This window comes from Salvelinus namaycush, chromosome 28 (genome assembly GCF_016432855.1).
Source record: "Salvelinus namaycush isolate Seneca chromosome 28, SaNama_1.0, whole genome shotgun sequence".
In the NCBI taxonomy this organism is placed as follows: domain Eukaryota; kingdom Metazoa; phylum Chordata; class Actinopteri; order Salmoniformes; family Salmonidae; genus Salvelinus; species Salvelinus namaycush.
In genome coordinates this window covers 11,577,336-11,649,424 of record NC_052334.1, presented here as the reverse complement: position 1 = coordinate 11,649,424, position 72,089 = coordinate 11,577,336, and the positions used below count along the sequence as shown (strand labels likewise).

Below are 72,089 nucleotides of genomic sequence, written 5' to 3'. Positions count from 1 at the left end.
CTAAACCCCCACGCTCCACCTGATGTTTTAACAAAGGCCTCCGTCTCCAACTCCACTACCAGCAGCACCTCCACATCCCTGGCCATGGCTGCCTTCCAACCCCCCCAACCCCAGCCAGACCCTACCCGAGCCAGGTCAACTGTAGCCAGGTCCAGCCCCCAGCCCCAACACAGGCCCCATCCATCCTGCCGCTGCCTTCACAATCCTGGAGCCAACCGTATGAAACCTGATGGTAGGGAGATGAGGAGAGACAGGGAGCAGATGCACTGACAGTGGGAGAGGAGCAGGGCTGTGCTGGCCCCTCTACGGCTACACACTTTATCACATGTGGGAAAAGCAGTGAGGCACAGCGCAAGAAGGTCAGCACCATTAGTACTTTATTCATTCAATCTATTTTGTTGTTGATTCAGACAAATAAAACCGGAACAACAGAATAATAAACTACTTGTGTAGGTGAGCAAAAAGGTCAGAAAACATGTTTTACTAAAGCAACTTTAAGTATGTGATTAAACATTGTTAGCATAACAGATGCTGAACACATTTTGACTCATCAAAGTAGTAAAGTTGCAGCGCAGGGGAATCTTCTGTTCTGACGTGGAGAAGAGGTCAGAGAGAGTTTAATCATAGATCCTACACTGACATTATGGGTAAGCAATTATACAGAACAGTAGCATACATTACCATTGAACAATGCTCTAACAAAGACACCCTCCACTGCCTTCCATCACAGAGAAAACCCCCTGACTTTCCAATAGGGAAGGGAGAGCCGCACACACTCACGCACACAGTTCGACAGAGCCTGCTGTTGCAGCGTGGCTCTTAGAGGCTCCTGTTCCCAGCTTCCCTGCTGTAAGTATGGCTGCCTCTCCTTTTCTTCTCCTCTCCTCCTTCCCCCTGTCAACACAATCCCTCCGTCGATCCGTCGTGAGGCTAGGGCGCGGTGGGGGCCGTTCCGCCTCTCGCTGCGTCCTCTGGGCGCTCTCTGGGCCCCATCCCTTCCCGCCCTGCCTGTCTGCACCCCCTCCTTCCCTCAGCGCCTGTCATCTGCTTCCGAAAGCTGGCATGGCCCAGCCGGGAGAGAGAGCGATAGAATGATTGTCTTGTCGCACCACCACCTTCCCTCTCTTTCTCCTCCTCTTCCTCCAAATATTTTCCTTGGTACTTATCTGTGGCATATTAATGAATCTGCCCTGCCATTCCGAAGCAAAAACTAACTTCAGAGGGAGAAGTAAGGAGGAATCTCTCACTCTGGACTCTGCTCTCCACTCACTCTGGACTCTGCACTCCTCTCACTCTGGGCTCTGCTCTCACCTCACTCTGGGCTCTGCTCTCCCCTCACCCTGGACAATGTTATCTGAGGATGAATGTATTAATGGCAACATCACAATTCTACCGAATGACTATATCTTTGCGCATCAAGAATATGATGTTGCCTGTTTACGCGCTCTAGACACCCATATCCCCTGTATGTCCCCCAACACAATGTACACTGTAGACATCCATATCCCCTGTATGTCCCCCAACACCAGCACAATGTACACTGTAGACATCCATATCCCCTGTATGTCCCCCAACACAATGTACACTGTAGACATCCATATCCCCTGTATGTCCCCCAACACCAGCACAATGTACACTGTAGACATCCATATCCCCTGTATGTCCCCCAACACCAGCACAATGTACACTGTAGATATCCATATCCCCTGTATGTCCCCCAACACCAGCACAATGTACACTGTAGACATCCATATCCCCTGTATGTCCCCCAGCACAATGTACACTGTAGACATCCATATCCCCTGTATGTCCCCCAACACAATGTACACTGTAGACATCCATATCCCCTGTATGTCCCCCAACACAATGTACACTGTAGACATCCATATCCCCTGTATGTCCCCCAACACAATGTACACTGTAGACATCCATATCCCCTGTATGTCCCCCAGCACAATGTACACTGTAGACATCCATATCCCCTGTATGTCCCCCAACACAATGTACACTGTAGACATCCATATCCCCTGTATGTCCCCCAACACAATGTACACTGTAGACATCCATATCCCCTGTATGTCCCCCAACACAATGTACACTGTAGACATCCATATCCCCTGTATGTCCCCCAACACAATGTACACTGTAGACATCCATATCCCCTGTATGTCCCCCAGCACAATGTACACTGTAGACATCCATATCCCCTGTATGTCCCCCAACACAATGTACACTGTAGACATCCATATCCCCTGTATGTCCCCCAACACCAGCACAATGTACACTGTAGACATCCATATCCCCTGTATGTCCCCCAACACAATGTACACTGTAGACATCCATATCCCCTGTATGTCCCCCAACACAATGTACACTGTAGACATCCATATCCCCTGTATGTCCCCCAACACAATGTACACTGTAGACATCCATATCCCCTGTATGTCCCCCAGCACAATGTACACTGTAGGCATCCATATCCCCTGTATGTCCCCCAACACCAGCACAATGTACACTGTAGACATCCATATCCCCTGTATGTCCCCCAACACCAGCACAATGTACACTGTAGACATCCATATCCCCTGTATGTCCCCCAACACCAGCACAATGTACACTGTAGGCATCCATATCCAATGTATGTCCCCCAACACCAGCACAATGTACACTGTAGACATCCATATCCCCTGTATGTCCCCCAACACCAGCACAATGTACACTGTAGACATCCATATCCCCTGTATGTCCCCCAACACCAGCACAATGTACACTGTAGACATCCATATCCCCTGTATGTCCCCCAACACCAGCACAATGTACACTGTAGACATCCATATCCCCTGTATGTCCCCCAACACCAGCACAATGTACACTGTAGACATCCATATCCCCTGTATGTCCCCCAACACCAGCACAATGTACACTGTAGGCATCCATATCCCCTGTATGTCCCCCAACACCAGCACAATGTACACTGTAGGCATCCATATCCAATGTATGTCCCCCAACACCAGCACAATGTACACTGTAGACATCCATATCCCCTGTATGTCCCCCAACACCAGCACAATGTACACTGTAGGCATCCATATCCAATGTATGTCCCCCAACACCAGCACAATGTACACTGTAGACATCCATATCCCCTGTATGTCCCCCAACACCAGCACAATGTACACTGTAGACATCCATATCCCCTGTATGTCCCCCAACACCAGCACAATGTACACTGTAGACATCCATATCCCCTGTATGTCCCCCAACACCAGCACAATGTACACTGTAGACATCCATATCCCCTGTATGTCCCCCAACACAATGTACACTGTAGACATCCATATCCCCTGTATGTCCCCCAACACCAGCACAATGTACACTGTAGACATCCATATCCCCTGTATGTCCCCCAACACCAGCACAATGTACACTGTAGACATCCATATCCCCTGTATGTCCCCCAACACCAGCACAATGTACACTGTAGACATCCATATCCCCTGTATGTCCCCCAACACCAGCACAATGTACACTGTAGACATCCATATCCCCTGTATGTCCCCCAACACAATGTACACTGTAGAGATCCATATCCCCTGTATGTCCCCCAACACCAGCACAATGTACACTGTAGACATCCATATCCCCTGTATGTCCCCCAACACCAGCACAATGTACACTGTAGACATCCATATCCCCTGTATGTCCCCCAACACCAGCACAATGTACACTGTAGACATCCATATCCCCTGTATGTCCCCCAACACCAGCACAATGTACACTGTAGACATCCATATCCCCTGTATGTCCCCCAACACAATGTACACTGTAGAGATCCATATCCCCTGTATGTCCCCCAACACCAGCACAATGTTTCAGAGAGGTTGGTGTTGTAGAAATACATTTTTTTTAGTGAACAATAACTTTTAGGCACATCTAGTGTGCAACAACAGTGCAATTACCACATTCGGACACTTTGGAGAGGTTGAAAGAACACTTGCATGTACCCTGGATACCCCATAACACCACCACAATGTTTGAGTGAGGTTGATATGGTAGAAATTGTGTTTTTATTCTGAACAACTAGCATTTAGGAATTTCAAATATGTAATAGCACTGGAATTATGTCATTTACAGACATATGCCACTTTGGAGAGTTTTAGGGACACTTGGAAATGTCCCCATACCACACCTGACACCACTTACTAAAACGTTGCCCATTTCTCGTTGTTAAGTCTATCAATCCCATTTATTTCTGATATTGTTCACATGTTGTGAAAGCCATCTGATGTGTTTCCAGCTCTAGTCGTCAATAATTCAATTATAGCTTATCAATGAAAGATGACTTTCAAAATTTAAAAAAATTCAAACGGTTATTTGGTGTGTGCTTGATCTTGTATATTCTGAACTATGTAACTCCTTCATTTCATCATAATCTCTCAGATGTCTTCTTTCCAAATATACCATGTTTTTGCATGTCAGAATCATGTAATTACATATGAATAGCAGTTACTTCTGGATATGTCTATTTAGGTGGAAATCTACATTTTGCCATTACATTTAAGAGGATAAATATACTGTAGCACCTGAGGAAAATGTAAAGTCAAGCATGTTTTCACAGGATAGTGAGAGAGTGTGCATTTGAGGGTAGGAAATGCTATAAATGTTCAGGTGTCAATTCTTTGGAGAGGGAGGTTCATTTATAAACTCACCTAAAAGACAAAATGACTACAGACAAAGCTAAGAATAAAAACAATGTGAAACAGTATAGCTGTGTTCAAATCAAAGTTTATTGGTCGCCTTCACAGTTTTGCAGATGTTATCGCAGGTTCAGTGAAATGCTTGTGTTTCTGCCTCAGTGCAGTAAATACAATTCAATAAAACACACATAATAGAGAAAAATCAAGAAATTAAGAAATATCAGAACAAGCAATGTCAGAGACAGGAATATAAATATATACAAATATAATGGTGTGTAAAGACAGTATGGGCAGTATATGAATAGAAAATGTGTGTAGTTATTTAGAATGAGCCATGACTAGAATACAGTATATACATATGAAGTGGGTAAAACAGCATGTAAACATTATTAAAGTGACCAGTGTTTAATGACTATGTGTACAGTGACTTTATTCAGTCAGTTTGACACCTTTTATACATTTTTATAAATTCGTCAAGCTTGCTCTTAGTCAATCAAAGCACAGTAAATAGCTTATAGGCTGCCACTTCGCCAAAATGTCTACTGGCCGAGATGGTGTACTTCTTAAATGCATTGGGTTCATGCAGGGCCTATAGGTTGGCATGATTTCTCTCTATAGTCAGCTATTAAAAGGCTACATTTTGTTATTATGATATGTAATAAAAATCTGTGGAATATAATCTAGCAAGTCATTACTCTATTCTTCAGAATTGCATTGTATTAATTGCATTCATTTTTTGTTTCTAAAGTATGTCATTTTGAGAAGATTTGAAAATAGTACATTGCCCCTTTTAGGTGGTGGACCAGAGCCCAGAGTGAGAGGAATGCAGAGCCCAGTTGTTCGATCCCCGTTGAGGGAGGAGCAGATTTTTTATACAGTACAAGTCAAAAGTTTGGACACACCTACTCATTGCAGGGTTTTTCTTTATTTTTACTATTTTCTACATTGTAGAATAATAGTGAAGACATCAAAACTATGAAATAACACATGTGGAATCATACAGTAACCAAAAAAGTGTAACGGCTTTCGTCTTCCTCCTCGTCTGAGGAGGAGAAGTTAGAAGGATCGGAGGACCAATGTGCAGCGTGGTAATTGTTCATCTTTGTTTAATAAAAGTGAACACTCAAAAGACAAAAAACAACAAATGTGAAAAACCGAAACAGTGCTGTCTGGTGCAGACACACGAAGACTGAAGACAACCACCCACAAAACCCAACACAAAACAGGCTACCTAAATATGGTTCCCAATCAGAGACAACACAAAACACCTGCCTCTGACAGAAATAGGAAAACATGGAAATACAAACATAGACTGCCCACCCCAACTCACGCCCTGACCATACTAAATAAAGACAAAACAAAGGAAATAAAGGTCAGAACGTGACAAAAAGTGTTAAACAAATCGAAATAGCCACTCTTTGCTTGATGACAGCACTGCACACTCTTGGCATTCTCTCAACCAGCTTCATGAGGTAGTCACCTGGAATGCATTTCAATTAACAAGTGTGCCTTGTTAAAAGTTAATCTTTGGGATTTCTTTCCTTCTTAATGAGTTTGAGCCAGTCAGTTGTGTTGTGACAAGGTAGGGGGGTATACAGAAGATAGCCCTATTTGGTAAAAGACCAAGTGTATATTATGGCAAGAACAGCTCAAATAAGCAAAGAGAAACAACAGTCCATCATTACTTTAAGACATGAAGGTCAGTCAATCTAGAAAATTTCAAGAACTTTTAAAGTTTCTTCAAGTGCAGTCGCAAAAACCACCAAGCACAATGATGAAACTGTCTCCCATGAGGACCGCCACAGGAAAGGAAGACCCAGAGTTACTTCTGCTGCAGAGGATAAATTCATTAGAGTTACCAGCCTCAGAAATTGCATCCCAAATAAATACTTCACAGAGTTCAAGTAGCAGACATATCTCAACATCAACTGTTCAGAGGAGTGTGAATCAGGCATTCACGGTCAAATAGCTGCGAAGAAACCACTACTAAAGGACACCAATAATATGCTGAATACACTGCTCATGTTGCAAAATAAATGTACACATACATGTTATTCAATCATTGCACCCACACAGCCCGTGCACGTCAGCGAGCGTCTCCATGGCCAGACGCTAAAATAGATTTGTTCTATTTGTGACGCTCAACGCACTGCAAGTCCGGCTTCTCCCATCTCCTCATTGTTTTTTAGGTGCATATACCCACATGCCATCTCCTCATTGGATTTTAGGAGCATACATCCATGTGGGTGATTGAAAGATGAACTGAGGTCCACACTCCAGTCGGTAGTGGTAATGCACCTGAAGTTGGTTGCCAAACGCCATATAAAGTCCAAAATAAGAAAAAGAAGCCTGAAGAAAAGGAGGAGAGATGACTAGAAACGAATTCGGTTTACCGTTTTATCTGTGGATTAATTGTCGGAGTAGAGGACTTTGTGCATTTCAGGTAAAATAACAACCCAATGTTTATATCCCATGACAAATGAGCTAGCAACAGCAAGCAAGCTAGCTAAATTGCCATAAATGTTTAATGCTTTTCGACCGGTCCCCAAATTAATATGGCACAGAGTTTGGTGCGTCTGGTGTGGGTGGACAAAATCAACTTGCACGGGATGGGGCACACGGACGCATGTGCGCATGCGGTCTGGTCAGCACGCAAGAAGAAGAGACTTGCTTGGGCCAAGAAACACAAGCAATGGACATTAGACCGGTGGAAATCTGTCCTTTGGTCTGATGAGTCCAAATGTGAGATTTTTGGTTCCAACCACTGTGTCTTTGTGAGAAGCAGAGTAGGTGAAAGCATGATCTCTGCATGTGTGGTTCCCACTATAAAGCATGGAGGAGGAGGTGTGATGGTGTGGGGGTGCTTATCTGGTGACACTGTCTGTGATTTGTTTAGAATTCAAGGCACACTTAACCAGCATGGCTCCCACAGCATTCTGCAGTGATAAGCCATTTCATCTGGTTTGCGCTTAGTGTTACTATCATTTGTTTTTCAACAGAACAACGACCCAACACACCTCCAGGCTGTGTAAGGGCTATTTGACCAAGAAAGAGAGTGATGGAGTGCTGCATCAGATGAACTGGCCTCCACAATCACCCGACCTCAACCTAATTGACATGGTTTGGGATGAGTTAGTGAATGAAAAGCAGCCAACAAGTTCAGCATATGTGGGAACTCCTTCAAGACTGTTGGAAAAGCATTCCAGGTGAAGAGGGTTGTGAGAATGCCAAGAGTGTGCAAAGCTATCATCAAGGCAAAGGGTGGCTACTTTAATGAAGATAAAATATAAAATATATTTTGATTTGTTTGCCACTTCTTTGGTAACTACATGATTCCACATGTGCTATATCATAGCTTTGATGTCTTCACTATTAATCTACAATGTAGAAAATAGTAAAAATAAATAAAAACCCTTGAATGAGTAGGTGTGTCCAAACTTTTGACTGGTACTGTATATATTTACCCCAAAAATTTTTGGGGATTGGAAATGATGCAGACAATTCTATTAAGACAAATGTTCCAAAAGATATCGACATGGCTACAGTACGGCTAGCCAAGACGAATAATAGGTGTGTTTTTGTAGCTTTGTTTTTGCAGACTGTCAATAGTAGCCAGCAAATTGGTGGTATGTTCACTACTGAACGTTTACTTTTGTAAATCACCTTCCCTAAAATAAATAAGCTCGGTGAGTAGACTGAATTTATGAATGTAGTCTTCAATGGTTTTCAATGGTAGACTATAACAGAGCAGCTAAATGTAGAACTGGAATGCAAAAATGTGCTGACGCACAGGTACTGGCGCACCTTGCACGTGAAAGAAAATAAATGAATATACCAGAAAAAAAAGTAGGCTAAGTGGATTTCGACTCATCGTTACCGCATTATATGGGAACTGCGAATTCACTCATATTTTATGGCACGTGCAAATTCATGCTTTTCTGATTTAGCAAATTCAAATTTTCTGACTTAGCGAATTGAAAAGTAGCCTTTTTAATTTAATTGGAAAAAGTACCCGGCTAAAAATGACTCTGTAATTGGCTGTATAGCTTATAGCCGGCGCTAGTGGAAAACACTGTGTACTACCATAGGGCAGCAGTTTCTAAGGTACAGGGTAGAGTACCGGGTGGTAGCCGGCTAGGTCAGTGACTAAAGCTGGTGGTGACTGTTTACCTCTTAAGGATCCGCCCCTTTTTAAAATTTTCGCCAAAAATGACATACCCAAATCTAACTGCCTGTAACTCAGGCCCTGAAGCAAGGATATGCATATTTTTGGTTCATTTGAAAGGAGACTCTTTGAAGTTTGTGGAAATGTGAAAGGAATGTAGGAGAATATAACACAATTGATTTGGTAAAAGATAATACAAATATAAAACCAACCGTTCTTTTGCATTTCTTTTGACCATCATCTTTGAAATGCAAGAGAAAGGCCATAATGTATCATTCCAGCCCAGCTGCAATTTCGATTTTATCCACTAGAGGGCAGCAGTGTATTTGCAAAGTTCTAGACTGATCCAATGAGCCATTGCATTTCAGTTCAAAATGTATCAAGACTGCCCAAATGTGCCTAATTTGTTTATTAATAACATTTCATGTTCAAACATTGCACTCTCCTCAAACAATAGCATGGTATTCTTTCACTGTAATAGCTACTGTAAATTGGACAGTGCAGTTAGATTAACAAGAATTTAAGCTTTCTGCTTTTTCAGATATGTCTATGTCCTGGGAAATGTTCTTGTTACTTACAACCTCATGCTATTCGCATTAGCCTACGTTAGCTCAACCTTCCCGTGGACGGGAGACCGATCCCGAAGAAGTTTAACAGTCTGATGGCCTGGAGATTGAAGTTGTTTCTCAGATTTTTTTTATTGAAGATGTAAAACATACAATCTACTTGCAGTGAAGCCGCTCAACATCTACATCACGTTAGTCATCTAACAGACTCCCATCCAGAGCGACCCACAGAAGCAACCAGGGTCAACTCCCTGCTCAATGGCAAGGTCGACATATCTCCCACAAGGATCTGAGCCAGCGACCAATCAGCCACCGGCCCAAGCTTCCAACCGCCAGGCCACCCGCCCTCCAAGGTCCCCCCCACAGTTCCCCGAGAGCTTCCCCTCAACCATCCGAGACCCCCCCCAGAGCCCCCACCCCTCCACCGAGAAAAAAATTATAATTCCGTTCCAGTCCCCCAAGCCCCATCCTCCAATGCACCAAAAACCAACAAAATGAACAAAAGAGAAAAAAGAGAAAGACAAAAGAAAACAACAATGCAAAAAAACAAAAGACATCAAGGACAACAAAAATCAGAACAGCAAGGCCAACTGAATATGTTGGGTCCCAGCTTTGATGCACCTGTATCGGGGGGAACAGGGTGTGGCTCGGGTGGGTGTAGATCTTGATGATCTTCTTGGCCTTCCTGTGACTCCGGGTGCTGTAGATGTCCTGAAGGGCAGGCAGTGTGCCCCCGGTGATGTGCACCAACCTCTGGAGAGCCCTGCGGTTACGGAAGATGCAATTGCATTACCAGGCAGTGATACAGCTTGAAAATATGCTCTTAATGGCGCATCTGTAGAAGTTCATAAGGGTCTTAGGGGCCAAGTTGAATTTCTTCAGACTCCTGAGGTTGAAGATGCGCTGTTGAGACTTCTTCACCACGCTGTTTGTGTGAAGGGACCATTTCAGATCCTCAGTGATGTGCACAGTGGAGAGCTTTTGACCCTCTCCACTGCAGCCACGTGGATGGGGCGTGTTCTCTATGCTATCTCCTGAAGTCCACAATAAACTCCTTAATTTTGTTGACGTTGAGGGAGAGGTTATTTTCCTGGCACCACTCCGCCAGGGCACTCACCTTCTCCCTGTAGGTTGTTTCATTGTTGTTGGCAGTGGTGACCCGTCATTCATTGCAGGTGAAGCAGAGCCCCACCTGTTTTGAGCCCCACCTGCTTAGCTAAAAAAATATAGATATTTTGGTTGCCTGTTTCGCATGTTATTTTTGAATTTATACCTGTCACATATCAGTTGGTAAACAATGTAAAAATAAAATAAAATGAGTTAGTAGTGGTGGAGGGTGTATGGTGGAGAGGGTGTATGGTTCCAACATGGTCTCTTTTTTGCTTTCTTGAGTAAGGCAGCTCTAAAATGCAGGTGTTTCAGCCTGGTATTCTGTGGTCGCAAATTCAACAATGAGTGGTTTGGAAGGAATCAGTGGCTAACTGCAAAGCAATCACAAGCCTGCTATTCAGTGGAGATGGTGTGTGGTCCAAGTCTGGGTTTAAGGGTCTCTTTTCTACGTTTAAAAGGATAAACATTCACATGCAACACAAAAAAAGGTTGAATACAGTGGCCATGCTGTCAATCCAGCATGATTTCTGCTGTGTTAAAAACAACTGTGAACCAGGAAAAAAACGAGCTCTGACTGTGAAAAAAACATTTTGAACGGTCATCCAACTCGAAATTCCAAGTCAGGAACTCGGGACTCTTTCTAGTTCTCCGACCTGAAGATCACTGATGTCATGATTCAACCTTGTTTTTTTTAGAGTTCCCAAATTGTCTTCAAAGCACCAGAGAATGCCAGACTTTGATGTGAAGTTTGATGACAAAATTTGCCCACAAGAATGACAGCCGCGCCACCTTTCTGTTCAAGTGAGAACATCACAACAAGGTGAGTCCAAAAATGTATTGTATGCTGCTGCATAAATTATGTAATATGCCAGGGAGATATGTATACTGTAGCTAAGAAAGTAATACTAAGTGTATGTTCTGTAGTAAGTAGTTAGTAGCCCATGTGCCTCACCCTAATAATTTGGTCCCTTTCCTCCTCAGAACTTAGCCTACTATTCTGACTTGGTGGTGCACATGTAGCCTATAGCCTGTCTTAGAGAAATGTCATCATTGAATATTGTAAGAGCTTTCATTGCCTGCTTATATGCCCCCTTTGTCACGCCCTGACCATAGAGAGCCCTTGGTTCTCTATGGTGTAGTTGGATCATGGCGTGAGTAGGAGGTGATCTAGTATATCTATTTCTATGTTGGTGCTAATGTGGTTCCCAATTAGAGGCAGCTGTTTATCGTTGCCTCTGATTGGGGATCATATTTAGGTAGCTATATCCCCACCTGTGTTTTGTGGGATATTGATTGTTTGTTAGTGTGTTTGGGCACTACGTCCTCATGGTCTTTGTAAGTTTAGTTATTTTGTTTTGTTAGTTTCACTTAAATAAATATGTGGAACGATACTCACGCTGCGCCTTGTTCCGCTCATTTCCAAGAGCGTGACACCCTTTATTTTTATTTATCATACGGTTCTGACTTGGTGTACAGAAAGAATACTGTAAGAACGGCCCATGTTCTGAATTCTGTCGCTGTACATTTCAAAAGTGCTGAACAAATAGTTATTTTGACTACGTCCGTCTTAGCTCTCTCATTAACGTCTTAATCAAAATTACGGATTGCTTCTTATCTGCTCATTGATCCCTTATGCCATAGTTTGTACATCTCAATTGATGGTAGAAACCACATTTGTTTAAGCAAGTCAGCCATAGCAGCTATGTTTTTTTTTAAAAATGTAGTAAATGAGGCTGAATGAACTGTTTCGCTGCCAGACAAGGCTCCGCTGATAACCAGGTGTAGTGGTGGTAAGGATTCACTCCTTGGTGCTAAAAAGAAAGCTCTGCTGTTGGGACAGCTTTATGTAGGCCGGTATAGTGCAATTAATGTATTGTTTAGTGACTTTGCTGGCATGCATCTAAAACACTTTTTTTGAGTTTGCCCCACCACGATTTACATGCTAAAATCGCCACTGGTTGTTGGTAATCAGGCCAACCACTGTTGTGTCGTCAGCAAACTTGATGATTGACTTTGAGACGAGCATGTCCATACAGTCATGGGTGAACAGGGAGTACAGGAGTGGGCTGTGCATGCACCCGTGGGCCCCTGTGTTGAGGATCGGCGGAGGTGTTGTTGCCTACCTTCACCACTTGGGGTCGGCCCTTGTGGGAATTCCAGGATCCAGTTGCACAGGGAGGGGTTCAGACCCAGGGCCCTGAGCTTAGTGATGAGCTTGGAGGGCCCTGAGCTTAGTGATGAGCTTGGAGGGCCCTGAGCTTAGTGATGAGCTTGGAGGGCCCTGAGCTTAGTGATGAGCTTAGAGGGCACATTGGGTTCGAAGGCTGAGCTGTTGTCGACGAACAGGATTCTTACATAGATATTTCTCTTGTCCAGGTGGGATAGGACAGTGTGCAGTGCAATGGCGATTGTGTCGCCCGTGGATCTGTTGGTGCGACATGCAAATTGAACTGGGTCTAGGGTGTCAGGTAAGGTGGAGGTGATATGGTCCATAACTAGCCTCTAAAAGCCCTTCATGATGACAGAAGTACTACCGGGAGATGGTCATTTAGTTGAGTTATCTTCGCTTTCTTGGGCACAGGAACAATGGTGGGCAACAATGGTGGGCAACAGACTGGAATATAGCGAGAATGAACATGTTTGTAAACACTCAAGCCAGCTGATCTGCACATGCTCTGAGGACATGACTTGGAATGTTTTGGCACTTAAATGACACTATCTTTTCAGTTGTCCCCATAAAGCAAACATAACAATATTGACTGTAAGCTTGAAGCTGTCCCCCCAGAAATATAATGTCGATAAATTAGACATTAATATACAGGTAGGTGACATGTCTCTCACAGACTTTGACTGCCTAGCTCCCTCTTTAATCAATTAAAGCATTTTCCAGGCCTCCTGAGATTGACTGGAGCAGACCAGAAATATTGGCAGAAATGAAAAATGTGTCATCCTCCCGAATTGAGGGGCACATAATGATATTCACAAGGAGACCACCTGCAGAGACGCAAGGCAAACTGTTCCTAAGCAACAAAACACATTTTCTTTCTGAATGCCGATGAGGCTGAGGTTTACTGGGGGAAATTTCCCCACCGAATTAAGGCCTCGGCTCATGGTGTGTGTGTCCTCTGTATGTGTGTGAAAAAGACATCCCTCCATGGCTTAAGGGGCTTTGAGGAACAGTGACCAGCATCACTCACAGTGGATCCCTTCCACCTGCAGCTCAGCATTTTGAATGGACCCTGTGACACAGTAAGCTATACCTTCTTACACTGAGTAATGTGCTGTAATGTGCTGCATTTCTTTATGGTAAAGATGTAAATTAATCAATTTATGTTTAAACACATACAGTACATAGATATGATAGACAATGTCTGCTGTAAATATCTCTGTATAAATGTTATATGGGAAGACTGAAAAACTCCAATGAGCCCATAGTTGAGGCAAGGCTGCCATCTAGTGGTCTAATACTGACATTCAAAATAAGTAGAGTGACCCATGGTGGATGATGTCATGAGAGATGCATCTCCAGTCTTTTGTGGCTTTCTCTCATTTCTTCATCTCCCTTTTTCCAACTGCACCAATCGGAATAGATGCAAAACAATGTGTTTTTTTCACGTTTGATGGTTTGTCATTACTGTCAGTTCAGATAGAGGAAATAAAATAAGAAGATGGAGGAAGCCACGTTAACAGAAGGAACTGTAAGTATCAAGAATCTGTCTTACTTTTCAACAAACTATTTGAACACCAAATACAAGTACATCAATCTGGTTTTGTTTGAGGGTAAAAATGGGATTAAGTCCAAGTAAAATGTGTTTTTATACCTCAGAGTTGTAATTTGATTTAGGCCTACATATCAGAAAGGAAAATATAAAAACTTGAAATTGTGTTGTGTTGGCTCGTGCTGATTAAGCATGTACAATTAAATAATGTGGTTCCACTGCAACCAATTATGTACGCTTAGAGCTGCAAGTGGAAACATGAGAGTGACGAGCAATGAGCTGCCATTTTTTTTTTACATGTGTCCTTTGAAATCACAAGACAAATCAAAGTCATTATGATAAGACTGGGACTACTTTTTAGTTACCAAGCGCACCCAAGTTCATTGCTCCAATTAACATGTTAATTAACTGTTGGCTTCAGTCAGGGTTTCATCCCGTTCTCAGGGCTTTTAAGTAATGATCTACAGAAAAACAGCAAAAAAAAAACAGTGTGTTAACAAAACAGGGCAGGGAACGACACATTTACTAATCAACCTAATCAAAGTCTAAGTGAAATGAGGGGCCACTTGAAATGGCTGAAATACTGTCTGCACTCAAACTCAAGGGACCCCTCCCTGTTCAGTTCACACTTTCTAAGTGTTTAAATAGGACTTTTGAGGTAAACTGTTAGTAGGACATCACGGCTTAATTGCATCAACTGTTACAATTGTGTTGTGATCACATTATTGGACAAATAATATAAAAATGCTACTACATAACTTTATATAAGAACTCCCCCTAAATATAATCAAAGGGAGGAAAGGCTTTCACTGAATCACTTTTACATATGATGCGAGTACAATTCTGAATTGCAGAGGGTACTAACCTGATGTTAAATCCTGATGACAAGCCCTACTTCACTCCACTTGGGGGATGATCTTGAAGAGATATTCTAACTGAAATACAAAACACATAAATAATATATCGGATCGGAGGTGAAACCTCATAAAGAATTTACATTTTTCTTAGTTTCATTTTTGGAGATAAGTTGTCATCCGGCAGCAACGATATGGGGTCTAGCAAGCCATGCTATGAGCATCACTTAGATTTGTAGGATTATTGGTAACTTCGGACATGTTTTCTATGAGGATTTGTTCAGCTTCATTTGGATGTCCTCTGGCTCAACACTCTCCACCAAGGACGCCCCAACTACATAGGTAGACAAGAACTGCACACAGATGGGGGACCTTTTAGGCCGGCAGTCTTATCCAAGTGTCTATATCAACTTTGAGAGGCTTTGAAGCCACCGGTCAGCCATATTGGCACTCCCCAGTAGGAGCAGTCCACCATAGGAATGAATGGAATCCTACAGTATTTCAATTAAATGTTTCAAGGACCAAATTACATGGTTTTACGTATTTTTGTTGTTGTGGGGACAGTAACATTAGCATCTCAAAAAATGATACATTAAAGCAAATGTTTTATATATTTATTTCACATTATACAATTTAAAAGTATGCATTAAGTAGTCTTTAATATAATAAATGTGGCAAAAACATAAATGCATTTCTATAGCTTGCAAAATATAATATAACGGTGGGGGAGTGCCAAGATGGCAGCCGGGTGGCTTCAACACAATCTGTCATCTAGTCTATATATAAATGATTGGTCTTACCCCGTTGTAGCTAACTGTTATTATCATCATCCTTACCTAGGTGTATTAAACAGCCACACAGCCTATTTCTCCTGGTTTTGAAAAGCGCACAGCAAAGCTAACATTAGCTCGCCGGCAATGAATAAAAGAAGATTTCTCTGTTTAGCTCGGAGGCGTACAGTTCATAATTATTTAGATGATATGTACCTGTATATCAACATCTAAAATAAGAACCTCTGCAATACATTGAGGCATAGGAGTCAAGGTGCTATTAATAATCTTCTCCTGCGCTCAGATGTTGTCTGGGCGTCTCTCACGTTATTTAGCAACAAGGGGTATCGTTTCATCACGTTTTTGTGCAGGTGCAAACTTGTTGAAAAAAATATGCTAGAGGTAATTTCAAAATAGGCCTCCTCTTCATTGTAAACATTCGTAAAATAAAAATGAAATAATAATTTTGGTATTTAGTCACTAGGCAATGATTCTTTTCACAGTGCATAGAGAACAAAAAGTTAATAGAAAAGGTCATTCTCAGATTGAAACGGTTGATTTCCCATTATTTGTTGGAAAATACAAGGCATTTCCCAATTTTTAAAGCTAGCAAGGCTTGCACACACACATGTGGCAAACGTACAGTATAGTTGTTAATCGAATATCTGTGCAATCAAATGAGCTATTCCCTTTAAAAAACATTTGTAAATAAAAGCCAGCCTTTTCTCATTTGACACACAATCACATTTAAGGGCCCACAGAGGCATAATGGTTTCAATAAATTAATTCATGACCAAGACATTTTCACCGCAAACAAACACAGACAAATGATGATTTTGCCTCCACAGCAAAGTTGTCGAACTGTGTCAGTTCAAATGAGTGTGTTCCTATGGCAGCCCAGCCATTCCTTGGTCCCAATACCACAGTATTCTTCCATAGCTGATATCCATTCAGCAACCCTGTGGCACATTCCTCCTGAAAATAGACAGGTTTCTATTAGTTAATGTGTCCATATAACACAGATAAATATACTGTATACGGCTATTTGTGTAAAGGAAAAGGCAGGGAGAGGAAACTAACCACCAAATACTTCAATTTGTTAAGTTGTCTGGTAGAGACAAACACGATTTTCCTCTACTAAGATCTTGAAGTCATTTATATGAAAAGAAGAGCTGACAGAGATGCATTTTGATGATAATTATCAAGTTTTCTTGGAACTAGTTTTCCTACTGTTTCAGAGATTGAAGTTGTGAACATACCTCGACTGTGAGGGATAGCGTGTGCCAGCCGTACGCGCTCGTTCCAGAATGACCCTCCGCAAGCACAGTCTCTCCAACTGTGAAACAAAAAAGACTTGGTAAACAATAGGCATTAATATATCAATGGCTTGTGCACTACACAACAATACATTAACTGATAAGCAGGAATTTGTTAAACGCAGGTGTCACTTCAAACAATTAAAGGGGCAATCTGCAGTTCAAACACTAAAAAAGTTAAGGAATGGGGATGGAGAAATGTAACCACTCAGATTCATAGACAGAGCTATGGATTCAAGGGCTGACCATCCACGATATCAAAATTATAAATTTAACCGTGTTTTGAGGCTATACAGTTTTTGTTTATGATTACATTGTTCACAAACATTGGCGTCCCGGCAAAATAAATTGTGGGGGTACGCCGTACTGGTAAAACATGATCCTACCACAATAATGAAAACAAAATGTCAAAACTGTAGGCTATTACATCATTATTTATCATTATCCCACGTCTGAGGGATGAAACATGAGAGAATCAACTTGAAAGCGGGTGGTATAGCCTATGTTCCAGAATGCCACGTGGTTCGAGGAAAACACTGACATTTTGCCAATGCAGAGATGAGTGGTCGAAAACCGAGACTCGCATGGACAGCAGTGGAGCCATTAATTCTGTCACTAAATAGCATGACACTGTGGTGTTTAGTGGAGCCATTAATTCTGTCACTAAATAGCATGACACCGCGGTGTTTAGTGGAGCCATTAATTCTGTCACTAAATAGCATGACACTGTGGTGTTTAGTGGAGACATTAATTCTGTCACTAAATAGCATGACACTGTGGTGTTTAGTGGAGACATTAATTCTGTCACTAAATAGCATGACACTGTGGTGTTTAGTGGAGCCATTAATTCTGTCACTAAATAGCATGACACTGCGGTGTTTAGTGGAGCCATTAATTCTGTCACTAAATAGCATGACACTGTGGTGTTTAGTGGAGCCATTAATTCTGTCACTAAATAGCATGACACTGCGGTGTTTAGTGGAGCCATTAATTCTGTCACTAAATAGCATGACACTGTGGTGTTTAGTGGAGCCATTAATTCTGTCACTAAATAGCATGACACTGGTGTTTAGTGCAACAGAAGTAGTCTCTTTCCATTCACCACTGTTGCCAGAGATATGTTGCCAGTTGGTAAATGTGCGCAGGAAGCCTAGTAAAGGAGCCCTTTGAAGTGATTGTTGTGTTCATGCCACAATAAAAGGCCATACATAGGCCCACAGATGCTATTGAATTAATAGGGATTCTAAACATAAATCTATGATCAGCAGTTTGACCAAGACGCACCTCCAACAACACATAACACCTCACATTATTCTGCCCCAGAACAATGATAACTTCACTCACTCAGTGGCATGAGGGCTACTTAAGTGAGCGCTGATGCTGCCTCATGATAAGCTATGCCCACTTTGCCAAAAATATTTATCTTATCCATGTCCAGCGCGCCTCTGCAGGGTGCTGTTGGAGAGATGCAGCACTGCAGGGCTCCATCAAATCAATTTAACATAAATTAGGCCTGTGTAGCCTACAGTAGAAAGAGTAGCCTGTTGAGTAGCCTTTTCTGTAGCTCCAGACTGGAGACCAAATGTATTACAATGTCATGAAACAGACACTTTTTAAAATCCTTAACTTATTAATGAGGAGAGAGTGAGTGCAGGAGAGAAAAAAAAACTGCAAGCGGGCAGACATCAGCTGTAGAGTGGCACAGTCAAACAGACAGACAGTAAATGGTGCTGAAAGTAATTCATTTCAACAATTGTCTTCATTTTAATTTGACTTCATTTCAATACCTCCGTGTCGGGGAACGGCTTGGTGTGTTTCGGTAAAACCAGGGCTCAAATTAATTGAGGGTATGCCATACTGTTTGTTTAAGTAAAATGCAAAAAGGACACCCATTGTTAGCTTTATATTTTGAACTAAATAAAAAGCATCCAGATAATACAACGTGTTCTATAACAATGCTTAACTCTGTGGTGCCTTACGCTACAAACAAGCTTTAAAATGCCCACAAAAGACGTGACTGATGCATATAGGATGAATCGATTAGTCTCTATAACATTCTGAAGCTGAGCTGCAGAATGTATAGCAACATGTACTTTGCTATTCTGTCCCAGGCAGCATTTAGGGAAACACTTCTGTTGTTGGGCTAAGCGACGGACAAGTAGCAAGCAGTTGGAGTTCCATTTGTGTGTGTTGGTTGAGCCGCCTGTGTGGTTGGACAGGTAACTTTTTAAAGTGCCTGGTTAGATTCATACTCATGTCTAATATTAAATTATTTGCAAACAGAAACCGTTTCTTTGTTTCTACAAGACACTCTGGTTTGACATTGGACAAATATGGTAAGAATGCATATTTCTCTATCCATTCTTCCCTGAAACGTCTATTTTCATGATCCACCTTTCTTTTGAGACTTTCAGAGCTACATTTTCTGTTGAATGCAAGCTGTTTTTCCCCAATCAACACACAAAGAAACATTAAAAAACTAATTTAAGAGAGATCTTGGTGATTTTATCACAGTAATCAGATTGAAAATATTAGGATATATTATTGACATTGAACTGATTTATATATCCTACTAATCAGATATGTTAAATTGGGTTTAATTTGTAGCATAGGTCTAAGAATTGGGCTGCCGTTATGTTCTGTTCTGCCGACTATTAGCTGAGAAAAAGAAATGGTCCCAAGTCCAAACCTATTGCCAACCCCTCCTGAATTCATTCTAGTTTAGAGAGGATAGGATGGGGGTGGTAATGTTTTGTCTAGCCTAGGGCGGCAGAACGTACAGGGTGGCAGAATGTAAAGGGCCATTCTGCCACTCATAAATGTTTTGGGTGCACGAGCGTGCACACACAGGAGGTCCCGTACCAGGAAGAAATTAAATCTACTTTCAGCCCTGTATAAGAGTGTCTGCTAAATGACTAAAATGTAAAATCTCTTTCAATGGATAATTGGCATTGAGATGCCTTTTTAGTCCTAAACTAGGCTTAACCTGAGTCTGGAAAAATGTCCGTCCATTTACATTTATTTTGAGTAAAATACTGACCAAGGTCATTGGTGACTTTGTAGGAGCCATCTGCGAACACCCAGAAGAAGACTCCCTTGGCGCTGCGGACCGACCCGCCACCTTTGTCCACTCTGGCTGCGATGAACACTCCTCCAGTATTCACCGTCTCCATGAAGACATCACAGCTCACTGTCAGGTTCTGCCTGGAAAACATACAGTGTACACCATTACAATTCTACACCGTAAAATGCACTCTTTCTTGACCCATTTTCCTTTCCAGTAATTACACGCACCAGTTTCATAAGACATTTGTAGCACATCAAGGCAGATAAAAGTATTAAAAGCCCTTTCTAATTAATGTTATTATCATGACTTGAGCAGGAGTCTAAGAAGTTTCCCCTTGGTACAGATCTAGGATCAGCTTCCCTTGCCCCAATCATAAACTTAACCATTAGTGGGGGAAATGCAAAACTAGCCCTAGATCAACAACTAGGGGCAACTTCACCCTATACCTCGCCCCCACTCCCCCTGCCCTGATTCCTCACCATTTATAGTCTCCGATGACGCTAATGGTCTGTTTGGCATCTGCTGCCCAGGTAACAGGCATCTGTGTGACCACCTGGCGCAGGGTGAAGACCAGGGTCCGTCAGGTTTATGCAATACTCAAACACCCCCGTCTGGTCAGCAAAGTCTGGGGCCTCAGAGAAGGGAGAGAGAAGAGAGAAGAGAGAAGAGAGAAGAGAGAAGAGAGAAAGAGAGAAAGAGAGAAAGAGAGAGAGAGAGAGAGAGAGAGAGAGAGAGAGAGAGAGAGAGAGAGAGAGAGAGAGAGAGAGCGAGAGAGAGAGAGAGATTAATTTACATGTGTTTTTTTGATCATTTGCGGGTTGTTTTTGGTAGACAGTGACATTTCTCCCTTTAAAATGTACTTACCAACCTTAAAGTCATCCTTGTATACTTTGGGGGGTGGATCAGGGTAAGTCCCTTTCTGCCCAGTGGTTATGGTAGTTCAAGTGTAAACCTCATCTACATCCAGGCTCAAGGTGAACAAACCATCAGAAATCTAGCAAGGAAAGTGTAAGGGAACCAGCATGAAACTCATGGCAATGTGGCAAAACTGCCCACACCAAAACAACATATCCAACGTAAGCACTCATAAAAGTTAGTTTGGAGATGTGAAATTTCACAGGAGGAGAAATATCATACTGTGCAAGACTCAAAACAAGATCCAAAGACAAGATGACACTCTGTCTAACACTTTCAGAAGCTTGGGCACACACCTCTTGTATAAAAAAATATATATACAGTTGAAGTCGGAAGTTTACATACACCTTAGCTAAATACATTTCAAATCAGTTTTTCACAATTCCTGACATTTAATCCGAGTACAAATTCCCTGTCTTAGGTCAGTTAGGATCACCACTTTATTTTAAGAATGTGAAATGTCCGAATACTAGTAGAGAGAATGATTTATTTCAGCTTTTATTTCTTTCATCACATTCCCAGTGGGTCAGAAGTTTACATACACTCAATTCATATTTGGTAGCATTGCCTTTAAATTGAATAACTTGGGTCAAATGTTTTGGGGTAGCCTTCCACAAGCTTCCCACAATACGTTGGGTGAATTCTGTCCCATTCAGAGCTGGTGTAACTGAGTCAGGTTTGTAGGTCTCCTTACTCGCACACACTTTTTCAGTTCTGCCCACACATTTTCTATAGAATTGAGGTTAGGGCTTTGTGATGTCCATTCTAATACCTTGACTTTGTTGTCCTTAAGCCATTTTGCCACAACTTTGGAAGAATGCCTTGGGTCATTGTCCATTTGGAAGACCCATTTGCGACCAAGCTTCAACTTCCTGACTGATGTTTTGAGATGTTGCTTCAATATATCCACATAACTTTCCTCCCTAATGAGCTATCTATTTTGTGAAGTGCACCAGTCCCTCCTGCTGCAAAGCACCCCCACAACATGATGCTGCCACCCCCATGCTTCACAGTTGGGATGGTGTTCTTCGGCTTGCAAGCCTCCCCCTTTTTCCTCCAAACATAACGATGGTCTTTATGGCCAAACAGTTATATTTTTGTTTCATCAGACCAGAGGACATTTCTCCAAAAAGTAAGCTCTTTGTCCCCATGTGCAGTTGCAAACCGTAGTCTGGCTTTTTAATGGCAGTTTTGAAGCAGGGGCTTCTTCCTTGCTGACCGGCCTTTCAGGTTATGTCGATATAGGACTCGTTTTACTGTGGATATAGATACTTTTGTACCTGTTTCCTCCAGCATCTTCACAAGGTCCTTTGCTGTTGTACTGGGATTGATTTGCACTTTTAGCACCAATCTATGTTCATCTCTAGGAGACAGAACACGTCTCCTTCCTGAGCGGTATGACGGCTGTGTGGTCCCATGGTGTTTATACTTGCGTACTATTGTTTGTACAGATGAACGTGGTACCTTCAGGTGTTTGGAAATTGCTCCCAAGGATGAACCAGACTTGTGGAGGTCTACAATACTTTTTCTGAGGTTTTGGCTGATTTCTTTTGATTTTCCCATGATGTCAAGCAAAGAGGCACTGAGTTTGAAGGTAGGCCTTGAAATACATCAACAGGTACACCTCCAATTGACGTCAATTAGCCTATCAGAATCTTCTAAAGCCATGACATCATTTTCTGGAATTTTTCAATGTACGTAAACTTCTGACCCACTGGAATTGTGATACAGTGAGTTATAAGTTAAATAAACTGTCTGTAAACAATTGTTGGAAAAATGTATTGTCATGAACAAAGTAGATGTCCTAACTGACTTGCCAAAACTATAGTTTTTTAACAAGAAATTTGTGGAGTGGTTGAAAAACAAGTTTTAATGACACCAACCAAAGTTTATGTAACCTTCTGACTTCAACTGTATATATGTACATTAAAAGATTGTCAGAGGAGTAAGTTTACCTTTAAGGGGCTCAGTTTCTTGAAGAAGAATGGCTTTTTAGTCTTGAAGTCAAACCTCGACTGCCACACCTGTAGTTCCCTGATCGAGCCCTAGGAAAGAGACACGTTTACTAAGACAAAGTAACCTTTTAATCATTAACAGGCATGCGATAACTGTAACAATACTCACAAAAGATCCATTGAGTTGGGATGTTACATTCTGGGGTGTGACATTGAAGGGCAGGAGTGGAGGCCTTACGCACACAGAATGATCATGAGTCTGAAAGATAGAAAAATAAAAACATTTATCACATTTCACAGTCATGTTGTGTCACAGACAATTTAATCCACAAACAAACTATGGTCACAACACGGTCCTTGCATCAACAGACAGCGGAAGTGAGCTGATAACTCACCGGACTTCCTTTTACTAGCTAAAGCTTAGATCAGAGGCTCCTGGGAAAGCACAGCTTAGTATGAAAAAGAGAGCCTGAGGAAATTGTTGACTTTCTCCAAAACCAGCCTTAAAAGTTAAGCTTCAGAGATCTAAAAAGAGCTTTACTAGAATGGACTATTCAAATTAGGAAATTGTTCAAAGCACAGTGTACAATCAACAAAATAATGAAGACTTCTACTAACATTAGATAGCATTACTCAGAATAAATATTCAGTTTAACACATGTAATATACAGGAAGATAAATACTGACCATGGTTTCTATGACGATGGTGAGGTTTCCCTTGCTGTCAGTCAGTGCGACATAACTTTCCCCGTTTGCCAGATGCCCAACGGTCTGCAGGTAGGTCCATCCAGGCTGGCTAAACTGGGTGGTGTGTGCTAGGAGACAATATTGTCAAATGTAAATCAAATAATCCAATGATTTTATGAAGTCTTTCTACATTAGCAGTTGTCACTTGCTTCAAGACAAAATGTGAAATGCTGATAGCTACTTTTGGGGAAGCTTCACATAATAGCAAAACTGTAAGAAGGTCATCAAACATCATTGTGCTAATCTGTACCTACTTTTCAAGTGTTAACAAGTGTAACTCATATAGTTACAAGTGTAACTCAAAATATATGAAAAACAACAATTTGAGGGTGAACCATCCATTTCTTTAAGTGTAGAGGGTTACCAGTTGTCCAGATGGGTGATTCCACCACATAGTTCCCAGTCCAGGGCTCCTCTGCTGTCATCAAGCCATCTCGCCCAAAGGGAAGATCCTCATAGTAACTGGCTAACAGGTTCCAGGATATGGTGCTGAACAAACATATATTTCATTTTGAGAATGTTTGTTCAAATCGCCACAGGTTTTTATTTTTTATTTTAGCTGTTCAGAAATATGAGGCACACAAACACTGAGTGTACAAAACATTAGGAACACTGTCCTAATATTGAGTTGCTCCACCTTTTGCTCTCAGAATAGCCTCAATTAGTCGGGGCATGGACTCTACAAGGTGTCGGACATTTTCCACAGGGATTCTGGCCCATGTTGACTACCGGTAATGCTTTCCACACTTGTATCAAGTTGGCTAGATAGCGTTTGGGTAGTGGACCATTCTTGATACGCACAGGCAACTGTTAAGTGTGAAAAACCCGACAATGTAGCTGTGCTTGACACACTCAAACCTGTGCGCCTGGCACCTACTGCCACAGGCACTTAAATATTTTGTCACCCTCTGAATAGCACACATACACAATCCATGCCTCAATTGTCTCAAGACTTAAAAATATTTCTTTAACCATCTCCTCTCCTTCATCTACACTGATTGAAGTGGATTTAACAGGTGACATCAACTAGGGATCATAGCCTTCACCTGGATTTACCTGGTCAGTCTATGTCATGTCCCTAATGTACACTCAGTGTAGGCTTCTTCATCAAGGGTGAGTAAAGAGAGCAACATAAAGGGGAGTGTGAGCAGTAGCTACGTACTGTGAGTAAAATAACATGCTCAGAGCGTGATCCGGATCCTTAGCTTCGATAAAGAGATTGAGAAAGATTTCTTTAAGACCGGGGGCGAAAACTCCGTATTCTCAGCCAGGGCCTTAATTGACAACTAACTCTATTTAGTCTAACAACAAAAGTCAACTATTTCAATCGCAGACGGAGTACCAAAAGAAAAAATTACAAATTTCAGCATCTCTGTGACAATTGACAATAAATGATCTAAGCAGGCTCAACTTGTCTAACTGCTAAGTTCACTTGCCCATGGTCAATAGGGCAACCCTTAATGTCAATCCTTGGGTAAGTCATAGAACGACCTTCTCACTGTTTCCGTACTTAGGCTGATTTTGTGTAGAAATAAATAAAACGTACGCAGTCATGAGTGCGTTGACATAGTTCTGGTTGAGAATGCGGGCCCAGCAGCCTCCCCCCACCTCGTCGTTGAAAGTGCTATAGTCTTCAGACGACCAAAGCTTCTTCTGCTTCTTCTGGGCCTCCATCACTGCGGTGGTGCCTGGGTAGTGGGCCCTGTCAGGCCACACACATGGAATGGTATGAAGGTGATGAACACACACCCGCGCGTGCATACACACACACATGTTCACACCCATACTGTACGTATACAGACATACAGTACCAGTTAAAGGTTTGGACACACCTACTCATTCAAAGGTTTTTCTTTATTTTTACTACTTTCTACATTGTAGAATAATAATGAAGACATCAAAACTATGAAATAACACATACAGAATCATGATTAAAAAAATAAGCACTGTGAATGCAGAATGTATGTAACGTCCTGACCAGAGTTCTTATGTGTTTTGCTTGTTTAGTGTTGGTCAGGACGTGAGCTGGGTGGGAATTCTATGTTGTGTGTCTAGTTTGTCTGTTTCTGTGTCCAGCCTAATATGGTTCTCAATCAGAGGCAGTTGTCAATCGTTGTCCCTGATTGAGAATCATATATAGGAGGCTTGTTTTGTGTTGGGATTTTGTGGGTGATTGTTTCCTGTCTTCTGTCTTTGTGTTCTGCACCAGATAGGACTGTCTCGGTTTTCACATTTGTTATTTTGTATTTTGTATAGTGTTCACGTTATTGTCTCTTCTTTATTAAATCATGTCGAACACTAGCCGCGCTGCATTTTGGTCCTCTCCTTCATCCCAGGAAGAAAGCCGTGACAATGTAGGCCGGAGGAATACTTTCTGAAAGGATGAAATGCTTCATGCAGTAAAATCTCTCTTCAAGAGATGACGCAGCAGAATTCAGCAGAAACACTCTCCTACCCTATCACATCAACTGCTTCGGCCAGCTCTCGATCGACAAGCACTGAGTAGGTTATGGGCTGCCATAGGTTATCACTGGCTATGATTCTGACCTTCTCCAAACCCCCCTTATCCAGAGTGTGCCGCAGCAGCTACCCAGTGACAGAGAGAGAGAGGTGAGTGAGAAGGTGATGAAGTATTGAAGAACCATTCAGGACCATGGACTACATTATTGTATTCACCTTTTACTTTAACATATGCCAGCGCCATGCAATAGAAGCATCTTAGATACTAGAGCGGACACATTCTCTATTAATAGATAATCAACTCCTGGTAAATGCAATGTCTCGGGACTGCCATGACTATATGCACTAAATAAGATTATCCAGATATGCAGATGAATTATGAAGAACGTATTTGCATTTGTACTGGTGCACTGAAATGCACTTAAAACAAAGTTTGGATTTACCAGGAGTTGACTGTAATTGTGTTAGGCATCTACATCTCCTGACTGCTCAGGCATCTGAAGTAAAAACAGCCACCAACATTCAGCTTATTGGCTAGTCTGAACACAACAGAGCAATCCCAGTTATGAAACGGGATGGCATCACGCAGACTTCCTTATCGCTTGCCTGCCAAGTGTTCTAGAAGGGTGGAGTGGAATAACTAACTGGTGATTAAAGCGAACTGAAAGACTGTTCAGTTCCTCAATCACCTTAACTGGCATCTGGGTTTAATGATGCAATGTTATTTAACACTTTACTTTGGTGAAAATGCATCTGAGAGTATGTTTGTTTGGTATGGAGCAGTGCATTTATAGACCTATAGAACACTATTGCCTACACCACATCAACAGAGAAAAATACCTGTGAAATGACTTAGCTTCACGTGAGAAATACCATGCCATGGAGGAAACAGTGATTTGGAGTGAGACGGAATAGCAGGGGCTGTTCTGTGTCACTTCAGAGCAAGTTGTGGTCCACGTTGTCCCCTACTTACCCTACCACCTCGACAGTGTTGTTGAGGTACGGGTCTACAACCATGGCATTTGAAATGTCACCGTCAGCTGTGATGATACCCAAACCGGTTAAGCCAACTTTATCCAATGTGTCTCAGAGCACCTTGGTCACAAATTAAATGCTCTCAGACGCAAACAGCTGATCTATCTTGATAGGATTTTGATGAATTTATGAACCTATGTATACCTCTACATCTCTCTCTGCCAATTGCATATAGACCTAAATTGTTAGGTGGCTGTTTTTTTCTTCTAAAACAGTTCACATTGTGTAAAATGGTAATGGCTGCTAAAATAGGGACAGAAAATCTTACAAATACAAACCTTGATGTACTTGCTGTCAAAGTTCTTTTCATTCCAGATCTATATAGTTAGAAAACATCAACAGCATATATTTAAACAGGTGGGTAGATTGAAGGAACACATATGTAGATCGTGTTTGTATCCAATTAGCTGAAGTTGGGATTAGGCCTGCTTTTTTTTACCCTTATTTTACCATGGTACGGTCTACTTTTCTTTTGAAGCCAGAAAGAGTCTATCAGCTACATTTATGCCTAGACTATGGTGATATTTTATATATGAATGATTCCACTCAGCGTTTGAGATCAATTGACACCCTTTACCATGGAGCATTGAGATTTATTTTAAACTGAAAAACTCTTATGCAACACTGCACTTTGTAAACCAGGGTTGGCTGCATTGGTGTAAAGTACTTAAGTAAAAATACTTTAAAGTACTACTTAAGTAGATTTTTGGGGTATCTGTACTTTACTATTTATATTTTTCGCAACTTTTACTTCACTATGTTCCTAAAGAAAAGTATGTACTTTTTACATTTTCCCTGACACCCAAAAGTTCTCATTACAGTTTGACAGGAAAATGGTCCAATTCACACACTTATCAAGAGAACATCCCTGGTAATCTCTACTGCCTCTGATCTGGCAGACTCACTAAACACAAATGCTTAGTTTGTAAATGATGTCTGAGTGTTGGAGTGTGCGCCTGGCTATCCGTCAACAAAAAAACAAGAAGATTGCGCCGTCTTGTTTGCTTAATATAAGTGTAACGGATGTGAAATGGCTAGCTAGTTAGCGGGTACGCGCTAGTAGCGTTTCAATCAGTTACGTCACTTGCTCTGAAACCTATTAGTAGTGTTGCCCCTTGCTCTGCAAGGGCCGCGGCTTTTGTGGAGCGATGGGTAACGCTGCTTCGTGGGTGTCAGTTGTTGATGTGTGCAGAGGGTCCCTGGTTCGCGCCCGTGTCGGGGCGAGGGGACGACGTAAAGTTATACTGTTACATTGATGCTGTTGACCCGGATCACTGGTTGCTGCGGAAAAGGAGGAGGTTGAAAGGGGGGTGAGTGTAACGGATGTGAAATGGCTAGCTAGTTAGCGGGTACGCGCTAGTAGCGTTTCAATCAGTTACGTCACTTGCTCTGAAACCTATTAGTAGTGTTGCCCCTTGCTCTGCAAGGGCCGCGGCTTTTGTGGAGCGATGGGTAACGACGCTTCGTGGGTGTCAGTTGTTGATGTGTGCAGAGGGTCCCTGGTTCGCGCCCGTGTCGGGGCGAGGGGACGGTTTAAAGTTATACTGTTACATAAGGAACTTGAAATTATTTATACTTTTACTTAAGTACATTTTAGCAATTCCATTTACTTTTGATAATTAAGAATATTTAAAAACAAACACTTTTTGACTTTTACTCAAGTAGTATTTTACTGGGTGACTTTCACTTGAGTAATTTTATATCAAGGTATCTTTACTTTTACTCAAGTATGACAATTTAGTACTTTTTCCACAACTGGTTGGCTGGCCTTCTCTAGTCACTCGTATGCTCAGTCACTGGTATACTTTTATTTACAAAGCCATTTTGGGTTTACTTCCATTTTATTTGGGAATTTTTATTGTTCAGAAATGTGGTGGGTACTCTCTTCATTCGCAGGACTTTATCCTGCTAACTGTTACAAATGTCCGAACTGAATTTGGTAAAAGGGCTTTAATGAAAATACTTACAAAATAGTTTTAAACTGGAAGAACTTGTCCCGATTGGTGTTTTTAAATAATTGATGAAAGATTTTGAGGCTGATTCCTTGACCTGTCAATGTTTTTAAATTTGCTGTTTATGATTTCGTTATACTTCAGTGATTTTTACTAGATTACTTGTAGTTTTTCATGTTGTCTGTCTGTAATTGTGTAATGACCCTTGAGAAAGAGATTTAAAATCTCAATGAGCCCTTCCTGGTTAAATAAATTACAATATTCTCAATATACAACCCACAAAAACAAATAGAATACACACCCCAACATAATCAATATCCAGGTCATGGTACTGCTTGGCTACTCCTAAGATCCAGGACACCACATAGGATGCAGTTGTATCAGGAAAGTCGTATGGCCAGTTCTTCCCTTGCCCAACCCAACCTGGGAAGGCCCACGGCAAGCCTACAGGTACAAGAGGTAACATTAACAGAGACCATTGTTAGAGAAAGACCACAGCTGACGCTTGTCTAATGGCCTATGCAAAATCTGACACACTAGCTACAGGTCTTACCTGTGAAATCATACCAGATATGTCCAGCGCTTGGCTTGGGCAGGAGCACACCAGAACAGAGTGAGTTAATCCACCTCCCCTAGCTCAAAAGTATTGCAGAGTTCCCGCACATAAATATAAACAGTACCGGCACCTATTTCAGTCCAAGTTAACCTTTCACGAACCTCAACCCCGTATCCGGGATCACCCCCCACCCCCCCCACACTGATTAGCATCGCTAGCATAGCGTCACAATTAAATAGTAGCATCTAAATATCATTAAATCACAAGTCCAAGACACCAAATGAAAGATACAGATCTTGTGAATAAAGCCACCATTTCAGATTTTTAAAATGTTTTACAGGGAAGACAAAATATGTAAATCTATTAGCTAACCACGTTAGCAAAAGACACCACTTTTCTAACTCCATCAGTTTCTTACTCCATCAGGTGCTATCACCAATTCGGCCAAATAAAGATATTGATAGCCACTAACCAAGAAAAAACCTCATCAGATGACAGTCTGATAACATATTTATTGTATAGGATAGGTTTTGTTAGAAAAATGTGCATATTTCAGGTAGAAATCATAGTTTACAATTGCACCCACCATCACAACTCGACTAGAATAAATACAGAGAGCAACGTGTATTACCTAATTACTAATCATAAAACATTTCTTAAAAATACACAGCTCACAGCAATGGAAAGACACAGATCTTGTGAATTCAGACAATATTTCAGATGTTCTAAGTGTTTTACAGCGAAAACACAATAAATCGTTATATTAGCATACCACATGTGCAAACGTTACCCGAGCATTGATTCAAGCCAAAGAGGGCGATAACGTAATCATCGCCAAAATATATAAATTTTTTCACTAACCTTCTCAGAATTCTTCCGATGACACTCCTGTAACATCATATTACAACATACATATAGAGTTTGTTCGAAAATGTGCATATTTAGCCACAAAAAACCGTGGTTATACAATGACAATACTAGCAAAACTAGCCTGAAAATGTCGGGCGCCATTTTGGACAGTGATCTGGCGTAATGAATAACTAATCGTAAACTTTACTAAAAAATATAGGGTGGACAGCAATCGAAAGACAAATTAGTTCTTAATGCAATCGCTGAATTACATTTCTAAAATTATCCTTACTGTGCAATACAGGGTTCGCCAAGCGAAGCTATACCAAAAAAAATGGCGGAATATGCGTTTAAAATTTTTCGACAGAACAACGATTTATCATCTTAAATATTTCTTACTATGAGGTGATCTTCCATCAGAATCTTGGGCAATGTATCCTTTCTTGGGTCTAATCTTCTTTTGGTCGAAAGATGTCCTCTTGTCCGTCGAAATGCCCACTAACGTTCGACCGGTACTGGAAACGTGCCCGGCGCTTCAAAGTGCATCACAAAGAAATGCCTCAAAATCGCACTAAACGGATATAAATTGCTATAAAACGGTTTAAATTAACTACCTTATGATGTTTTTAACACCTATAACGAGTAAAAACATGACCGGCGATATATAAGTGGCTAAACCAAAGCTTGGAAAGAGAGCCAGTCCTTCGTGCGTCAGATATATCCAACTGCTTGTCTTCTAATTTGAAAGGCAAACATATCTATAATGAGCCAAAAAATAAACACCACAAACCCCAACCAGAAGTAATGGATTACAGGCAACATCCGCACTGAGCTAAAGGCTAGAGCTGCTGCTTTCAAGGAGCGGAACTCTAACCTGGAAGCTGATAAGAAATCCCGCAATGCCCTCCGACGAAACATCAAACAGGCAAAGCGTCAATATAGGACTAAAATTGAATCGTACTACACCGGCTCCGACGCTTGTCGGATGTGGCAGGGCCTGCAAACTATTACAGACTACAAAGGGAAGCACAGCCGAGAGCTGCCCAGTGACACAAGCCTACCAGATGAGCTAAATAATTTCTATGCTCGCTTCAAGGCAAGTAACACTGAAACATGAATGAGAGCATCAGCTGTTCTGGACGACTGTGTGATCACGCTCTCCGCAGGCAATGTGAGTAAGACCTTTAAACAGGTCAACATTCACTAAGCCTGACGGATTACCAGGAGGTGTACTCCGAGCATGCACTGACCAGCTGGCAAGTGTCTTCACTGACATTTTCAACCTCTCCCTGTCAGAGTCTGTAATACCAACATGTTTCAAGCTGACCACCATAGACCCGGTGCCCAAGAACACAGAGGTAACCTGACTAAATGACTACCGACCAATAGCACTCACGTCTGCAGCCATGACGTGCTTTGAAAGGCTGGTCATGGCTCACATCAACACCATTATCCCAGAAACCCTAGACCCACTCCAATTTGCATACCGCCTCAACAGATCCACAAATGAAGCAATCTCTATTGCACTCCACACTGCCCTTTCCGACCTGGACAAAAGGAACACGTATGTGAGAATGCTATTCATTGACTACAGCTTAGTGTTCAACACCACAGTTCCCTCAAAGCTCATGACTAAGCTGACCCTGGGACTAAACACCTCCCTCTGCAACTGGATCCTGGATTTCCTGACGGGCCGCCCCCCAGGTGGTAAGGGTAGGTAACAACACATCCGCCACGCTGATCCTCAACACAGGGGCCCCTCAGGGGTGCGTGCTCAGTCCCCTCCTGTACTCCCTGTTCACTCATGACTGCACGGCCAGGCACGACTCCAACACCATCATTAAGTTTGCTGATGACACAACGACGAGACAGCCTATAGGGAGGAGGTCAGAGACCTGACTGTGTCGTGCAATGACAACAACCTCTCCCTCAACGTGATCAAAATAAATAAAGGAGATGATTGTGGACTACAGGAAAAGAAGGACTGATCATGCCCCCATTTTCATTGACGCGGCTGTAGTGGAGCAGGTTGAGAGCTTCAAGTTCCTTGGCATCTACATCAACAACAAACTAACATGGTCCAAGCACACCAAGACAGTCGTGAAGAAGGCACGTCAAAACCTATTGCCCCTCAGGAGACTGAAAAGATTTGGCATGGATCCTCAGTTCCTCAAAATGTTCTACAGCTGCACCATCGAGAGCACCCTGATGGGTTGCATCACCGCCTGGTATGGCAACTGCTCGGCCTCCGACCGCAAGACACTACAGAGGGTAGTGCTTACGGCCCAGTACATCACCGGGGCCAAGCTTCCTGCACTCCAGGACCTCTATACCAGGCGGTGTCAGAGGAAGGCCCTAAAATTGTTAAAGACCCCAGCCAACCTAGTCATAGACTGTTCTCTCTGCTACCGCACGGGCAAGCGGTACCGGAGCGCCAAGTCTAGGTCCAAGAGGCTTCTAAACAGCTTCTACCCCCAAGCCATAAGAATCCTGAACATCTAATCAAATGGCTACCAAGATTACTTGCATTGCCCCCCTTCTACGCTGCTGCTACTCTGTTATTATCTATGCATAGTCACTTTAATAACTTTACCTACATGTACATATTACCTCAATTTCCTCGACACTGGTGCCCCCACATATTGACTCTGTACCGGTACCCCCTGTATATAGCCTCCCTATTGTTATATTACTGCTGTTCTTTAATTTAGGCATTTTCTTAACTGCCTTGCCGGTTAAGGGCTTGTAATTAAGCATTTCACTGCAAGGTCTACATCTGTTGTAAATTGTGCATGTGATAAGTACAATTTGATTTGGTCCCATTTTTCATGAGGTGAAATCATTTCTGGGATCTTTTTTCCATATGTACAAAACACTTATTTCTCTCAAATTTTGTGGACACATTTGTTTACATCCCTGTTAGTGAGCACTTCTCTTTTGCAAAGATAATCCATCCACCTGAAAGGTGTGGCATATCAAGAAGTTGATTAGACAGCATGATCATTACACAAAAGGCCACTAAAATGTGCAGTTGTCACACAACACAATGCCACAGATGTCTCAAGTTGAGGGAGAGTGCAATTGGCATGCTGACTGCAGGAATGTCCAACAGAGCTGTTGCCAGAGAATTGAATGTTCCTTTCTCTACCATAAGCCACCTCCAATGTCGTTTTAGAGAATTTGGCAGTACATCCAACTGGCCTCACAGCCGCAATCCACGAGTAACCACGCCAGCCCAGGACCTTCACATCCGGCTTCTTCTGCGGGATCGTCTGAGGGGTGCTGAGGAGTATTTCTGTCTGTAATAAAGTATTTTTGTGGAGAACAACAAATTCTGATTGGCTGGGCCTGGCTCCCAAGTGGGTGGGCATATGCCCTCCCAGGCCCACTCATGGCTGCGCCCCTGCCCAGTCATGTGAAATCTATAGATTAGGGCCAGATGTATTTATTTAAATTGACTGATTTCCTTCTATGAACTGTAACTCAGTAAAATCTTTGAAATTGTTGCGTTTATATTTTTGTTCAGTATAGTGTGTTATCCTAATCATAGTACGGCAGAAAGGCTCTAATGGTCGTCCAGCCTCACCTATGAGAGTGATGTTGGGATTCCTCTTCTTGGCTTCTCTCATCAGTCACCACTCATACCCTCTGAAGTAGTTCTCATCTTTCTCATAGTGCATGTGTGAGGGTTCTGTTCCATCCAGTGGGGAAAAACTGAATTGAAATGTACTCTTCAGCTATTACTAGCCTACATTGTAGAATGCAAAATCCTACATGCTAGGTAAGGTAACTCAAATAAAAGTTTTGCCTGTCATAATTGATAAACACAAAGTATACCTCCCTATGGGCCCTGGCAAAAGTAGTGCACTATAAAGGGGAATAGGGTGCTATTTATGAACCTAACATAGGAAGTGCAGGAGGCATTTTCCATGTTTACCTGTGGTCTGGGCATCACCTCCAATCTCCACTTTCAGGATGTGTAGAGAAGCCCCAAAGTTTGGCTACAGACAGCAAATAAAAGTGACATACTGTTATGGATCTCACACTAAGATACGATTAATGAATGGCTACCCATTAAATGAGATAAGAGGTATTCAGTCATGACATAAGAATGTTTACATTTGTAGCTAATTTACCTTGAAAAGGTAGTCCATTATCTGGCTGCGGTAGGGTTCAGCATAATTTACAAGCAGGCGAGATGTTGCCTAAAATGAAGAGGGAAACGTGTCAGAAAGTGATAACGATTAGATTGTAAATGTGCTCTTTTGTTTCATTGATCTTTCTCGTACAGTCGAACCAGGAAGAAGCCTAGTTTTAGCAGCTAGCATTAGCTACTTACCCCTCCAACGCTCAAACCTCCAATGCCGTCAAACTCTCTCCCTAATCCGATTTTATTATCCAAAACGTAGCTCTCAGGAGTGCAGAGATCAAAACACAAACAAACACACAAGATGATAGAAAAATATAATTTATAAATCATCCTCATCCTCAATGTTTACAAAAAGTCTGGCTGACTACTGTGAGCGACGTAAACGCACAAGTTTTCATATAACCTCGCCCCAGTGTAGATCATGTGACAACAAGGTGCATGATATCGAACTTGTTTTCTTACAATGAGACTAGGTAAAGGGAGGGCTTTATTCCAATCAAATCTAAAATCTCTGAAGTGTTTTGTCCAAATAATGGTCCAAAAATGTATGCACTTTTTTGCCTCCAGCCTCCATCAGCTGACGCCAATGACATACACTAGGTCAAAATTGAAAGGGAGATTTCATTGGTTCCGTGGTGGAAAAAGTACTAAATTGTATACTTGAGTAAAAGTAAATATACCTTAAAGGGTAGGTAACATAAACTTAACCACATGTAACATATGAATTTGCATTAGAATATGCATCAAAAGTCCCAATGCAAGTTACACCTCACCTTTCTATTTTTCGAGTTATTACAAACTCGATCAGAATTCAGAAGAATGCCAACGTCATGTTGGAAAATGTGATGTAATATGGAGGACACTGCAAGCCAGCATTTTCCCTATAACGTAAACTCCAACAGAAATAACTTGAAATGTATAACTTCAAATTGAACCAAATCATTTGCACTCATGAATGACTACACTCATCAATAAAATTTTCAGCCAACTTACAAGCAAATCATTTATGACTGTATTGTTACAAATCAACTTGCAAGGTTGCTGGCCAACTAGCCTGCTAACGTTAGCCTTACTAGTCTGCTAACGTTAGCCTTACCAGCCTGCTAACGTTATGTTAGCACAACTTGAGTAAGCCAGTTTCTATCAACACCTAGCTTACAGCTACATTAAAGAAAACTAAAGTTTTGGAAATACATAATGCCATCTAACCAGTTATCAAATAATGTTAGCCATCTGCAGTTCTTAGCCAGCAAGCTAGCCAGCGTTAGCTATTTTCCAAACTATCTATTAACCTAGGCAGCCTAGCCAACCACTACGGTTATGGTAGGCAAGTTAGAGCCCAACTACTGGGGCTCCAGATGTCCTTCAGCTAGCCGAAAAGGATGCAACTGCGGCCCGCAATTTGGGGCATTCCTGCATGTGGGTATTCATGCATCTGCAGGAACCCCTCTTTATTCTTCTATTGGTCTATTTTTAAGTTAGAAAAGGGGGGAGTCGGGGGAGCTCCTGTACAATAGGTGACGTTAATGCACAATAACATTGGATGCCAGCCGCAGATAAACCCCACAGAAGAAGGGGCAGGCCTGTCGGGCACTGTTTTCCTGCAGCTCTGTTAACAACTGCGAAGACAGGTGTTCGGCAGATGGGAGCGTTCATGCAGGACCACTGGGATGCTCGAGGGGGGGTGGGGGGAGTGTTCATGAAGGAACCAATTGGATGCTCGAGAGGGGGAGTTTCCCACATGCTAACATGTTCCCAATGGACAACTGAGCCAAGAAGTCATTGAAGAGCATGGCCGCACGTGCCCCATCTGCTTCTTGTTTATATTGCACTTCCTGTGATTGGTGGATTGTAGCTCATCACTGCCAACACTTGGTCTGAAATGTAATTACATGCTAGCATAGCTAGTGGCTAACGTTGGCCAACTTGAGTTAGCTACCGAGCTAGCATACAAACGCAGTAGCACAGAGTAGATCCTCCAACTGGCCACACACATATGTTTTTAAGTCAAACTATCACTTAAATAGCAACCAGCTGTTGTCACTGTTGACATCCTATGGCGGGTCTTGATTCATTGTTTGTTCCCTTTTCCCGTGATGGCAGCCTCCCGAAATCAATCATTCCAAAATATAGATAGAAGCCTTTCACAAATTGTCATCTACCCAACCATTATTAGGCTATTCAAAGTTTACGTGTGGTCTTTGAATAGTATTAGTTTAAGCAGCACTACACCCCAAACGTCTGCCCTCTGTTCTATTGATTTCAGCATGATATCGATGGAAGTGATTAACAAAGAAAGTGTTGCGTTACACTTACCGCGTTGGTGACCCACTTAAATCAAAATGCAACACTTCAAAATATAGCTAGCTGTCTTCTACAAGTTGTTCTCTAACCAGTGATGTACACATTATTCCCAGATTCCGTGTGGTTTTTGAGCTGTGTTAGTTCAGGACGTGTAACCTCATCCCCCACCTCTCATGTTTCTCTTTCTGTTTTGGTGAAACTCGTATCAAAATACAATATTCCAAAATGTAGCTGACTGATCTGTAGGTTTTCCTCTAACCAGTGATGTAAAAATATATCCAGTGTCCATGTGTTTTTTTAAATTATGGTAGTTTCAACAGCTCATGTTGCTTGTGTAACAGATTTATATCGTACTCTCCTTGCGCTGTGTTATGTCCAAGTAAATCACATCAGCCAGTGGTCCCAGTTGAGCATCATTTATTTCTGTTTCTGTTATTTCTGGGGTTTCTTTTTCAGAGTGCTCCGGCTGTGCTTCCCCGAAGTCTGTTCTGATACCCACACACTAGTCCTCTCACCAATGTCCATTTCTGGTATATCGTTCATGGATGAGTCCTCCATCTCCTCACTCGGATCCTCACGGTCTCCCGTATTAGGTGTCTCCAAGGCAGTGTCAGGGAGAGGCAAGAAGTTTACAGGCATTATCAGATTACTGTGGACCGTTTTCTCCTGGCCAGTCGACATGTTCTGTATCTTGAAGATGTGGATGTCACTATTCTTCTCCGTAACAATATAGAGGTTGTTCTCCCAACGATCTACCAGCTTCCTCTTTCCACTTTCACCCTTATTCGCCAGCAGCACCCAATCACCGACCTCCACTGGAGCTCCTCTGATCTTCCTGTTGTAGAGAACCGCATGCCTCTTCAGCTGTTTGGTTGCCGACACCTGTACCGTCTCCATGGCCTCCCTCAGGTCTCTCATCAGGGACTTGATGTACTCGTCATAGTCTACAACCTCTGAGTCATGCAGCACAGTACCAAACATCATGTCGACAGGCAGACGTGGGGTTTTCCCAAACATCAACTGGAAAGGGGCGTAGCCCGTGGTTTCATGGACTGTACAGTCGTAGGCAAAGGTCAACGACTTCAGCTTCTGGGGCCACCTGTGCTTTGCTCTCGTAGGTAAAGTCCTGATCATGTTTCCCAGCGTTCTATTTAACCTTTCGACTCCCCCGTTTCCCATCGGATGGTAGGGAGTTGTGTGCAACTTCTGGACTCCTGCAGCACTCAACAACTCAGCAATCAATTTACTTTCAAAGTTGGCCCCTTGGTCAGAGTGGATATGACGAGGAAAACCATACACACAGAAGATGTTGTTCCACAGCTGAAGGGCCACTGCTTTAGCTGATTGGTTCGGACACAAGGCGGCATGGGCCATCTAAGTAAAATGATCAGTGACGACCAGAACATCCAAGGACTTGTTGTTGGAGTCTTCAGCAGACCAGAAGTCCACACACACCAACTCGAGGGGCTCAGTCGTGATGATGTTCTCCAGTGGAGCTCTGGCCTCTGGCTCGGGGGCCTTACTGAACACACACCTCTTGCAGGTCTTGACATACTCTCTCACATCCGACTCCAGACCATGCCAGAAGAACCTCTGTCAAATCAAGTACAACGTCCACTGTTGCCCCTGATGACCGGCTTCATCGTGGACACCCTTCAAAACTGTCGCCCTCATTGAGGTGGGTTCTACATACTGGTACGTCTTCTTCTTTGAAAGCAAACTTTTGGTAACGCGATATAGTACACCCATTTTCAGAGTGAGCTTCTCCCAGGTCTTCAGAATCTGCAGAGCCTCGAGTGATTCATGGCCACATTCCCTCCTAGAAGGTCTACGGCCCCTGTCCACGTAGAAGACAACTCTGGCGAGTGCATCATCCTGGCGCTGCTTTGATTTCAGGTCGTCACGGGACAGCACTCTCACATCTGACAACTCAGATGGCACCAGTAACTGAGTGAGCTGAGGCAGTAGCAGCGGACAGTTCTGTAGACCAGCCTCCCCTTGCGACCTCAGGACTGCTGACACCGCTTCCTTTGACAGAGAACCAGGAGAAGGATAGGAGGTAGTTTGGCAGTCCATAATAATTTCACAGGGATCTGCCTCAATTGACGGTGAGCAGCTTTCGAGTTCGAATGGGTGGTTCGACCAGCAGAACACATCTTGCACCTTCTCAGCACGTACTCCCGCAGCTTCTTCCAGCAAGGCCTTGTATGGAACCCTTGTGATACGGTGGAGAGCGCTCGGCTGCACAAATAGCTGTCTACTGAGTGCATCAGCAATGGCATTTTTGGGACCGGGGATGTACTTGATGTCAAACTCAAATGGAGTGAGTTTAGCAACCCATCTCTGTTCACAGGTGTCCAATTTGGGCTTGGATAGGATGTACGTTAATGGGTTGTTGTCTGTCCATACAGTAAAAGGCTTGCCCCTTAGCCAATGACTAAACTTCTCACAGACGGCCCAGCGTAAAGCAAAAAACTCTAACATATGGGCAGGATACTTTGACTGTGCATAAGTAAGTGATTTGCTAGCAAATGCTACGGGTCTGGCTGCAGACCCATCCTCTGGCACCTGGGAGAGGACAGCGCCTAATCCATTACTAGACGCGTCTACAGACAGCAAGAAAGGTCTACTAAAATCAGGGTGGGCTAGCATGACCTGATCGAGGAGAGCTTGTTTCAACTGACTAAAGGCCTGTTTGCACTCACCAGTCAAGTCTGCTGCTGTGAGTTTCTTATGTATTCCTCTTGCCTTTCCCATGGCGTGGTGCCTTTGTCCCAGTTGTCAGCCCATTCAGCGGCTTAGCGATGGTGGAGCACCCCTCAATGAACTGCTGGTAATAGACTATCATTCTGAGAAAGGACCGAATCGTCCCCTGGGAGGGCACGTCCGTGGTATCCTCCATGAGATCCTTCTCTGTCATCCCTGCAATAGCCTTCACTTTTTCTGGGTCTGTGGCCACACCTCCTTCACTGATGACATGCCCCAAGAACCGCACTGACCTCTTCCTGAAATGGCATTTCTTTGGAGACAATTTCAGATTATGGGCCTTGAGACGCTCAACAACTGACTCCAAGCGTTGCAATCCAAGTTCTTCAGTCGGGGCAAAAACCAGCATCTCGTCCAGGTAGCATAGAAGGTTAGAAAAATGTTGATCCCCAAAAATGCACAACATCATCCTCAAAAATGTAGCTGGGCTGTTGCATAGTCCTTGTGGAAGACGGTTATATTCATATAAACCAAAAGGAGAAGTGAAGGCTGTAAACTTCTTGTCGTCTTCATGCACCTCCACATTGTAGTAGCCTGAGGTCAAATCCATTGTAGAGAAGAAGGCATTGCCACCCAGGGCCGCCAGAGCATCAGCTTGGTGAGGTAGAGGGTGAGCATCCTTTACGGTGCGAGCATTGAGCCATCGGAAGTCTGTACACAGTCTCAGATTACCAGACTTCTTCCAGACCAGCACTGCTGGATTTCCTGATTATCTCTCGCTCTTCCATCTCATCCAAGGCCTGCCTGAGCTTGTCATAATGGTTAGGGGAGAGCCTACGGTAAGGTAGCCTAAAAGACTTAGTGTCACTGAGTCTGATGCGATGGACATATCCAGTAGCCTTCCCGCAATCTAGTTTGTGCCGGGAGAAGATGGACTCGTAGCGGGCTATAAGCTGAACTAGCCTGGCCTTGCGACACTGTTGCGACAACTGAGTGGACTCAATGTCAGTGTCACCTAGCCCTAACTCGTGCAACACCTCACTTGTCACTCTGTGCGGTTTGACGGCACTGTCAACGGTCAAGCTATCTCCACTACCATTGTCAAAGTCTGGATTGTCATCCATTTTGTGTACCTGCTGCACCAGGGGGACCGGTTCGACAGTGGGCCCATCTATATAGTCAGTGTCAAAGTCCTCTAATGCCATGCAAGGAAAAACGTCCGCTATCTTGGCATTGCCAAGCCACTGTTACTGGCTTTGGTGAGGTATTGATAACTTTGACAGGGACCCAGCCATCGCTCCACAATGTCGCTACTGTTCTCCCCACTAGAATGTTTTTTTGGTCTTGAGCGTGCCCTCGTAGGCTCAATAATGACAGCACTGCCCGCGGATACATTTTGAGGCGTACACAGCCGGCCCCAGACTAAATGCTCCTGCATAGGCTCCAATGTGGTTCAAAAGGAAAACATTAAGTTAACAAATGTAAAACTGCACTGTTTGAATTGTAAATTATTTGTAGAAGACTTAACCTGTTTGGCGTGCAAGCCCGACGTCGGTACACTTATGACAACAGCCACTTCAAGTGCAGGGCGCGAAAATATATTTTTTTAAAATATTTAACTTTCACACATTAACAAGTCCAATACAGCATATGAAAGGTACACATCTCGTGAATCCAGCCAACATGTCCGATTTTTAAAATGTTTTACAGGGAAGACAAAATATGTAAATCTATTAGCTAACCACGTTAGCAAAAGACTCCACTTTTATTACTCCATCAGTTTTTGACTCCATCAGTAGCTATCACAAATTCGGCCAAATAAAGATATAAATAGCCACTAACCAAGAAACAACCTCATCAGATGACAGTCTGATAACATATTTATTGTATAGCATATGTTTTTTTCGAAAAATTTGCATATTTCAGGTATAAATCATAGTTTACATTGCAGCTACATTCAGAAATTGCACCGAAAGCAGCCATAATATTTACAGACACCAACGTCAAATACCTAATTACTCATCATAAAACATTTCTGAAAAATACATAGTGTACAGCAAATGAAAGACAGGCATCTTGTGATGCCAGACAATATTTCCGATTTATTAAGTGTTTTACAGCGAAAACAAAATGTTGCGTTATATTAGCTTAGCACAATAGCCAGAAACACTTGGGCGCCGGCGACTACGACAGATATATGAAATAACATCATAAATTGGGTCTTACTTTTGCTGATCTTTCATCAGAATGTTGAACAAGGTGTCCTTTGTCCAGATGAGTCGTTGTTTGGATTCAGAATGGCAACTTTCTCTCTAAATTTAGCAAGCGCGCTAGCCGGGTTGCACGGATCTCTCCATGTAAACAAACGGAAGAGAACGGAACACGGCAAAACTCCCAAAAAAATTTCAATAATCTGATGAAACTATATTGAAAAAACATACTTTACGATGATATGGTGACATGTATCAAATAAAATCAAAGCCGGAAATAATAGTCGCCTATAACGTCAGCAAAACAAAAGGCAACCCCACTGTCCAAATCGCGTTCTTCAGAGTACCGGAACTGGGGTACACGTCATTCCAAGAGGATTTATTCCATCCCAGATCGAGATAATCACCTCATTTCTTCTCTCACAGCCTTCTTGACACCCAGAGGAAGGTGTATGACGTGCATGTATACTAATAGCTCTTGTGCCCATTTATAGGCAGGAAGAGGAAGAGAGCATCGATTTCAGACTTTGAACTTCCGGGTCAGGAAAAGTGCTGCAGAATGAGTTCTGTTTCACTCAGAGAAATAATTCAAACGGTTTTAGAAACTAGAGAGTGTTTTCTATCCAATAGTAATAATAATATGCATATTGTACGAGCAAGAATTGAGTACGAGGCCGTTTGAAATGGACACATTTTATCAGGCTACTCAATACTGCCCCTTGCAGCCATAAGAAGTTAACCAGGTGTAGCATTTGGCCCACCTAGTGCCTTAATGCCCGCTTCAGCCTTACTGTGCCCACTCTTTCTGGCACTTCGGTTCCTTTCCATCTCTCTACATTAGCCAGCAGACGGAAAAGTTTGTCATCTCCATTTTGTTCAGATGATGACATCTTCTCCCAGAAGTCACCAGTCGTCTTCAGCTCCCCGATGAGGTGTTTTATCACGCCGCTGCCTAGGATGAGCTCATCACGTTGGCCATCCACTACTAGAACAGGGACAGAGACACTGCTGCCATACAGACAGATTCAATTCACACACACCTACAGGCTTGGTCTTCAACCCCCCCGCAGCCAACCAACACCTACAGGCTTGGTCTTCTACCCCCCCGCAGCCAACCAACACCACTTCAGTCGGACTGAGGGAGCCACTCTTGAGCACACCTGCTTTCTCAAGGCGCGGCACCACTGTAGAGCTCAATGTGCATGCCATAGAACCGCTGTCAATCATAGCGCTCACCTCTAACATTCCCCAGTAACACACTAGTATAGAAGAGTTCATCGTTGTGGAGCACTCTCTGTGTATTTTGCATAATGACTTTTTCGTTCGACTTGACTTCATCACAAACACTTGAATATATTGACTCTAAATCTACACCACTATCTGATTTGGGCACCTCACAAGGCCCAGCACTTCCCCCCACCCCGTGCGGGCCAGCTAGTTTTCCTGCCGTTTTTGTTATGTTGCTGTTTGATGGAGCTATGGGAGTTACCGATGAAGTGCGAGGACATTCTTGGCGTGTGTGCCCAGCTGCATAACAGAGGAAGCATAGGTGGTTAGAATAACAATGATCCATTGTGCTGTGATTCGCATCCCCACACTTTGCATTGCAAAGACGGGTTCTCCCTTCTCCGGGCCCTTCTTTGGAAACGGTTATCATAGCCGCCTACAGGTTGCTGTGGCCTCTACTCCAAGCATGCCCATCACACGATCCAATGCCTCGGATGAGCCATTTGTGGGTTGCTGCAAGGGGTCCGGACTCTCCTCTCCTGCCCACCATATCCCTTCTTCTGCATGTACACTAACATGGTCTCCTCCCACTCATGCACTGTGCATTCCTCTGAACCATCCCCCCTGAAACATAATTCCCTGACATAATTTTTCACCACTACATTTAGACTAGAGCTGGCCCCAGCCTTGGTACCACCAACGTAATCAACTTTCTGTCCCACCCCATCTCCCATAGCTTTTGATTCCAAACAAGAGGCAATATTTTCACCTATGGAGTAATCTGCTTAACAATGCCTGACAGGAAATCCATAGACACATCCTCCTTCCTAGGACTAGGTGAAACTGACTCGAATGCACTGAGTTGAGGTAGCTCTAAATCATGTGGAAAGTGCACACTTGCCTGTGTAGTTGACCTGGCCAGAGGTGTGGAAGTAACTGGAGAAATAGGTGCCCCCCTACCCACTGGTGGTGAAGGGTTAAACATGAAAACTCCCCTACCTCTCCCAAAACTTTACATTTTTTAAATAAAAAATAAAAATATAAAAATATTTTTTTAATGTTTAATTAAGTCAAAAAATAAATCACAATCAATATAAACACTTCTATAAAATCAGCTTGAACATAATGCACTCAAAATAAAAGTTCAGTAGTAGTTGTCTAACAAGACCAAGAATCAACACAGAAAAGTAACAAGAAACGCCTTAATAAATAGTTGTCGCCACCGTGTGGTAGAAAATGGCATCACCCTCACGTTAATTGGCTTCGGAAGGTTACTAGCGTAACAACACAATTACATCACTAAATAATCATAGCATCGCCACATACAAGTAATAAACAGTACATTATATTTCCCCCACTCACTCGTGCTACCAGGAGTTCCCTGAGAATTCCACTTGTGCAGAATGCGAAACCTAGGCCTCTGGCGTGCATCAGCAACCACAATACTTCTTGAAACCGTGTCTCGGAACCCTCCACTTGACGTCCGGCGAAGACAAGAAGACGAGTCACGGCACCAGTGTAACAGATGTATATCGTACTCTCCTTGCGTTGTGTTTTGTCCAAGTAAATCACATCAGCCAGTGGTCCCAGTTGAGCATCATTTATTTCTGTTGCTGTTGTTAAATGGGAAACAGCACGTTAGTTGTGCAGGGCTTAACGATATTGATGGCTGTCGATGGCAAAATCCCTTGCATCACATTTTCATACTGGGAAGACCTGACGTTCGCGATCTCCCCCTATCTGCAAGCGGGGCCAATCACAACACACCTTATTGTCATCAAAGTTGAACCATCCAATAAGAATGCTTGAACATTAAATACACATTTCTTTAGAGGCAAGTGGAAACAAAACCAACCCTGTTACACTTGTTGTTGCCTCCTAACCGGTGCGGTAACCTGTTTTGATAGGCCCCAGGCCAGAGTCAGTGACACCTACTGTACCAAATTGGCCGAGCATTCCTACTTCACTAGAGTAGTAAGAGGCCTCCAAAAATGTTAAGTTTCGTGGCAACAGGTAGCCTAGTGGTTGGAGCGTTGGACTAGTAACTGGAAGGTTGCTAGATCAAATCCCCAATCTGACAAGGTAAAAATTTGTTGTTTTGCCCCTGAACAATGGCTGTTCCTAGGCTGTCATTGTAAATAAGAATTTGTTCTTAACTGACTTGCCTAGTTAAATAAAGGTCAAATACAAAGTTTTGATGTAACGTGCATACGTACAGTGACATGCCTTTCTTGTGAGCTCTAAACCCAACAACGCACTAATCAATATCAAAATGCAGTATAATCCTAGATTAACATTAGGAAGATCAAAACACACAAGAAATAAAAATTAGAAATAACAACACGAGAAAGTAGGTAAATTATACAGTATACAGGGTCAATCAGGTCTAATAACATATTTACAATGTACAGGGATAGTAGAATGATAGAGGTAGAAATGTATTGGGGTAAGGTGACTAGGCATCAGGATATATGATAAACAGACTAGCAGCAGTGTATACATTTTTGAGAAATTAGGGCCAAACCTTTTCATCCTCCTGAGGGGGAAAAGGCACTATCGCACCTTCTTCATGACTGTGTGCATGTGTGTGGATCATTTTTGTGATTTGGACACCGTGGATGTGGATGGCGGCGTGCTTTCCCACATGTTTCCTGTAGTCCACAATCAGCTCCTTGGTCTTACTGACTTTGAAGGAGAGGCTGTTGTCCCGGCACCACACTGCCAGGTCACTGACTTCCTTCTTGTCGGCTGATGGTGGAATCACAGGAATGATGGTGGGGATTACAGACTGGGTCAAGGAGAAGTTTACAATTACCGTGAAAATGCCTGCCAGCTGTTCTGCGCATGCTCTGAGAACGCTCCCCTGGAATACCGTCAGGCCCCGCAGCCTTGCGAGTGTTGACCTGATTAAAGACCTTATTCACATCTGCCTCGGAGAGCGGCATCACACAGTCCTCTGGGTCGGTGGTGGCCCTCACACCAGGTAGGGTGTTGTTATTGTCGAAGCATGTATGAAATGCATTGAGTTTGTCTGGTAGAGAGGCATAGTTGGGGAGATCACGGCTGGGTCTTCCTTTGTAATGCGTAATGAACTGTGTAATATGATTCCACCTTACTGTCCTTTTGTTCGTTTGATGACTCTGCGGAGGTACTTGTTCCTGTCCTCAGCCGTAGCCTCGGGGTTGTCTGTGATAGCCCTGTGTGTGGTAGCCCTCTCCTTAACTTTAGCGCCAACCTCATGTTAATCCAGGGCTTTTGATTGGGGAAGCAGCGAACCTTCACTGTGGGGACAACGTCGCCGATGCATTTCCTAACGAAGCCGGTGACGGAGGTGGTTAGCTTGTTGATGTCATCGGCAGAGATGTCCTGAGACTCGCCGATGACATCGACGAGCTAACCACCTCCGTCACGGGTACTTCCTGTTTTAACTTCTGCTTGTAAACAGGAAGCAGGAGTACGGAGTCATGATCTGATTTGCTGAATAGCGGACAAGGGATGGCCTTGTATGCTTGCTTGTGAGTAGAATAGCAGTGGTCTAGGACTGTATCATCCATAATGCTGAAAGAAAGTGTTGATGGAAGTTGGGCATCACAGTTCCAAGAAGAAAAATTGTTAATAGCCTGGTACAGTTAATTGAGTGCCAGCTTGTTATTTTTTCTGAATGTACTGTCACGATAACAGCTGAAAACTCTCTCTGGAGGTAGATGGGTTAACAATGGGTCAAGACTTCCACTGCGCTCGAGTCGGCACACCATTTGTTGTTAATGAAGAGGCAAACCCCTCCCCCTCTCGATTTCCCTGACTCCACTGTCTTGTCCGCTCAGTGAATGGAGAATCCATCCAGTTGGATAGCCATGGGGGGGGGGGTATCTTGTCCATTAGCCATGTTTCAGAAAAGTAGAGAATATTGCAATTACTAGAGTCCCGTTGCTAGCAAATCCTCGATCGGAGGTCATCCATCTTATCAAGCGACTGGCCAATAGAATGGAGGGAAAAGGTGGTCGGTTTTCCCTTCACCTTAATCTCACCAGGACCCCCACTCTCTTGCCTCTGTAACGATACCCCGTAAATTGGGTCGGACGTACAGAAAGAGCCCAGGGCAGATAAATTGAGTAACTGCCGATCTGATGTTCAACAGTTCTTGTCGGTTAAATTATAGCGTATACATTTCGTGAAAATGAAGTAAAGATTAACGGCAATAGAATCTCAATATAGCAAAGTTTAGTCGGAGCTCGCAAAATGGCGGGCATCCAAAATGGTGCCATTGTGTGTTGAAACAGTTACTCTTTTAAGTTGGATGCATTCCAACCGTCTCCCTGTCTCAATTTATTTCTTGCTTGCTTGTAGTCATTTTTTTTTCTCATTCTCTGTTCTGCTCATTGGGGCTCCTGAGTAGTGCAGCACTCTAAGGCACTGCATGTCAGTGCTAGAAGTGTCACGAGAGACACCCTGGTTTGAATCCAGGCTGTATCATAACTGGCCGTAATTGGGAGTCCCATAGGCAGGTGCAAAATTGGGTTTGACAGGTGTAAGCCGTCATTTAAATAAGGAGTTATTCTTACTGACTTGCCTAGCTAAATAAAGGTAACATTTAAATAAATAAAAAATCAGATCCTTCAAGTAGGAGGGTAGTCTCATAGCTACAGACTGTGTAACAGCATGGTTACCTGTCCTCCTTTATCTCTCGCATGTTTATCTTTGCCGAGACACCAGTATGACAGTCAAATCTGGGTCCATTGGAGTTGTCAGTTTCCCCCTACTACATGTAAAGTGGTTTGAACACCTGGAAAAGTATCACATCCACCGACTATCATTGTCATGGGATACTATTTTGTTTAATTTCATGTGTATCTGAAGCTTTTACTTTCAGTGAATAGTAAAGGCCTCCTTGAGTTAAACTGCAGTGGAGGCCATGATGCCATATAGGTCAAGCCGAAACCTGAGTCTGCAAGAAACTACAACAACAGCAGCTTCTGTGCTTCCACAACCTCATAACAAGGAGCTTGTTTATCTCTCATGCAATGCTCAAAGGCACTAATGGAGTCCATTCTAAAAGTTGTCAGAACTCTAAATATATGGCTCAGTGGTACATGATTAAAAACATACAGTAACAATGAATAATGAAAGAGAGCAACCCGGCTCTACGTATTCTACTGGTTTGTGACTGCCTCGGTTAGAGGGGAATAAGGCAGCCCAAGAGCTAACACACAGGGAACTTTATTTAAACACACAAATAGTCAAGTACATGAGGATGGTCCTGTAAAGATATTTGTGTTCACGAATTCCATGCACAAAACTCTACACATGATAACACCGTCAGGGCCAGGGAAATATTTATACCTTTACAGAAATGTGCAACGGACATGTCTGACCAGAATGCGTGAACATTGCATGGGCAGAGTGTGGGGTGCATGGGGAGAATCTGATTGGCTGAAGCCATGAACTGGAGGTAATAGCGTTCTCTCAAGTGAGGGGGAGAAAAGGTGAGCATGGGTTATAGCCAGACTCTGTGGCGCCTGCCAGACAAATAAACAGCACACACACTGGAAAATAGTCCTACTGCACCCCGGCATGGGGATTCTGTAACACCTGGACTGCTTACTTGATGAAGTGACATTCATTCAATTGGTAAATTGCATCCCCTTTTCTTTTTGGAACATTTATGTTTTAAGATATTTTGAGCAGTATAACAATACAAAACACAAATCTAAACATCTAGACTAGACATGGGGTAGACACAACAATGATTGCTTTCTATGCCTGTTAACAAAATTCCAGGTGGGAGAGAGGCAAGCAGAAAATGAAGACTGAAGGAATAATCATGTGAAAGATCTAGGCTTACATTTAAAAAACAAATCTTACCAAAATTAAGTAGCTTATAGGACTACCCATATGGCCAGTATGTTCCATACAACAGCATGTTAAAGTTGAATTTCTTTTTGGTTCTAGGTGGAACCCTCTGTGCAAAACGTTGTACATGGAACCCATAATTGCTATACCTGGAACCAAAAGCATTTACCTGGAACCAAAAAGCATTTTGCAAAGGGTTCCCCTATGGGGACAGCCGAATAACCCTTTTAGGTTCTATATAGCACCTTTTTTTCTAAGAGTGTGCGCACACTTACTAGACAATTTTGAGATTGCAAGAAAGGCATTTACTGTACATGTGCATGTGACATTAAAAACTTGAAACTATAAACTTGATATACACACTCACTGATAGACACTACACTCCCACACAACACTACATACGCATACACACACACACACACACACACACACACATAACACACACACACACACGACACAACACGCACACTCACAAACTTTTACAATGGCACAGAGTCATGGCTGAACGACGACATGGATAACATACAGCTGGCTGTGTTTTCGTTCCATCGGCAAGATATAACAGCTGCCTCCGGTAAGACAAGTGGTGGCAGTCTGTGTCTATTTGTAAATAACAGCTGGTGCATGAAATCTAATATTAAGGAAGTCTCGAGGTTTTGCAAAAACTAAAGCAGGAAGTACCAGTGACTCGCTCAATAAGGAAGTGGCCAGATGAAGCAGATGCTAAGTTACAGGACTGTTTTGTTAGCACATACTGGTATTTGTTCGATGGCATTGAGGAGTACACCACATCAGTCACCACAACAGCATCGATTATGTCGGCCCCACAGTGACCGTATGTACATACCCCAACCAGAAGCCATGGATTACAGGCAACATCCGCACTGAACTAAAGGGTAGAGCTGACACTTTCAAGGAGAGGGCCACTAACCCGGACACTTAAGAAATCCTGCTATGCCCTCCGACGAACCATCAAACGTGTCAATACAGGTCTAAGATTGAATAGTACTATACCGGCTCCAATGCTCGTCAGATGTGACAGGACTTGCAAACTATTATGGACTACAAAGGGAAGCTCAGCCACAAGCTGCCCAGTGAGACGAGCGTACCAGATGAGCTAAATAACTTCTATGCTCTCTTCGAGGCAAGTAACACTGAAGCATGCTTGAGAGCATCAGCTGTTCCAGACAACTGTGTGATCACACTCTCCGTAGCCAATGTGAGTAAGACCTTTACAGGTCAACATTCACAAGGCCGCAGGGCCAGACGGATTACCAGGACGTGTACTCCGAGGATACGCTGACCAACTGGCAAGAATCTTCACTGACATTATAAACTGTCCCTGACCGAGTCTGTAATACCAACATGTTTCAAGCAGACCACCATAGTCCCTGTGGCCAAGAACACCAAGGTAACCTATCTAAATGTCTACCGACCCGTAGCATTCACATCTGTAGCCATGAAGTGCTTTGAAAGGCTGGTCATGGCTCACATCAACACCATTATCCCAGAAACCCTAGACCCACTCCAATTTGCTTACCGCCCCAACAGATCCACAAATGATGCAATCTCTATTGCACTCCACACTGCCCTTTCCCACCTGGACAAAAGGAACACTACTGTTCAAAAGTTTGGGGTCACTTCAAAATGTCCTTGTTTTTGAAAGAAAGGCACATTTTATGTCCATTAAAATAACATTAAATTGATCAGAAATACAGTGTAGACATTGTCAATGTTGAAAATGACTGTTGCAGCTGGAAAAGGCAGATTTTTTTATGGAATATCTACGTATGCGTACAGAGGCCCATTATCAGCAACCATCACTCCTGTGTTCCAATGGCACATTGTGTTAGCTAATAGTTTACGTGAGAATGCTATTCATTGACTACAGCTCAGTGTTCAACACCATAGTGCCCTCAAAGCTCATCACTAAGCTAAGGACCCTGGGACGAAAGACCTCCCTCTGTAACTGGATCCTGGACTTCCTGACGGGCCGTCCCCAGGTGGTAAGGGTAGGTAACAACACATCTGCCACGCTGATCCTCAACACGGGGGCCCCTAATGGGTGCGTGCTCAGTCCCCTCCTGTACTCCCTGTTCACCCATGACTGCATGGCCAAGCACGACTCCAACACCCTCATTAAGTTTTCCGATGACACAAGAGTGGTAGGCCTGATCACAGAGAACGATGAGCCTACAGGGAGGTCAAAGACCTGCAGTGTGGTGCCAGGATAACAAACTCTCCCACAAAATGATCAAGACAAAGGAGATGATTGTGAACTACAGGAAAAGGACGACCGTACACGCCCCCCATTCTCATTGACGGGGCTGTAGTGGAGCAGGTTGAGAGCTTCGTGTTCCTTGGTGTCCACAGTACCAACAAACTATCCCGGTCCAAACACACCAAGACAGTCATGAAGAGGGCACGACAATGCCTATTCCCCCTCAGGAGACTGAAAAGATTTGGCATGTCCTAAGATCCTCAAAAAGTTCTACAGCTGCACCTTTGAGAGCGTCCCGACTGGTTGCATCACTGCCTGGTATGGCAACTACTTGGCCTCCGACCGCAAGGCACTACTGAGGGTAGTGCATACGGCCCAGTACATCACTGGGGTCAAGCTTCCCGCCATCCAGGACCTCTATACCAGGCGGTGTCAAAGGAATGCCCAAAACATTTCTAAAGACTCCAGCCACCCTAGTCATAGACTGTTCTCTCTGCTACTGCACAGCAAGCGGTACTGGAGCGCCAAGTCTAGGTCCAAAAGGCTTCTAAACAGCTTCTACCCCCAAGCCATAACAAATGGCTTCTATTTGAATTGTCCTCTCCCTTCACCCCCTTTTTTACGCTGCTTCTACTCTCTGTTTATTATCCATGCATAGTCACTTTACCTCTACCTACATGTACATATTACCTCAATGACCTCGACTAGCTGGTGCCCCCGCACATTGACTCTGTACCGGTACACCCTGTATATAGCCTCGCCTCTGTTATTTTCTTATTTTTCATTTATTCATTTTTTACTTCAGTTTCTTTTAGTAAATACTTTCTTTAACACTTCTTCCCTTCTTAAAACGGGCCTGTTGGTTAAGGGCTTGTAAGTTAGCATTTCACTGTAAGGTTGTATTCGGCGCATGTGACAAATAACATTTGATTTGATCATTTGCTGCTGCTATTCTGTTCTTCATTTTACTCTTATTATCTATCCATATGCCTAGTCACTTTACCCTACCTTCATGTACATATCTACCTCAAATACCTCGTACATCTGCACATTGATTTGGTACAGATACTCCCTGTTTACAGCTCCATTCGTGTGTATTTTATTTTATTCTTCTTGTGTTCCTCACTATTTAAAAAAATGATCATATAATTTTTACTCTGCATCATTGGGAAAGGTTCATAAGCAAGCATGTCCCTTTCAAGTCCACACCAGTTGTATTCGGCACATGTGATGAATACAATGCGTTTTGATGTGAATACTCAATGACAACTTTGTCAAGAAGCTCAATGGTCTCTGAGGGACTCTAAACTTAATTGTTAAATACATGATATCACCCTTGGCATTTCTGAATTAGTTTTGAGGGTCTGGAATCTTCGCCACAAATTCCTCAATTGGTTGTTCCTTGAGCCTGTTTTCATGTGTGAAAAGTAATGTTGTGTATGTTGACTCTTCACAAAATGTTGTCTCAATTATCTTTTCTCTTATCCAGAGAAATGTACAGTAGTGAGTGCACACATTTTCATACTGTTCCCCCATGGGAATCAAACTCACAACCCTGGCGTTGCCAGTGCCATGCTTTACCAACTGAGCCACACTGACTACTTTTCTTCTTCTGTGAAACTGCCCTAACACTCTATTGCAATGATCTTTTTTTATCACGCGGTAAAGAAAAGGCAAAGTACTGACCTGAATACCATTCATATTTCACAAAGAGGAAACGATTAATCTCTTTGCTTCATCTGTATAAAAAAAAAATATATATCTGTAAAAGTCATGTGCTTTGTGTTCATAGAATAGAAGGATTCTTTTTTTTTTACAAGGGGAGTGCAGAAACATTTGTATGAATTTACTGCACACATCTACAAAATATGAATGACACAAGCTTGGAATCGGGTGTGCTTGATTTCTTTACACAACCGCTTAAAGATGATTCAATTAAGCCCTCATAGACCAGTAAAGTAAAGTGTTACCAAATTATTTATGATGGCAATCACTTATAGCTTTAGCTGAGACATGTATGAGTCAAGTTTTCAGAATTGAAGTTTAGTGTACTGGAGGCCTATGTTTACTGGTCTGGGTGTTCTAGCTGCTTGTCCAGAGGTACAAGAAGCCCATCAACGATCAGGAGCATCTCTAGTTTATTTTCATGTAGACACCGACATAATCTCTCAGCGCTTTCAATGGAGAATTTCCATTGAGAATGATTTTTAGTCGAGGACTAGGCTTAATCTGTGTCCAGGACAATAGTGTTTTATTTCTTTGCACGGTCTGATGACTCATGTCTGAGACTGATGTTGATTGGCCAGTGTGGAGTGGGGAAGAGCACTGTGGGTAACACCGTCCTAAGCACAGAGGCATTTGAATATGGACTGCAATGGTCTTTCCACCCTGACCAACGACTTTTGGAAAGCAGAGGCAGTGAGTGGGAGAGGAGTAACAGTGGTTGAGACTCCATGCTTGTTCAACAGTGAGCCCTCTGGAGAGGCTCAGATGGAAAAGGCCTTGTCTCTGTATGCCCCTGGACCTCATCCCTTCCTACTGGTCCTTCAGCTGGGACAATTCACACCGCAAGAACAGAGAGTGATGGAGACTACATCTGAGGTCAATGACTACACTGTTGTTCTCTTCACAGGGAGGGAGAGACTAAAGAACATATTGATAGATGAGTTCATTCAACAAGACACAAACCTGCCGCCGCTTGTTCAGAAATGTAACGGTCGGATATATGTGTTTCATTAGCAATGCCGTGGCAAACAACAATCAGATCATAGAGCTTTTAGCTAGACTAGAAACAATGTCAGGAAACATGGAGCTGGTCACTCTCAAAAAAGACCTAGGTTATTCAGGTGACAACGAACAAGGACAACAACCAATAAGAGAGCGAGAACTCAGGGCTACCTCAAAACTACTGGTGTGGGGCTTGTTCGTGATGGTTCTTTTTATTATGTTATGCCTGGTGGGGGTTGTGGTATGGGCGTTGCTTGGGGTATAAAATGGGGCCATTGGGTTTGGTATCTCCATCACCCTATCCATCATGGTTGTAATGATCAAAAGGCAAATAAAAGACACGTATTATAGATGTTAGAGCCTGACAGAAAGCCGACCACACGTTTCACTCCAAACTCTACACTGTAATCAATTAACTAGCACTTGTTTTCAAGAGATCCTGCTAATGACACAAAACAAACTAAAAAAAAAAAAGAAAAAAAGTGAATACCCATTATCATGTGCATATGACTGTTACACACTAAGGGCTCTATTTTCAGCTGGCTCTAAGGAGTGGCAAGTGTCAAACGCATGTTAGTTTACAATTTGGTCATGTTAAAACTGTCGCACTGGCATATATTTGGCAATTTACCTGTCTAACATCAGCTAGCTTCTGCTAAGGGGGAGGGGTGGCAATATTTGAGGCGTGTCCTTAAAAACAAGCGCAAAAGTGACAATTTCATACAGTGCTAATGGGAATTTTTAAGACCCACAAAAAGCAGGTCTTAAATGCAGTTGATAAAGGCATGGATTTTGAGAGCGGAAGCGCAGCCTACCGAGCCATGACACACAGTGCCCATGGAAGGAGAGATGTGCCTTTTGTGCCAGTGAATTGTGTATTTAGAAAGAATAATTTTGGAGAATATGCCTCACACATAGGCAACGATACAATTGACAGGAGCCTAGTATATTTTATAGATGTGTGAATGTTATGCATAAAAACATTTATACGTGTGCACAAAGTGCCGTGGAACGAGAGAAGTGATTCATGATATCATGCTTCTGACCCAATCATTTTTAGAAATCTTATTGTATGTTTAAAAAAATGTTTTAAAAAAATGTACATTTAATTTGATTAAAAACCAAAAAGATTCACTGTCCATGGGTCTATGGTGAGAATGTACATGGCTCGAATGCAATGCAATTTCATCCGCTAGGCCAATTTTTGGAGAAGTGCAGATATGATCTTACAATATTACATTTGCAAGCAATATAACAGTGAGTGAACATTCCCCATTTATCTTTATATTGGATATTTATCCAGCTCCTGTGAAAAGTTTGGATGTGTGTAAAACCTTTCATAGTCTAAACTGCCTTTATTATACGGCCACATGGAGCAATTATGGTGCCTTTAACTGTATTTAGGAACAGCCTATTGTTGAGTTTTATTTAGAATTTGATTAGAATTATACACTATCTTTTAGTCCTCAACAATAGCCAAGTGAATTTAATCTTGCTTATTGACTATGTTTGGCATGTCCATGTCCAGATTACAATTTCCAGTAGGCCCAGCCCCTATATCAGTGTGAAGGCTATAGCCTATGTTTAACAATGTATTTCCTTATTGAAGAAATGCAATTAGAACAAAGTGGACTGAAAACGTTCAACATATTTAGCAAATATGGCTTTTTAACGAACTAGGCTACAAAGGACTAACATTCGAATTGAAATTGATGACAACGCAATACATAAAAGACCGTAAATAGACAAGCAACCACATTTTTAACCATGGAGCACGTTCTGATTGTCCAGTGAGGGGCCAAGCGTCGACACATCCACAAGCCACCACCAGCTACAGTATTGTGCCCATAATTATGGTTGTGAAAATAGCAAAAATATTTCTGACACACCCCCGAACCTATAACACTATCGCCAGCTCTAAGATTTACCATTGACTTAGGTTGTTGAAATAGAGCCCTACATTTTAAATCAGATTTTCAATAGATGTCTGTACATTTGTAAACAATCAATCGTCTCTCAGTTATATCTAATTAATTTGTTAGACTTCATGATCACCTTAAGCTGTTGCAGTACTCCATGTGATATTTCTGGTTTATCAGGAACGTGTTCTTGTCAACATCGCTATTGTTTTGATCCCCTCAGAAGGGAACATCATACCCACATATTTACTCAGAGTTTAATAGTAAAGAACAATTAAGCAATAAGGCCCAAGGGGGTGTGGTATATGGCCAATTTACCACGGCTAAGAGCTGTTCTTACGCACAACGCAAAGCGGAGTGCCTGGACACAGCCCTTAGCCAGGGCGAACAGCCCTTAGCCGGGGCATATTGGCCATATACCACAAACCCCTGAGGTGCCTTATTACCATTATAAACTGGTTACCAAAGTAATTAGAGCAGTAAAAGGACATGTGTCATACCCGTGGTATACGGTCTGATATACCACGGCTGTCAGCCAATCAGCATTCAGGGTTCGACTACCCAATTTATTAAAAGGATTATAAACTGGGTGGTTATACCACACCCCCTTGTGCATTATTGCTTAATTATATAATAGTGGTAACAACATGTGCTCCATCCCGTCCCCGTCAATTCAACGTCTATTCAACGTCTATTCCACGTTGGTTCAACTCAATTTCATTGAAATGACATAGAAACAAGGTTGACTCAACCAGTGTCTACCCTGTGGGATGGCTCTGGTGACAAGTATGATTGGTTGCTTAGAGTTGATTGAGGAAACAGCAACTGAGCTTGGTATGTGTGTGTAAATAGGATGCAAGACATCCCACTACTTCCCTGTATAAGAGGTTGCTGTCCTGTAAAGGGTTATACCATTTTGGTCAATATCAATACCCGGATGTATGACCTGTATCTTTGCCATATTATCTAGCCACTAAACATGTTAACTTGACTCATGTCTTTCTGCATTACAGTCTTGTTGTCAGTCAGTCTTATGCAATGGTAGCAAGCTGTCACTTGATGTCAGTGTTGTCCAATGATAATACAAAACTCGAATTGTTGTTTTGTGCCTTGATTCTCTCATCAGTGTCATCCTCTTGGAACATCCTATGGCTACTATGGATACATTTTAATTTAGCACAAGTTGGATTCACGCATGCACACACCCACACACCCACACACACGCACACTTCAAGTATACCCTACAGTAATATTTTCAGTGTTCAGTTCAATGCTTGTCAACATACCCAGTGTTATTAATAAGGATTATCTTTTCAAATTGTATCACTTTCTATTTTATCATCTGAAACACAAAAAAATATATATATTTGGTCTTATACTTGGGGTGCCTAATGTTCTTACACCTACTATCTGGGGACAAAATTAATTTCAGAGGCTTTGATTGTGGAACTATTTACTTTCTAAATGTGCATATTAAGCCCAATCACAAAGTGGCAGCCACTTAAAAGGAATTTAATTTGTGCGGCGCTTTGCTCCATTGCCTGTCACTTATTAGTGAAGCTGCCAGACAGAAGATTTAGATTTAAACTGTCCTCTATTGGACTGCCAAGAGCACGACCAGAATTCAAATTACGCTGCTTGTAAGAACCTAGCTTAAAAACTGCATGCTATGTTGTAAAGTTAGAATGAATTGAACTATGCAAGCCTCCTCGTCATGTACACAAGCAACCTCTTTAAATGCAGTCGGAAAGGTTTAACACCAGTGAGTTAAATCATTTGTGAAACATTTGCATACTGTGACATTTTCTAAATGGCAGGTATAGAAAGAGGCAAATGATCAAGTAGAAGTTTGCAGCGTTTGTATACAACTGTCAAATATATGCTGTATATTACATACTTTAGACAGCCAAAAGGGAAGTGATTTGATTACTTTACCTTTTCTGTATTTTCTATTCTGTACCTCATTGTCACAATGTTGGGTGCACATGTGCTATTTATATACTGTAACTGCACAGCAACCAACACATCATGACTAGTAGGCAGGTATGTATCATTAATTCGAGATTGGTACGGGAGTTGTGATACCAGATTCATAGGCATCAAAAGATATTCCACAGTAACGGTATCATGTATGTTTCTCCAGTGTTGTGGTGCATCAAATATTTATTTCCCTCCAATCTATGTGAAATCATCTTAGGGAAATACCTTCATCTTATCTCACAGGAGATTTATTAATAATAATTTATTTAACTTCTATAGCACTTTTCATAACAGAAAGACATCTCAAAGAAAACCAACAGAGGCCAAGGTAGATTCTCAATTACTTTTCCCTGACTCCTCGCGTCCTCCCTCTCAAGACCCTACAAGATGGTGAGGTGCTGGAGGGGAAATAGGAACATTTGAAGTAGAAATATGAACACTTCACTCAGTCTTTTGGAAGACTCTGCCAAGGATGAAACCTTTTCCTAGTGGCCAGTGATTTTAATGCAGGAAAACTGAAAACTGTCTCACCTAATTTCTACCGGCATGTCACCTGTGCAACTAGAGGCAGAAATAAAATGCTAGATCACCTTTACTACACAAAGCTCTCCCTCGCCCTGTCCTTTACTACACACACAGACAAGCATACAAAGCTCTCCCTCGCCCTGTCCTTTACTACACACACAGACAAGCATACAAAGCTCTCCCTCGCCCTGTCCTTTACTACACACACAAACAAGCATACAAAGCTCTCCCTCGCCCTGTCCTTTACTACACACACAAACAAGCATACAAAGCTCTCCCTCGTCCTGTCCTTTACTACACACACAGACAAGCATACAAAGCGCTCCCTCGCCCTGTCCTTTACTACACACACAGACAAGCATACAAAGCTCTCCCTCGTCCTGTCCTTTACTACACACACACAGACAAGCATACAAAGCTCTCCCTCGCTCTGTCCTTTACTACACACACAAACAAGCATACAAAGCTCTCCTCGCTCTGTCCTTTACTACACACACAAACAAGCATACAAAGCTCTCCCTCGTCCTGTCCTTTACTACACACACAGACAAGCATACAAAGCTCTCCCTCGCTCTGTCCTTTACTACACACAGACAAGCATACAAAGCTCTCCCTCGTCCTGTCCTTTACTACACACACAAACAAGCATACAAAGCTCTCCCTCGCTCTGTCCTTTACTACACACAGACAAGCATACAAAGCTCTCCCTCGCCCTGTCCTTTACTACACACACAGACAAGCATACAAAGCTCTCCCTCGTCCTGTCCTTTACTACACACACAGACAAGCATACAAAGCTCTCCCTCGCCCTGTCCTTTACTACACACACAAACAAGCATACAAAGCTCTCCCTCGTCCTGTCCTTTACTACACACACAAACAAGCATACAAAGCTCTCCCTCGCCCTGTCCTTTACTACACACACAGACAAGCATACAAAGTTCTCCCTCGTCCTGTCCTTTACTACACACACAGACAAGCATACAAAGCGCTACCTCGCCCTGTCCTTTACTACACACAGACAAGCATACAAAGCGCTCCCTCGCCCTGTCCTTTACTACACACAGACAAGCATACAAAGCTCTCCCTCGCCCTGTCCTTTACTACACACACAGACAAGCATACAAAGCTCTCCCTCGCCCTGTCCTTTACTACACACACAAACAAGCATACAAAGCTCTCCCTCGCCCTGTCCTTTACTACACACAGACAAGCATACAAAGCTCTCCCTCGCCCTGTCCTTTACTACACACACAGACAAGCATACAAAGCTCTCCCTCGCCCTGTCCTTTACTACACACACAGACAAGCATACAAAGCTTTCCCTCGCCCTGTCCTTTACTACACACACAGACAAGCATACAAAGCTCTCCCTCGTCCTGTCCTTTACTACACACACAGACAAGCATACAAGGCGCTCCCTCGTCCTGTCCTTTACTACACACACAGACAAGCATACAAAGCGCTCCCTCGCCCTGTCCTTTACTACACACACAGACAAGCATACAAAGCTCTCCCTCGCCCTGTCCTTTACTACACACACAGACAAGCATACAAAGCTCTCCCTCGCCCTGTCCTTTACTACACACACAGACAAGCATACAAAGCTCTCCCTCGCCCTGTCCTTTACTACACACACAGACAAGCATACAAAGCTCTCCCTCGCCCTGTCCTTTACTACACACACAGACAAGCATACAAAGCTCTCCCTCGTCCTGTCCTTTACTACACACAAACAAGCATACAAAGCTCTCCCTCGCCCTGTCCTTTACTACACACACAAACAAGCATACAAAGCTCTCCCTCGCTCTGTCCTTTACTACACACACAAACAAGCATACAAAGCTCTCCTCGCTCTGTCCTTTACTACACACACAAACAAGCATACAAAGCTCTCCCTCGTCCTGTCCTTTACTACACACACAGACAAGCATACAAAGCTCTCCCTCGCCCTGTCCTTTACTACACACACAGACAAGCATACAAAGCTCTCCCTCGCCCTGTCTTTTACTACACACACAGACAAGCATACAAAGCTCTCCCTCGTCCTGTCCTTTACTACACACACGGACAAGCATACAAAGCGCTCCCTCGTCCTGTCCTTTACTACACACACAAACAAGCATACAAAGCGCTCCCTCGTCCTGTCCTTTACTACACACACAAACAAGCATACAAAGCTCTCCCTCGCCCTGTCCTTTACTACACACACAGACAAGCATACAAAGCTCTCCCTCGCCCTGTCCTTTACTACACACACAGACAAGCATACAAAGCTCTCCCTCGCCCTGTTCTTTACTACACACACAGACAAGCATACAAAGCGCTCCCTCGTCCTGTCCTTTACTACACACACAGACAAGCATACAAAGCTCTCCCTCGCCCTGTCCTTTACTACACACACGGACAAGCATACAAAGCTCTCCCTCGCCCTGTCCTTTACTACACACACAGACAAGCATACAAAGCTCTCCCTCGCCCTGTCCTTTACTACACACAGACAAGCATACAAAGCTCTCCCTCGTCCTGTCCTTTACTACACACACAGACAAGCATACAAAGCTCTCCCTCGTCCTGTCCTTTACTACACACACAAACAAGCATACAAAGCTCTCCCTCGTCCTGTCCTTTACTACACACACAAACAAGCATACAAAGCTCTCCCTCGCTCTGTCCTTTACTACACACACAAACAAGCATACAAAGCTCTCCCTCGCCCTGTCCTTTACTACACACACAGACAAGCATACAAAGCTCTCCCTCGTCCTGTCCTTTACTACACACACAAACAAGCATACAAAGCTCTCCCTCGCCCTGTCCTTTACTACACACACAAACAAGCATACAAAGCTCTACCTCGCCTCGCCCTGTCCTTTACTACACACACAGACAAGCATACAAAGCTCTCCCTCGCCCTGTCCTTTACTACACACACAGACAAGCATACAAAGCTCTCCCTCGCCCTGTCCTTTACTACACACACAGACAAGCATACAAAGCTCTCCCTCGCCCTGTCCTTTACTACACACACAGACAAGCATACAAAGCTCTCCCTCGCCCTGTCCTTTACTACACACACAGACAAGCATACAAAGCTCTCCCTCACCCTGTCCTTTACTACACACACAGACAAGCATACAAAGCTCTCCCTCGCCCTGTCCTTTACTACACACACAGACAAGCATACAAAGCTCTCCCTTGCCCTGTCCTTTACTACACACACAGACAAGCATACAAAGCTCTCCCTCGCCCTGTCCTTTACTACACACACAAACAAGCATACAAAGCTCTCCCTCGCCCTGTCCTTTACTACACACACAAACAAGCATACAAAGCTCTCCCTCGTCCTGTCCTTTACTACACACACAAACAAGCATACAAATCTCTCCCTCGTCCTGTCCTTTACTACACACACAAACAAGCATACAAAGCTCTCCCTCGCCCTGTCCTTTACTACACACACAGACAAGCATACAAAGCTCTCCCTCGCCCTGTCCTTTACTACACACACAGACAAGCATACAAAGCTCTCCCTCGCCCTGTCCTTTACTACACACACAGACAAGCATACAAAGCTCTCCCTCGCCCTGTCCTTTACTACACACACAGACAAGCATACAAAGCTCTCCCTCGCCCTGTCCTTTACTACACACACAAACAAGCATACAAAGCTCTCCCTCGCCCTGTCCTTTACTACACACACAAACAAGCATACAAAGCTCTAACTCGTCCTGTCCTTTACTACACACACAGACAAGCATACAAAGCGCTCCCTCGCCCTGTCCTTTACTACACACACAGACAAGCATACAAAGCTCTCCCTCGTCCTGTCCTTTACTACACACACACAGACAAGCATACAAAGCTCTCCCTCGCTCTGTCCTTTACTACACACACAAACAAGCATACAAAGCTCTCCTCGCTCTGTCCTTTACTACACACACAAACAAGCATACAAAGCTCTCCCTCGTCCTGTCCTTTACTACACACACAGACAAGCATACAAAGCTCTCCCTCGCTCTGTCCTTTACTACACACAGACAAGCATACAAAGCTCTCCCTCGTCCTGTCCTTTACTACACACACAAACAAGCATACAAAGCTCTCCCTCGCTCTGTCCTTTACTACACACAGACAAGCATACAAAGCTCTCCCTCGCCCTGTCCTTTACTACACACACAGACAAGCATACAAAGCTCTCCCTCGTCCTGTCCTTTACTACACACACAGACAAGCATACAAAGCTCTCCCTCGCCCTGTCCTTTACTACACACACAAACAAGCATACAAAGCTCTCCCTCGTCCTGTCCTTTACTACACACACAAACAAGCATACAAAGCTCTCCCTCGCCCTGTCCTTTACTACACACACAGACAAGCATACAAAGTTCTCCCTCGTCCTGTCCTTTACTACACACACAGACAAGCATACAAAGCGCTCCCTCGCCCTGTCCTTTACTACACACAGACAAGCATACAAAGCGCTCCCTCGCCCTGTCCTTTACTACACACAGACAAGCATACAAAGCTCTCCCTCGCCCTGTCCTTTACTACACACACAGACAAGCATACAAAGCTCTCCCTCGCCCTGTCCTTTACTACACACACAAACAAGCATACAAAGCTCTCCCTCGCCCTGTCCTTTACTACACACAGACAAGCATACAAAGCTCTCCCTCGCCCTGTCCTTTACTACACACACAGACAAGCATACAAAGCTCTCCCTCGCCATGTCCTTTACTACACACACAGACAAGCATACAAAGCTCTCCCTCGCCCTGTCCTTTACTACACACACAGACAAGCATACAAAGCTCTCCCTCGTCCTGTCCTTTACTACACACAAACAAGCATACAAAGCTCTCCCTCGCCCTGTCCTTTACTACACACACAAACAAGCATACAAAGCTCTCCCTCGCTCTGTCCTTTACTACACACACAAACAAGCATACAAAGCTCTCCTCGCTCTGTCCTTTACTACACACACAAACAAGCATACAAAGCTCTCCCTCGTCCTGTCCTTTACTACACACACAGACAAGCATACAAAGCTCTCCCTCGCCCTGTCCTTTACTACACACACAGACAAGCATACAAAGCTCTCCCTCGCCCTGTCTTTTACTACACACACAGACAAGCATACAAAGCTCTCCCTCGTCCTGTCCTTTACTACACACACGGACAAGCATACAAAGCGCTCCCTCGTCCTGTCCTTTACTACACACACAAACAAGCATACAAAGCGCTCCCTCGTCCTGTCCTTTACTACACACACAAACAAGCATACAAAGCTCTCCCTCGCCCTGTCCTTTACTACACACACAGACAAGCATACAAAGCTCTCCCTCGCCCTGTCCTTTACTACACACACAGACAAGCATACAAAGCTCTCCCTCGCCCTGTTCTTTACTACACACACAGACAAGCATACAAAGCGCTCCCTCGTCCTGTCCTTTACTACACACACAGACAAGCATACAAAGCTCTCCCTCGCCCTGTCCTTTACTACACACACGGACAAGCATACAAAGCTCTCCCTCGCCCTGTCCTTTACTACACACACAGACAAGCATACAAAGCTCTCCCTCGCCCTGTCCTTTACTACACACAGACAAGCATACAAAGCTCTCCCTCGTCCTGTCCTTTACTACACACACAGACAAGCATACAAAGCTCTCCCTCGTCCTGTCCTTTACTACACACACAAACAAGCATACAAAGCTCTCCCTCGTCCTGTCCTTTACTACACACACAAACAAGCATACAAAGCTCTCCCTCGCTCTGTCCTTTACTACACACACAAACAAGCATACAAAGCTCTCCCTCGCCCTGTCCTTTACTACACACACAGACAAGCATACAAAGCTCTCCCTCGTCCTGTCCTTTACTACACACACAAACAAGCATACAAAGCTCTCCCTCGCCCTGTCCTTTACTACACACACAAACAAGCATACAAAGCTCTACCTCGCCTCGCCCTGTCCTTTACTACACACACAGACAAGCATACAAAGCTCTCCCTCGCCCTGTCCTTTACTACACACACAGACAAGCATACAAAGCTCTCCCTCGCCCTGTCCTTTACTACACACACAGACAAGCATACAAAGCTCTCCCTCGCCCTATCCTTTACTACACACACAGACAAGCATACAAAGCTCTCCCTCACCCTGTCCTTTACTACACACACAGACAAGCATACAAAGCTCTCCCTCGCCCTGTCCTTTACTACACACACAGACAAGCATACAAAGCTCTCCCTTGCCCTGTCCTTTACTACACACACAGACAAGCATACAAAGCTCTCCCTCGCCCTGTCCTTTACTACACACACAAACAAGCATACAAAGCTCTCCCTCGCCCTGTCCTTTACTACACACACAAACAAGCATACAAAGCTCTCCCTCGTCCTGTCCTTTACTACACACACAAACAAGCATACAAATCTCTCCCTCGTCCTGTCCTTTACTACACACACAAACAAGCATACAAAGCTCTCCCTCGCCCTGTCCTTTACTACACACACAGACAAGCATACAAAGCTCTCCCTCGCCCTGTCCTTTACTACACACACAGACAAGCATACAAAGCTCTCCCTCGCCCTGTCCTTTACTACACACACAGACAAGCATACAAAGCTCTCCCTCGCCCTGTCCTTTACTACACACACAGACAAGCATAGAAAGCGCTCCCTCGCCCTGTCCTTTACTACACACACAGACAAGCATACAAAGCTCTCCCTCGCCCTGTCCTTTACTACACACACAGACAAGCATACAAAGCTCTCCCTCGCCCTGTCCTTTACTACACACACAGACAAGCATACAAAGCTCTCCCTCGCCCTGTCCTTTACTACACACACAGACAAGCATACAAAGCTCTCCCTCGCCCTGTCCTTTACTACACACACAGACAAGCATACAAAGCTCTCCCTCGCCCTGTCCTTTACTACACACACAGACAAGCATACAAAGCTCTCCCTCGCCCTGTCCTTTACTACACACACAGACAAGCATACAAAGCTCTCCCTCGCCCTGTCCTTTACTACACACACAGACAAGCATACAAAGCTCTCCCTCGCCCTCCATTTGGAAAATCTGACCATATCCTCCTGATTCTAGCTTACAAGCAAAAAGTCCAACTGGAAGTACCAGTGACGCGCTCAATACAGAAGTGGTGCAATGAAGCGGATGCTAAGCTACAGGACAGTTTCGCTAGCACAGACTGGAATATGTTCCGGGACTCATCTGATGACATTAAGGAGTTTACCACATCAGTTACCGGCTTCATTAATAAGTGCATCGACGACGTCATCCCCATGGTGACCATACGTATACAATGCATTCGGAAAGTATTCAGACCCCTTGACTTTTTTCAAATGTTGTTACTTTACAGCTGTATTCTAAAATTGATTAAATAAAACATTTCCCTCATCAATCTTCACACAATACCCCATAATGACAAAGTGAAAACAAGTTTTCATACATTTTTGCACATTTAAAAAACAGAAATACCTATTTTACATAAATGTACAGACCGTTTACTATGAGACTCAAAATTGAGCTCAGGAGCATCCTGTTTCCATTGATCATCCTTGAGATGTTTCTACAACTTGACTGGAGTCCACCTGTGGTAAATTCAATTGATTGGACATGATTTGGAAAGGCACATACCTGTCTATATAAGGTCCCACATTTGACAGTGCATGTCAGAGCAAAAACCAAGCCATGAGTTCGAAGGAATTGTCCGTAGTGCTCCGAGACAGGATTGTGTCAAGGCACAGATCTGGGGAAGGGTACAAAAACATTTTTGCAGCATTGAAGGTCCCCAAGAACACAGTGGACTCCATTATTCTTAAATGGAAGAAGTTTAGAACCACCAAGACTCTTCCTAGAGCTGGCCGCCCGGCCAAACTGCGCAATCGGGGGAGAAGGGCCTTGGTCAGGGAGGTGACCGAGAACCCGATGGTCACTCTGACAGAGCACCAGAGTTCCTCTGTGGAGATGGGAGAACCTTCCAGAAGGACAACCATCTCTGCAGCACTCCACCAATCAGGACTTTATGGTAGAGTGGCCAGATGGAAGCCATTCCTCAGTAAAAGGCACATGACAGGCCGCTTGGAGTTTGCCAAAAGGCATCTAAAGGACTCTCAGACCATGTGAAACAAGATTCTCTGGTCTGATGAAACCAAGATTGAACTCTTTGGCCTGAATACCAAGCTTCACGTCTGGAGGAAACCTGGCACCATCCCTACGGTGAAGCACGGTGGTGGCAGCATCATGCTGTGGGGATGTTTTTTGGTGGCAGGGACTGGGAGACTAGTCAGGATTGAGGCAAAGATGAACAGAGGAAATTACAGAGAGATCCTTGATGAAAACCTGCCACATAGCACTCACGACCTCAGACTTGGGTGAAGGTTCACCTCCCAACAGGACAATAACCCTAAGCACACAGCCAAGACAATGTAGGAGTGGCTTCAGGACAAGTCTCTGAATGTCCTTGAGTGGCCCAGCCAGATCCCGGACTTGAACCCGATCTAACATCTCTGGAGGGACCTGAAAATAGCTGTTTAGCGACACTCCCCATCTAATCTGACAGAGCTTGAGAGGATTAGCAGAGAAGAATGGGAGAAACTTCCCAAATACAGGGGTGTCAAGCTTGTAGCGTCATACCCAAGAAGACTCAAGGCTGTAATCGCTGACAAAAGGTGCTTCAACAAAGTACTGAGTAAAGGGTCTGAATACTTGTGTAAATGTGATATTTCCGTTTTTTGATTTTATTTGTATTTTTACATGTTTTTGCTTTGACATTATGGGGTATTGTGTGTAGATTGATAAGGGAAAACAACAATTTAATCAATTTTAGAATAAGGCTGTAACGTAACAAAATGAGGAAAAATTTAAGGGGTCTGAATGCTTTCCGGATGCACTGTATTTCCCAACCAGAAGCCATAGATTACAGACAACATCCACATTGAGCTAAAGGTTAGAGCTGACACTTTCAAGGAATGGGACACTAACCCGGATGCTTATAAGAAATTCTTGCGACGATGCATCAAGCAGGCAAAGTCAATACAGGACTAAGATCGAATCCTATTACAACTGTTCTGATGCTCATCAGATGTGGCAGGGCTTGCAAACTATCACAGATTACAAAGGGAAACCCAGCCAAAAGTTGCCCAGTGATGCGAGCCTACTAGACAAGCTGAATGCCTTCTATGCTCAATTCGAGGCAAGCGACACGGAACTACGCGTGAGAGCACCAGCTGTTCCGGACAACTGTCTGATCATGCGCTCCGTAGCAGATTTGAGTAAGCCCTTTAAACAGGTCAACAGCTGCGTTGACCAACTGGCAAGTGTCTCTACTGACATTTTCAACCTGTCCCTGACCCAGTCTGTAATACCTACATGTTTCAAGCAGACCACCATAGTGCCCAAGAACGCCAAGGTAACCTGTCTAAATGACTGGCCAGTAGCACTCACATCTATAGCTATGAAATGCTTTGAAAGGCAGGTCAACAGCCCCAACAGATCCATAGATGACACAATCTCTATTACACTTCACTCTGCCCTTTCCCACTTGGACAAAAGACAACCTACGTGAGAATGCTGTTCATTGACTACAGCTCAGCGTTCAACACCATAGTGTCCTCCAAACTCATCACTAAGCTAAGGACCCTGTGACGAAAGACTCCCTCTGTAACTGGATCCTGAACTTCCTGACAGGCCGCCCCCAGGTGGTAAGGGTAGGTAAGGTAACAACACATCTGCCACGCTGACCCTCAACATAGGGGCCCCTCAGGGGTGCATGCTTGGTCCCTCCTGTTCTCAATGTTCATCCACGACTGTGTGGCCGCTCACTACACCAACACCATCATTAAGTTTGCCAGCGGCACGAGAGCGGTAGGCCTGATCACCGACGACGATGAGACAGACTATATGGAGGAGATCAGAGACCTTTCAGTGCGGTGCCAGGACAACAACCCCTCCCTCAACGTCAGCAAGACTACAGGAAACAAAGGGCCAAGAACGCTCACATTCACATCGACGGCGCTTTAGCGGAGCTGGTTGAGAGCTCCAAGTTCCTCGTTGTCCACATCACTAAGTTTCTATCATGGTCCAAACACACCAACACAGTCGTGAAGAGGGCACAAAAACCCCTCTTCCCCCTCAGGAGGCTGAAAAGATTCGGCATGGGCCCTCAGATCCTCAAAAAGTTATACAGCTGCATTATTTAGAACATCTGGACTGGCTTCATCACCGTTTGGTATGGCAACTGCTTGGCATTTGACCGCAAGGTGCTACAGAGGGTAGTGTGGACGGCCCAGTATATCACCTGGGCTGAGCTCCCTGCCATCCAGGATCTCTATACCAGACGGTGTCAGAGGAAGGCCCTACTCCAGCCACCCAAGTCATAGACTGTTTTTCTGCTACTGCAAGGCAAGTGGTACCGATGCAACAAATCTGGAACCATCAGGATCCTGAACAGCTTCTACCCCCAAGCCATAAGACTGCTAAATAGTTTGTTCGGGTAGCTATTTGGTTAACTATTTAACTACTGCATTGACCCTTTTTGCCAAAAATGTTTTACTCATTGTCATACGCTGCTGCTACTGTTTACAATCTGTCACTTTATTCCTAGTTATATGTACATACAGTGCCTTCAGAAAATATTCATACCCCTTGACCACATTTTGATGTGTTACAGGCTGAATTCAAAATGGATTAAACATTTTCAGATCTTGCCATAGATTTTCAAGTAGATTTAATTAAAAAACGTAATCAAAACGGTAACTTCCCAACTCAGGAACATTCACTGTCTTCTTGGTAAGCAACTCCAGTGTATATTTGGCCTTGTGTTTAAGGTTATTGTCCTGCTTTAAGGTGAATAAAATTTGATTTGATTTGACTTCATCTCCTAGTGTCTGGTGGAAAGCAGACTGAATATTTGCATTCTGTACAGGCTTCCTTCTTTTCCCTCTGTCAATTAGGTTAGTATTGTGGAATAACTTCAATGTTGTAGATCCATCTTCAGTTTTCTCCTATCACAGCCATTAAACTCTGTAACTGTTTTAAAGTCACCATTGACCTCATGGTGTAATCCCTGAGTGGTTTCCTTCCTCTCCGGCAATTGAGTTAGGATGGACACCTGTATCTTTGAAGTGACTGGTTGTATTTATACACCATCCAAAGTGTAATTAATTTCTTCACCATGCTCAAAGGGATATTCATTGTCTGCTTTTTTCATAATTTTTACCCATCTACCAATTGGTGCCCTTCTTTGCGTGGCATTGCAGAACCTCCCTGGTCTTTGTGGTTGAATCTGTGGTTGAAATTGACTGCTCAACTGATGGACCTTACAGATAATTGTATGTTTGGGGTACAAAGAGGACATAATCATAAAAACACTATTATTGAGTCCATGCAACTTATTATGTGACTTGTTAAGCAAATGTTTACACCTGAACTTATTTAGGCTTGCCATAACAAAGGGGTTGAATACTTACTGACTCAAAACATTTCAGCTTCAATTTTTTAATTAATTACTAAAAAATAATCAAAACATAATTCCACTTTGACATTATGGGGTATTATGTGTAGACCAGTGACAAAACATCTACATTTAATCCATTTTTTAAAATTCAGGCTGTTACAAGGGGTGTGAATCAGTGCCTAATTTGTAAATCGGGAGGTGACGGAAGTTAAGGGGGGATTAGAGGGTGACCTGGGGAGAAAATAAATTAGAATTTAAAAAAAATCACTTTTATAATAAAGCACTGCATGCATATCATGACATTTACATAAAGAAAAAAAATAACTTTTATAATAAAGCACTGCATGCATATCATGACATTTACATAAAGAAAAAAAATCACTTTTATAATAAATCATTGCATACATATCATGACATTTACATAGTGGCATAGAGCAGTAGAGGAAAGGCACTTACAGAAGTTGCACATATGGGAAAATGTGTGGCCTAGGGTTCCGGAATATGTCCTTTTATAAAAGCTGGGCAATCTCAGACTTCCGACTTCAGTGTGTTCAAGACAACTGGGAAGTTGGAAAAAAAATGAGCTCCGACTAGGAAAATGAGTTTTGAACAGTCATCCAACTCGGAATTCCAAATGGGAAACTCTGGCCTCTTTCTAGAGCTCTAACTTTCCGACCTGAAGAGCACGATGTCATGATTCAACCAAGTTTTTTTTTTCAAAGTTCCCCGTTGTCTTGAAAACACCATAATACCACACAAATGACAGGCTACTTTGACACGACAAACTGAGAATCTGAGATCAATGAAAACGACCTTGTCTTGAATCCATCAATAGCCTATGCCTAGGTGTGGGGAGACATATTGTATGCTACAATATAAAAAAGCTTTCCAGTTTCACTGACCTCACCCAATGATGTGCAGCTCACTTGCTGGTGATGCCATATGCGCTAGTGTTTTACTTTGTAAAACAATATTTGGAAGACAAGTTGATCAAGTATTTTGGTATCCTACAGCTGACAGATTAGAGTCTTCTCCTTTCAGTAGGAGCCATTTGCTTTCCAACCTGTGTTTTCCCGCGATTGTCGACTTTTTGAAATATTGCGGAAGGCCAGTTTTGTCTGCATGTTGTTTCTTCAATGACAGGTTTGCCGTGTGTTCCCGACTGCAGGCTATGCCTTGTTATTGGCTTACACTCCACAGCGAGGCTATTTTTAAAATAAGCTCTTTGTACTCTGTGGCCAAAATTTTGTCTTTCTCATGGTGCAATAGGCTATTCTGAATTATTACATTTCTTTATGAACAGACAGTAGTAACTCTATAACTTTGGAAAATGTATTTCAATTCATCAGGCGTGCTGCAGCTCCTCCAGAACCCTTCGCGCGGCTCTATAAGGAAATACATTATGAAGTGCAATGCTGGAGAGATGAGAGTTGCATGCTCGTTTCTATCAGAGCAGAGAAAGGGAGAGAGATCATAAAAAGAGAATAAAAGAAGAGGCAACTCGAATAAACTTTGATCGCTTTTATTAGAATTAGAATGAGAACTGACACAGAGGTACAGGATCTGGCTCAAATTTAACACTGGTGTGAATACTTTCAGAAGGCACTGTATCTACCTCAATTACCTCATACCCCTGCACATAGATTTGACTCTGTACTGGTACGCCTTTGTACTGTATATAGCCAAGTTATCATTACTCATTATGCACTGTATCTATTATTACTTTTATTATTAGGCATTTTAGTTTTTTAATATTTAAACATTTTTCTTTCTCTCTGCATTGTTGGGAAAGGCCCATAAGCATTTCACTGATAGTCCACACCTGTTGTTTACGAAGCATGTGACAAATACAATTTTATTAGTTGCTTTTCCAGTGTTTTGTGTTGTAGAAAAATTATACATATTATTCATCTTTCTCAGATGACATTAAGTAATTTGACATCAGGAAGTGCAGTCCTTTCTTTGAGTCACATTGTTTATTGTTTACTTCCTGAGTCATCTATGAGGGCAGCCAATCAGTCACTGTGCTCACGACATGGTCTGT

General features: G+C 43.1%; 1 pseudogene; it reads right to left on the bottom strand.

Annotated features, from left to right (window-relative positions):
• Positions 1-15,377: 15,377 nt before the first annotated feature.
• LOC120023042 lies at positions 15,378-38,561 on the bottom strand (annotated as a pseudogene).
• Positions 38,562-72,089: the final 33,528 nt, after the last annotated feature.